At 38.7% G+C, this 72,089-nt stretch overlaps 1 protein-coding gene across 2 annotated transcripts; it reads left to right on the forward strand.

Annotated features, from left to right (window-relative positions):
- The first annotated feature begins 840 nt into the window (after positions 1-840).
- Positions 841-56,737, forward strand: Ccdc50 (coiled-coil domain containing 50). Of its 2 annotated transcripts, XM_034515045.2 has the most exons (12): positions 841-1,178; positions 17,521-17,583; positions 18,529-18,655; positions 21,289-21,379; positions 30,944-31,061; positions 35,484-36,008; positions 42,155-42,270; positions 42,970-43,014; positions 43,099-43,203; positions 44,571-44,647; positions 48,915-49,021; positions 50,694-50,865. In XM_034515045.2, exons 1-12 carry the CDS (start codon positions 1,130-1,132, stop codon positions 50,711-50,713), a joined length of 1,443 nt encoding a protein of 480 aa, XP_034370936.1. In that variant the 5' UTR covers positions 841-1,129; the 3' UTR covers positions 50,714-50,865. The 2 variants fall into 2 exon arrangements, with proteins under 2 accessions (XP_034370936.1, XP_034370937.1); XM_034515046.1 differs by lacking the exon at positions 35,484-36,008 and having other exon boundaries at positions 898-1,178; positions 50,694-56,737.
- Positions 56,738-72,089: the final 15,352 nt, after the last annotated feature.

Consider the following 72,089-nt stretch of genomic DNA (forward strand, 5'->3'; position numbering starts at 1 on the left):
TTGAACTTTGACAAGATGTTGGGGTGAGATTCCAGAGTTGAACAATCCTGCCAACAAGCCTCTAACCTCTGAGGAGGAACCTTAGTTTGCTACTGTGTTTCCACCAGAAAGTGCCCTCTTCACTGCTTCCTCCTCTCTTTGCTTATCTTCAGTTTAGTTTCATTGTCTGTTAGTGAGAGTGTCCTCCCACTCAGAAGACAGAATACTAATTTGCTACTCTGCCCTTTATGTAGCAAGTCCAGGGAGGTTCACTGCTCCACCCGTTTTGATCTCACACCCATTCTTTGATAAATAAGCATGGTTTGTGGACTAATGGACTGAAAGATAAGATTAGTGAAGACACAGTTTAGGACTGGAATGTTTCCTAGGAAGAGACAGTTCCTAAAGGAGAGTGAATGCTGTCCAGATCCCTGGGATGAAAGAGAAGTCGCTTCTTTCAGAGAAACACAAACAGCAGAATTATAAACCAATGAGTGGCATGTTGGAACAGTGGAAGCCCATACAAGTCTCTGTCACAGTCTCTCCACCCTCGAACCGAACATCAGATCTGGTAGACATTTATAGGTTTTTGTTGAATGAATGACTCAGTTCTTCCTGCTGGTTGTGAATATTCCTTTTCCAGAGGGCCCAGGATTTAATTCAGTGTCTTGTATTCTGGTTACACACACACACACACACACACACACACACACACCCGCACACGTATGTTTGTAAGTATGTATGTATATGCACATTAATCCCAGATACAAGAAAGCCTGCTTGGTACTAAGGATTTTTGTACAGACAGGTCTTAATCCCAGAGTGGAGCTGAGGCAGGACCTATCAGGGCACCTAGGTGGCAGGTGTAGCCTTCGGTCGGGGCCCTCAGGACGCCGCGCTGCGGCCGGGGCTGGGCGCGCCAGGCACAAAAGCGAAGGGAGGCGGTGTGGCTCGCGCGCCTCTGCGTGCGGTGCAGCCTTGCAGCCCCCGCCCCTCGCCGCCGCCGCCGCCGCCGCCTTTCTGTCTCCTCTCTCCCTCCGTACTGGACTCCGGTGCATTTCCGGCGGCCCGGGAGTTCGCCGTCGACCCGGCCAGCCCGCGGGGTGGGCGTGCGCCGAGGTGTCCGCGCGCCCGAGGCCGAGCGGCCGCCATGGCCGACGTGAGTGTGGATCAGTCCAAGTTGCCGGGCGTGAAGGAAGGTAGGCCGGGTGGGGGGCTCGCGGGCTCCGGGGAGCAGGGCTGCGCGGGGCTCCGGGCCGCCTATGGACGCCGCGAGCCGGCCTGGTCTGCCGGGGGCTGCGGGAGGCGCTCGCCTGGCCGCGCGGCCTTGTTTTGCCCAGTGGACGCTTAATGGAGAAATCACAGCCTCTCCAGGCTGGCTCGGGCCAGGGGGTGGCGTTCCGAGTGGAGCCTTTTGTTTTGAAACATGACCCTCTCTCTCCTCTGCTCCTTCTGCTCCTCTCTTCTCCCTCCTTTTCCCCCCTCTCTATCCTCTACTTACCCCCCTCCTTCGTTCTTTCCTTCCTCTCTCCCTTCCTCCCCTCTCCCACCTCTCTCCCTTTTCCTAGTTTAGTTTCTGGCTGGCGCTTAGCTTCCAAAAGGTTTAAAATTGTAGGATTGGCATTGCTTTGAATGGTGGACCTCAAGCCCCTATAAGTATCTCCCCCACTTCTTTTTTAAATAAAGACCAGATTGAAGAGGGTGGGAAGCTTGTGACTCTGTTTACCCCGCCGCCTCCTCCCCCCCCCCCCCCCCCCCATGGCTCACTACATTGAAGTACAGAAAATAAGATTGACCAGTACTGGCCAGGCCTAGCTAGCTTACTTCATCACCCCCCATTCCCGGGCCTAGCATTTATTATTGTTTTGGTTACTGGCTCATCTTAATGTCACTCTTTGTCTCTCCCTTCTCGGGAAAAGCACTGGAGTTCCAGACTTAAGTATTACAAAACCTAGAATGTTCAAGAGTGCTGTCTTAAATCCATAAGTTCGGAGGGGGTCTTTGTTGTGGATCTCTTTTGTTTCAGTAGGGATCTGTGGCCAACACTGTCTGTGACTGAGGGGTGTGTTGTGTAATTGAAATCTTTTTTTTTTTTTTTTTTTTTTTTTTCTTGAGACTTTAGGCTTCATTGCCAATTTAAAGTGACTCAGATGGTCTTGCTCCAGCCAATCTGGAAATCCCAAGACAATTAGTAACTACTTGGCTGCATCTGTCCTAGGATTTCAGAGGAGCACAGTGGCTAGAAGTCACCGATTTTATGTTCAAATTGTAGTAGGGTTGGATCTACTCCATTGTTTCTAAAGAGTAATAATGCCCTCAGGCTGAGCTTTTGGTCTTGGTGTTTTTCCACCGTTTCTGTTCCTAGCTTGACTTTGGTTATTACAGTTTTTAGTTAATGGAGTCCAAGGAGCTGAGCCACAGGGAAGACAGATTGGTTCTTCCCCTTGAGACCTGTTGTAGAGCTCCTCTCTTGCTTCTGGATATGGGTTTTGTGTGCAAAGGTGTTGGTTTTATGTCTGAAGAAACAGTGCTCCCTTGGTAGTACTTTCACTGCTGGTGGGTGTTGCTGAGAATGGAGTCCAAACAAAACCTGACTTGCAGAGCTTCAGTGCTGGGGTTCAGCGCCTTCCTCCAGCCCTCCACCTTTAATCAGTGACCTGGAAAGCACTTCCTGTTTGTGTCTGCTTTGAAGCCCTGAGGTCCTCTCATCATTTCTTATCAAGACATGCCTAATTTGTGCTAGTATCTTCTTTCTCCGGGAGTTTCACACTTTCCATCTAGGCCTGGAAGATGTTTTCCATTCCCCAACACTAGGAGTTTGAATATGGTCGTTGGTTTTCATTCTGGATATTGTCTGGATATTGTGGTGCCATGCTTAGCAATCCTGTTTAGGGGGACTCTGATGAAGTGACAGGGATATTTAGTGTGGCTCTTCCATGTGTCTTTGTTAAATTAGAATTTGATGCTTGCTCACTTTGAAGGAGGTCAAAAGCTGTTGGGATCATTGTCCTGACAAGCACTTGGCTCTGAGATCATCAAAGGCCATGATGGATTTACTGTGAGCGTCCCCAGAGTGCTGAGAATTTGATCTGGGAAGTATTCAAGTCTAATAACTTGTATACCTCTTTCATATAATTCTTAATTATGACCCAGCTACCACCTAACTATCTTTCCCCTAATTAAAGGGAACCTGAAGGTGCCAGGGAAGGAGCAGAGCATGCTCTGACACTGAGTAGTCCCAGAACTCTCAGCTAAGTCCAAGCTACTTAGTAGCACTTTGTTTAATATTTTGGCTCAGATATTTGAACCTCATTAAAAAAGCAAATGCCACTTCTTGTGTTTTCCACTTTTCTTCTGAATTTGACCTTTTGGTAGATTTATGCAAGTTACAGTTGACATCATGGGGTAGACTATTGTAGAGACTTAGAAGAATGTGGACGTGTGTCCTGTCTCACTGCCCTTTCTTTAAGAGAGGGGTAGGGTGCATTGATGTTTGATGTCTCAAAGACAGATGTCAGGGCATAAGACTACTCGCAATCTTCTTCCCTCGATTATCATGTAATGCTTGCTTCTTTAGTTTGTATGGAGGTCAGAGCTTCGTTGGGAAGACCCTTCATAACACACACAATTATGAAGTGTGTATACTTTTGAAAATAACAAATTAGGAGACAAGAAAATCTGAGTTTATACAAGTGAAAAGAATTAAGCCAGTTAAATGTCAGTACACCCCTATTTCCTAATCAAAATATGTTTGGAACATCCACATACTTTTTGTAAACGAAAGAGTATTTTCTCCATCAGCCGTCCCCCTCCCCACTTAACAGTTCACCAAATCTTGTTCTGTTTTGTGTTCCTATTGTTCAGATGGCTGGTAAGGCTCATCGTTTGCCAAGTCCGCAATAATCCGCAATCCGCACCACACAGCGTCTTGTGTGCTTGTGTGTAGGATATGCTTACCATCTAAAGTTAGTGCACCCAGGAGGGACTTACCTTAGAGTATAGGCCCTGTTTGTGACTCAGTTTTTTTTTTTTTTTTTTAATAATAAACAATAAAATTAATACAGCTTTAGAAGTAGTTATACAAAGAGTCACACCTAGAAATCACTGGTTGATTAGGAGTCTCAGACTCCCAGGTTGCACAGTGGGGTAAATTAAATTATTGGTGTAACTTCAGAACTTCAAGAGGAGATTAAAATAATGCCTGGTAAGTTAATCCCACCACACTTCTTGGGCACCTGCTGTGATGTCAGCATTTGTTTGGCCAAAGGGCAAGTTTACCTTTCCTTCTCTTCAAAGTCCCACAGCAGATTGTGCTGGTTTTCATGAGTCCATGATAGAGTTTCTTACAAATATTTTATTTATTTCCCCTTTTACTCCTCATCTATGGCTTTTATGGAGCCAGCAGTTACTCATGAACTATTTAAATATTTGAATGAATGAATAACTGAATGAGTACACGTATTTTAGATCTTCCCTGTCTGGTTTAGATATCCTATTTATAAGATAGCTGTTTCAGATTCTTTCTCTGAGTATAGGCTTTTAAAGACATAGTTTCTTTTAATTACATATATCACATATCAATAGTGGTACCTTTGAGATTATAAACACATTTCTACATATACACATATTATAAACATGTAAAACATACAAAAGAAATTGCTTGCTTTACTTCTGGCTTTGAAAATCATATTAGAATAAAATTGTACTAAATGCTTTGTTTTAAGTACAAAGCAATGTGAATATATATATATAGTGTGTGTGTGTGTTTGGGTGTTTAGTCTGCATGTACATCTTCACCATTTGGGTGCTTGGGACCTATGGAACACAGAAGAGGGTGTAGGAACCCCTGGAACTGGCATTACAGATGGCTATGAGCTGCCATCTGGGTCTGGGAATTGAATATAGGGTTTCTAGTGAGCCACCTCTGTAGCTGCCAGATACAGATCTTTGAAAGTCTGCTCCTTGCCACATAAAATGAGAGACAGTAGCTTCATAATACAAATGCTCTGGGCTGTGTGGTTGTGATCTTGTCTTCAGCTGCAATATATAATGTAATTGTAGAGAACCTTCTAGATTGAGCTGTCTGTACCATGCCTGTGATCTCAACAAGCAGGAGGGTTATAAAGTTGAAGCAATCTTGAGCTACATAGTAAGACCCTTTCTCAGGACAAAACAAACATGTACACATTTACATTCTTACGTGTTGTAGGAGGTGAAAATCTGTCACTTTATTGTAGTGTAATGATTTCTTGAATGAGTAAGTGCATTTTCCCCCAAATGGGTCTGTTTGTAAAGTAAAAAACAAGACAAATCCACAAACCCAGCAATACTGCAGGTACAGTTGTCGTTTAGAAGACAACAAAGCTCACTGTCATTTTTCAAAAGACAGAGTAGAAAGCACTAAAAACAAGATATGCTGCCAATGTAATCCTTTTAGCTATGGCGATCTGGGCAGCAGAGATGGGAGTGAGTGGTCATATGGAAGAGGTAAGGTTCTGAGGGCCATTGTACCAGCCCAGTGTCCCTCTGCTCCCATCCTTGGCTCACTCTTCTTCCCCGTTTCTTTAGAACTGCTGTGTGGGTATGTACATCTAACTTGCGAAGTGTGTCAGATTGTGCCTTCTCACTTGTTTAACATACTGGGATGGAAATGCTCAATGACAAAATTGAGGGATTTTCCATAAAGTTACTTTGGGATAATGTTTTCTTTGATGCTTTCTTTATAGGCTTTATTTTCTTCTCATCTCTCATGTTTGACCAAATAAATTGAGTGAACTATTAAAAATATTAAAAAATCATACCCCTGCCTCAGTGATTTTCTACTTGGGGGGGGGAAAAAAAACACTTGTGTTTTCTTGTGTACTCAGCCTTCATAAAAGGGTTAATAATTAAGGATATAAACTGTCTAAAATTAAATTTTTTAGAGAAGTATACTCAGGGAAACCATAGTTCCTTGTCTTTATTTTCTATAAGCATTTTCCAGATGTGTGAATTGTGCTTCAGTAGCTAAAAGCACTTTGAGAGGTAGCCACTATTAGTGCCATTGGATGAAGAATTTTAGCCTGTGACACACTTAAAAGATGCCCTACCTTTATAGATAATTAGGACACCTAGATCTTTGATAAAACCTTGAAAGGATAATTAGTTTTATATTCAAGAGGACAAATCAAGTGTAAAGGAATGCTCAGATATTATTTTTAAAAACACACCCTTTCATTTAAAAGCACACATGTGCACACATGTGCGCACACACACACACAAAACAAAGAGGTGGGTGTGTGCATAGGAGAGTTGGTAATGATAGTGTCATGAAAACCTTACAATTTGCCTAGTACTTGTTTACATAGTTTTCTTCTTTCTTTCTTGTTGCTTCCCTTTTTCAATAGAGTTCATTGAGTTATGATTTGTAGACAGTAAAATATTGTTTAGTATGTGATTGTGAATTGTCTGTTAACAGTTTGCTTATTTTTATAATTAGACTTCTAATTGAACTTGGACAATTCTCCAGGCATTCTTAATAAACATCTTACTAAGTAATGTCAGTTTTAAATCTTAGTTTAGTATCGCAGCACTGTGCACAGCTTTGTTAAATACCTGTATATAACCTGTTTTTTTTTTTTTTTTTAATGTCAGTTAGATGTCTTGTAGATGTTCCAGGAAGTTCTCTTTATGCAAAAGACTGTATTTGTATTGAGCATTTGGGAAATACAGATGGAGAATATTGTGGCAGCCTTAGTCCAAAGATGCTTGAGTTGTTGAAGTTTTTGCAGTGACCATATATATGCTTTCTTGACAGGTGAACTAAGGGTGCTCTTTAAGGTTTTGATGGTTTAAAAAGAATGAGATTTATAATGGCTGTGGAACTAGAATTTCAGCAAATAATGTGTTGTGGGAGCAATGGTGGCAGAGGCAGTGGCTGACACAGGGTAATGATGCTGCCTGGTACTTTATAAATGGCAAACAAATCTTTTAAACTTAGTTCAATGAAATTTACCTAAGATAACTCTTTAGTATTACAGTTATCAGTATGAGCACTATTATAAAGTTACTTTCATATCAAACTCAGAACTTTACATATGCTAGACAACCATTCCGCCACTGAACTGCAGGTCTGCTCTCAGGAGACCCAACTTTTAAAATAAATTTGCTTGCTCTTTCACCCAACCATCTATCTCCACCCCACCCTCCCTCCCCTCTCCTTCTCTCTTTCTCTTCTTCTCTTTCTTTTCTTTCCTATTCTTTTCTTTCTGCTTATTGCTTAAATAATTGGTTGTCCTCAAAAATCTATGTGCATTTGCATAGATGAAATACTACTTCAGTGACTCTGTGCCTTAGATATAAGACCAGTTTGCTACCAAACCTTGAAAGCTTTGTATTTGCTGGGCATTTGCAATCCCAAGGAAGCTCCTTACTGACAGATAACCAGGGAGGCCATCGCTGGGCATTTTTGCTTTGTCTTTTTTAATGAGTCTTTAAGATGGGCTTACTTTCTTTCAGCTTACTCTAGTTAACTCAGTTTATTTTAGTAAAAAATTTTCTACAGTTTATTATAGTAAAAGTGCGAGTGATGTAAGTCTGTGCTTCTTCCTTCTCTCTCTCTGTACCAACAGCATAATTAGTTTGTTTCCTGACTGTAGAGGAACTCACAGTTTAAGACTCACTCTCCAATTTTGAGGACATTGGGAAACTGGAAATAGAGAAAGATGGAGAAAGGACTCCAGTAAGGTTCTGTTAGTTCGAATCTTGAGTGCTCATTTGTTCCAACATCTGGGCCAGCAGCCTTTTTAAAACCCCAGTGTCTTCATTTATAGGTCACATTCTGGCTCTGCCTACAAACATTCCTTGTTTAAAACATTCCTTGTTTAGTCAGTGATAGCTGGATTCTGATTTGAGGTCTGCTTTTGTTTTCCCAGATGTCTGTTGTATGGGTTCATTATTTTAAGCTGGGTTTTACTGTATTTGCAACTTATTTTTTTCTCCTTTTATTGAAAATAGATTCTCTTCTCAAACATTTATCCTGAGTGTAGTTTCCCTTTACCCTGCTTCCCCAGTTCCTCCCCACCTCTCTTCCTCTTTGGATCCACTCCCTTTCTGTCTCTTATTAAAAAAGAACAGGTTTCTAAAAGACTCATAACAACCACTCATAAGAAAATAAAATTTATTAAGATAAAGCAAATCCATTGTATTGAAGTTGGCCATGGCAACCTAACAAGAGGAAAAGAGTCCCTAGAGCACACACAGGAATCAAACACCCACTCAATTCTCAGACTCTGGAGTCTTGTAAAGAGTCTAAGCGAAAGAGTATAATCTATATTCGGAAATCCTGGTATAGGCCATGTTTTTGGTGCTTCACCCTCTGAGTTCATATGCACCTTGCTTAGTTGATTTGGAGGGCCCGATTCTCCTGGTGTCATCTATTGCCTTCTGGCTCTTACATTTTTATTGCCTCCTTTTCTTTGGGTGTTCTTTCAGCTCTGAGGAGAGGGATTTGATGGAGTCATCCCAATTAGAGTTATGTCTCTGTCTGTCTGTCTGCTTGCCTGCCTGCCTGCCTGCCTGTCTGTCTGTCTCTCTGCATAATGTCTGGGTATGGGTCTCTTTTCATATCTACTGCCAGAGGAAGCATCTCTGATGATGAAGGAATAAGAGACTGATCTATGAGTATAGCAGAATTTTAATAGGAATAATTTTATTGATAACTTTTTGTTTGCTTTTGTTTTTTAGAGGAGTAGTGTTTGGTTTTACCTTAGGTTTTTGGGCTATCTAGGCTCTGGTTCTTGGTTAACCTACTAGTATGTTTTCCATCTCATGGAGTGAGACATAAATCAAATCAGACATTGGTTGGATACTCCCAAAAAGCTGGTGCCAACATTACCCTAGCATATATGCAGGCAGGGAAAATTATAGGTCAAAGGTTTTGTGGCTAGGTTGCAGGTTGGGATTGTACAGAATACCTTTCTACACCACAGATACTACTTTTGGTTAGTGACATTAAAGGCCTCTGGGTTGCTGTTTTCTCCAAGGCTGCTTGGATGTCCTGTCACTCATCCATTGCTCTTGGACTCCAGCTCCTGGGGCTGGTCAGACTGTCATGCTGTCTGTTCCTGTGCTTTCCAGGTGGTTGTAATGACCTTTCTCCTCACATCAGATGTCAGGAAGGCATTCCACTTGAAGGTTGTCTTTACCCAGACTGGGATGGTCAAGAAGCTTGCCCCCCCCCCATTGTTTCTCTGTTAAAATTCCATAGAGTTGACAGTTGGAAGTTATGAACAGAAAGGGACATTGCTGAAAAAGCAGGGATGTGATGACTGAGTGGGAGGGATCCTTGTTTTCTGGTGTGGAAATACTGTACAACTTCATTAGCTGCTAAAACCTAAACGATACTTGTCTCCAAGGCTGTCTTGAGGGTCTTAATTTATTTTTAAATTCATAATTATTAAGTGAAACCTAAAGTGTACATTATAAAATGGAGTAGAAATGATTGAGGCTGCACGTGTTCAGTGCTAATTTTACGAAGACTCACCTTGTCTTTAATTAGCTTTCTTGCTTGCTCTCTATTTATGGGTTTCCCTGTACAGTTTCTTAAAAGGTAGGGAACTGATTTTGCAGGACAGCAGTTCTACAAAATGTGTACATTTATGATTCTGCATTAGCACTATGTAATATAGCTATCATTTTTAGTTCTATTTTAAGATCAAGTATCGGAGACTTGCTTTGCTGTAGGCATTTCTGTTGTAGAATTTTTCAGTAACTGAGCCATCCCTAGAATTACTTGATTCTATTTACTTGAATCCTGGTATTTTGATACATGGATATATGACATAATGTTTAAACTAAAGTAAATATGTGTTTAAATATTTATCAAAACCCCTTCAGCCTATGGAAGTACTCACATTCTTGCCATTTTATATTGAGTCCTGTTGTTCCATACTTTACTAGAAGCTCTTATTCCTGGTCCCTAGAACCTTGTACTCACTAAACTACATTCCTCAGATAAGAAACACGAGGTTGAGATTCTCCAAATGAGAAACAAACACATTAAAGAATTTGTTTTAGCTGATGAATTAGTGTTGCTGATCGATGTAGCTACAAAGATGATGTTTTATTTTCCATGGAACTAGTTCTGTGAAATACTAAACAGAATTCACAACATATTCACGTTGCCACGTTGTGCTGTTTATCTTGGAACTTAGCATCCTTACTGGAATCCGTCTCGGTAATTTTTTGCTTCTCTGCTTTTATAGTAATAGCTGAGTTTCCAGCCTTTGTTGAAAATAGAGAGCTATCAAAAATCCACATGTGCGGCTGGAGAGATAGCTTAGTGGTTACAAACACTAGGTACTCAGTCGACCCACAAGGGAGTTCGCAACTCTCTGTAACTTCAGTTCCAGGAGATCTGAAGTCCTCATTGGCCTATGTAGGTACAACATACCTGTGGTATATGCAAATATATATTCAGGCAATACATCATACACATAAAAATAAAATTTTAATTATTCATGTTATTTGAATAAGATGAATAAGGTTTTCTTCCTCAGAGAAATAAAATGTCTTAGTTTGGTTTTTATTGCTGTGAAGAAATACCATGACCATAACAACTCTTATAAAGGAAAACATTTAATTGGGGCTATCTTACAATTTTATAGGTTTAGTCTATTATCTTCATGGGAGCATGGCAGTATGCGGGCAGACATAGTCCTGGAGAGGTCTATATTTTGATCTGAAGGCAGCCAGGAGGAGACTGGAATTCCGCACTGGATGGAGTGTGAGCATAGGAGACCTCAAAATCCTCCTCTACAGTGACACACTTCTTCTAACAAAGCCACATTTCTTAATAGTCTCTCTCCCCATGGTCAAGCATTTAAATACATGAGCCTGTGGGGCCAAATTGTTCAAACCACCACACAAAACAAAAACAAAAATAAAAAAAATATTACCGCACTCAGTTTACATAACCCCTTTAAAGAGCTTTGTGTAGTCCCTCAGTTTTTGTATTATAGTCTTATGTTTATACTGGGAATCATAGACTGGTTTCTTCTTCGTAATTACTGAGGTCTCTAATTGGACTTTATTTCTAGAGCATAATTATCTAATTTTAGTCTTCTTGTGTGATACTAGGAAAGTAGATCTCCTCTGTGTGGACCCTAAATCATGAGACTGAATGGATTCTAGGAAGGTGCCTGTGATCTCAGGGTCATCTACATACATTTCCTGTTCATGACCATGACTAGTTTCTGAGATATGATGTTTCAGACTAAACATGTGGGAATCTCAAGACTTGCTCATTTGTTTCTTACCTAATTTTTATTTTACATATTTTGAGGTTAATGGAAACTTGTGTAGATTTTGACAGCGTTATCTGAATGAAGACCTGAATTTGACAATTTGGGGGAAAATCTTTTAGAGATATTTCCCTTGTCTACTTTTCTTATGAGCTGCAATAAAGTTGGAAGTTTTGAGTATTGGTTATTTATTTTTAATGAAACAGATTTACTAATGATAATAGGGAATGCATATGACAACCAAGTTTGTACTTCCAGAAGAGAAGTGAAAGGTACAGTCAGACTCGGATAAACCAACTTTGTACGAGTGGACTTACCGATAGGGTTCCCCCTCGTAAGTTGGGTTGGATATGATCTTTTGGGTTTTACTGAGCAGCACTGAGTTTAGTCTACAGAGGTTTAAAGAGATGAGTGGCTTTTCTCTCTAGGCAGAGAACTTGGTGCCAAACCCTATGAGGCCGTTAATGTGCCAGGGACAGTGCTGCTCAGAGAGTGAGACAGATGGGTGGAGTGTCTTTTGAGTAAGTGAACTCAAAGTAAGATAAACCAGTCCTTATTATGTGGATAATTTTAGAGGAAAAATGTGCTTATATAATGCTATACTCTTTTTGAGAATGCCTGTGGCTAACAATTGTTTCTTGTCTTCTAGACTGATGCTGTCTCTGTCAGGATAAGATGAGTAGTTTTAGAATAGTGATTTGCATTGCTTAAGTACTTACTTATGCTTTCTTGTCTCATATTATAGATGAGGAAACATGTTCACACGTGTTATCAGAATATTCAATTAGAGAATTTTTGAGCCAATCATGGAAACCCCTTTCTGCCTTCTTGTGCTGTGTATAATAATTTAGTGTCTCACAGAACTAGTGTCTTACAGTATACATACATATACTACAGAAATGTATGATAGCTTCATCTTTTTATAAAGATAATTAGGAAATTCTGTGTTTATTTGAAAATAATGGGAGCATTATTTTCAAATTATTTTAAAACAGGTGCTTCTGTTTTATTAATTTTTATGGTAGACTAATTTACTTAAGTTCAGATGTTCCTGAATTGTTGGAAAGGTCAACCGTATACAGTGTAATTATCCAAAAGGAATGCAGGCAAACATTTAGGAGAAAGCTTTTTCAATTGTGATCAGTTTGCTTTTCAAGGGCTGTTGAAATTCATGGGTATACACGTTTGCTAATCTGATTGTAGGATCCTTGGGTATGATGAGACTTTTGAGTGAACCCCATTAACTATGAGCAACGCCAACTCCTTTCCTATTTGAGCTCTGTCTACTTACAGCTATGTGGTTGTGTCTCCACAGTGGTTGCCTTATAAATGTAGAATGACTCTTTTCCTTTGTCCCCTTCTGAAGTTACAAAAACTGCCGTCAGCTGTAGAGCTAAGGGACGAGAAATAGGAGATGTCTTAGGATATAAGCATCTGAAACTAAGTTGGTAGCTAAAACAAAAGTAATCACGTTCTCAAGACCCTTGTGCAAAGTAATTTGTAACTGTTGATTAAAACAGGTGTGTTTCCACATACCTGGAGACACTTATACATACATATACCTGCACACTTGAGTTGCATACTCATGTTCACATGTGGTATTGGTTTTAGGCATTTAATGTTGTAGAGCCTAATTCAGGTTCCTGAGTGATGCATTTATCTAAATGAGCACTGTCCCATCTGTAGAGATCTAATTACTATTGAGAACACTGTTACCCAGTAAAACTTCTTTGATGATGAAATTATGGCATATCCTACAAAATCGTACCCACCAGTCCCATGTAACAGTTTAGCACTGGAAACATGGTTCATGGAAAATTGAGACCTCAATTTTTAAAAAATTGATTATAATTAACTCAGGCTGAAATAGGTACATGAGACTAGTATAGTGTGAGAAAATATTGTGTCCTTAGGTTACAGATAAATAATAATACGTCAATAGAGCATTCAGCTTTTGATCTTCAAATGAAGTCTTACCTAATTTGTCTACTGAATGTTGGGCCATGGAGAATACACATCACAGACAGTGTTGAAGGAACCCTTGTGTCTACTGGATAGAATATAAGGCAGCAGAGCTCAGCCATCAGTTCGGTGATCTTCTGATTGAACCCATCTCAACTGTAGGTGTTCCTTGAGAAAACAGATGCTGTTGTTACTCGAGTCTCTGTGTATCTATGAATATGTGCATCTTTATTTTCTGAGAATAGACAGGATCTGAAATGTAACTTGCTTATTGTTTGTCACTACTGACAAAAGATTTAGGTTTCACAGTAATTCCAATTCATAAAGTTCATTTCTGTAACAAAGGAAATTTATGGAGTTATATTTTCTAAACTTATAAAGGCAACATGAGTTACTTATGGAAAGTTATCTCTCTCAAGAAGTGTTACCAGTATGAGTAACAGTTCATCTAGTCTATCCCCTGCTGCTTCCTTGGAGGTTTCCCTGCTGCTCTGAGCCCAGGTCACTTTCCCTGTCAGAAGGAAATTCCTGACTCAGCGTTTTCTCTTTGCATACTCACTCAGTTACTCTGTGGTCTTGATAATGAAGTAAATGGCTTGTGATATTACAGTGTACTTGTCATGTGATGACTTGTATCATCTCAGCATTTTCAGAACTGCTGGCCTGTAATCTGCTGTGTCTGTGGTTAGCTATAGTCCTGCTTGCCAACTAAGTGGGTTAAGTTACTGGTTTTACACTTTGCTTTGAATTTGGGGGTAGAAACATTAGTGGCACAGAAATTTACTTTGATAAATTGCATAAGAGTTAAAATTTTGAGATTAGATAGTTCTACTTTTTGAAATGTCTCTTCTGTGCTTAGAGTTGTGTCTTGTGCGAGTGTGCAGGTCTGTGTGTATTTGGGGTCATTTGTGCATCTATGCACATATTTAGACTCATGCATATATCTTTCTATTCTATAAATCTGTGCTTTTATTTAAGTTCCAGCATGAATTTACTTGCATATTATATTGCATGCTAATAAACAGTTGTTCCAAGTGAAGAACTGGCTTTATTTATTTATTTTTCTGATAAGAGTGAAACAACTATTAGTATTTTACATTTGCTGCTTCAGAAAAATCAGACAGATTTACAGAGATTTATTTGTATTCTTTGCCATAAAACACAAAAGCTCTAAGGGAATAGTGTAAGTTGAACCAATAAAACCTACTAAAACCTGTCCTTTTCCTAGTGAATATTTGTTACCCTACTGTTTGGATATTTAAACTACTGTAAAAGCACATCCAGTTTATTACAAAATGTCCCTTTATGGAAAATAATTGGAAAATAGAAATGTCTCAAAAGGAATTGTAATCCTATGCTATATCATTAGGGTTTTTTATGCTTATTCCTTCTGGAACATCCTAAAAATGTAACTGCAGTTGAAAAGTCAGATATTTCTGTTGTAGTTAGAGTTGTCTATAAGGCTTCCCAAAATCACTGTTGGGCTCTACTTGTATGTACCGCAGATCCTCCTTGGTCTGTGCATTAGCCCATAAGATAACCTGTGTAAGTGGACATCTGCATGGTCTATAAAACAAGAGGCTTCATAGTGCCATAGTTCAGCTGTGTGCTTTAGGGGTTGTGGGTGTCTTCAGATGTAAAGATTGCACTGTGCACGATACCCACTGAAGGCCACAGGTTGAGTTTTTCTGAAGGTCGTTTTACTTAGTTTCTTAATGCTCTGGTTTGAGAAGAAGAGGCCTTCATGCTACAAAAGTACTTAATGGGAATATAAATCATTACTTGATTGAACAGGGTCAGGCTAGATTTGACAACTATTGAAACTGTGTGTGATGATCACTGAATTACACACTGGATGAGGTGGTAAGCTGTTCACCTTTACTGTGAACAGTGAGGCATTAGGAATATTGAAATGAAGTCTGTTGTAGAGTGCTCTTCTTGTTGACAGCTCCTTGGGAGGAGAGGTCTCTAACACTAGATGTGCTGGTGCTGGAGCTGACACAGGGACTTTCATAGTTGCATATTTGGAAGATTTGTCCTGTTGCAGAACTTTTTAATACAAAAGTTAGTTTTTCTTTTTTTAATCTGCTGTCCGTATTGTAGGATTATTAACCCCTGAAATGTCTTATTACTAGTTTTAAAACTTTTCTTTCAGTTTTTGACTTGTAAACCTTGACTTGTTTTATTGAATTTTTCATGTAGTTAATAGTTTCTAGCTTTACCAATATTTGGCAACCAGCAACTTCTGAGGTCATAGGCTGGATTTTTCAAAGCAGTGATGCAAGAAACTAATTCCAAATTCTACAAATTCCTACCAGTTTCTTACCACGTTACACTTTACTTTAAAGTGTCACATGCTCTTGTTCTTGATGCGTGCATACACACTCACACACACACTATCCTGGGCTCTACATTAAGGCAGCATCACTCTTTCACCATTTTGGGATTATCAGGATTGGTTTTTATACATTTAGTGGTATGTTTTATTACGAACCAAGGAGACCAATAGTGCACCACCTGTCTTAAGTAGACCATCTTTCTAGATGTCCTAGGGCTCTGTCAGATACAGATATATGTACTGAATTAGGGTTGATGAAATTTTGCTGTTTTTTGAAGGATTGATAGATAACTTCTTAGGGCTGTTCTGAGTAGGTGGAGAATATGAGTAAATCAGTATACTAGATGGACATGAGTGGGAAAGTAGAATTTCATGTGCATGATGTGCATGTGTGTGTATATGTGGTGTGGTGTGGTGTGTATGTAATGAAATCATCCTTATTCTCAACTTAAAAATTACTGTCCAGGCATTATTATAGAGTGGGAATAAAATGACCCATTTCAGGATTTACAATATGTACTGGAGACTCAGATGAATAAAATTATTTGTGTTATGAGTTAGTGCTATAGTACCATTATATAAACAGCTGGGGGCTTGTGAGTGAGCCTGATGTACTGGTGTAAGTTTGGATTAATGGAAAGGTGGCATTTGAAGTGGGATATTGAAGGCTGGTCACAAATTTTTTATCCAATGTTAGTGGGTGGTTTTGGCAAGGAGAACAGGGTTCTGCCTTCTACTATATCTTTATCGCATATAGGGATGTCTGAGCTTTTCCATACTTGCCAGGCCTTCCTCTTTCTTTGCTACATGTATGCAACAACCAGATAAATGAAAACTAGAACTCAAACCAGTAAGTATAGGGATCATAAAACTTTTACATATGTGAGTGTGTTGCTTGTGTATGTACTGTATGCATGCCTGGTACCCACAAAGGCTGAAAGAGACTATGGATCCTCTAGAACTGGACTAGACAGTTGTGCGCTGCCTTACAGGTGCTGGGAATGTAACCTGCCTCCTAGACAAGAGCTATAGCCTCTCTTTAATCGCTGAGCCACCTCGTCAGCATCAGGATCCTCAGTTTTACAACTGCTTGATATGACTTGATTCTTCAGTATGCAGTATACAGTATACCGTATACAGGAACAAAAGTCTTAATGTTCTCTGATTCTGACAAAGAAAGTTTAGAAGTCTTTGCACTCTGTGAGTCATTTAGTAGAGGATGACAATATACTAAGGATCATGTGATATCTGTCTATCTACATACTTATTATATATAATAATCTCTCTCCTTCCTTTCTCTCTCTCTCTTTCTCTCTCTCTCTCTCTCTCTCTCTCTCTCTCTCTCTCTCTCTCTCACACACACACACACACACACACACATACACACACAGACACACACACTCACACACACACACATGGATGACTGTCTGCCAGGAAGGATCAGTGTCTCCCAGGCAGATGTAGAGGTAAATGGGTATTTGTAGATTTGTGGGTTTTAAGGCCGTGCTTAATATTTTTACCTCAGGCAACAGAGAAGAGTTAACCATTGTTTTGTGGCATACTTGCTTGACATTCAACAGGACCTGTGGGTGTTCATTTTATGATTTATTTACTTTGGTTTATTTGTATGAGTGTTTATCTGCATTTATGTATGTGCAACACATGGGTGCCTGGTGCCTGTGGAGGCCAGAAGGATGTGATCCACTATTGTAAGCTTCCATGTGGGTTGCTGGGATCCAAACCAAGATCCTTTGTAAGAACAATGCTTGTTCTTAACCACTGAACCATTTCTCCAGACCCAACATTAGGGATTTTTGTGAATGATGAATTCATACTTTAACCAGACATTTTATGTATTACAAATTATTTAAACTAGTAAACTAAAAATTTGCTAAAGTATACAGAATTCTTTTATTTTTATGTTAAAGTGAAGTAATACTAACTAGTTCTCCTCTACAGTGTGTCGAGATTTTGCAGTCCTGGAGGACCACACCCTGGCTCATAGCCTGCAAGAACAAGAGAGTAAGTAACAGCTCTGATTCATGAGCCTTCAGCTTTCTCTTTAGTGGCAGCTTGCCTGGTTTCTTCTTGTGAGGTAAGGAGAAAGTCACTAAGTATACCTATGTCTACCCTGAAGGCTAGTCTAGGCAAATGACAAGGGTACTTAATGACTTCTACCTGTTTTGAAGTGAGAGTCAGGGATAAGAAGAATACTCACTGTCTGGAAAACAGGACAGACTTTCTCCTTCCCTTCTTTGGGAGGGAAACAGTAGTTGTAAGTATATCTGTAGTGTGTCAGAGGCTTTCCTGTAAAATAGAGACTGGGGCATTTTTGCAGGCAATAGTAGTGTCTTCATTAACCAACATTGTAGATTTGTTTGTTGTCTAAGATGGGGGTCTCATGTAACCCAGGATGAAGTGAAACCTACTGTATGGTCTAGGATGATTTTGGACGTCTGATCCTCCTGCCTCTGTGTTCCACATGCTGGAATTACAGACATGTGACACCACTCTAAGTTGACTATTGCCAAGGATGGAACCCAGGGCTTCCTTCATGCTAGATATGCACTCTGTCCAATAATACTGGTATAATCCCAACCCCACATGGTGGATTTTTCTGAGTACTTAGTGTTTTAGTGGAAAGTAAAACACAATTAGATAGCAATTTGTGAGTTCTTGGAATGGAAACAGAAATTAGTAGAAAGAACAGTGGCCAGCTTAGAGTGCCTATAGACATCATGACACTGCTACTCTTATGTCATGTGACCAAAGCAAATGACTTACTTCTTTTTATATTCTTTGTATTCAGTGGAATAATTACTGTAGTGCTTTATCTGTTGTTAAAAATATAAAATGGAGTGGTAGAAATATAGATCTTTTTAGTTGTCAGGCTTTTCTTAAATTAATTGTGAGGTTCTTATTAACCTGTCAGCATATTGTAACTCCCCTTTTAATGTTTCTGTACAGTTGAACATCATTTGGCATCCAATATTCAGCGGAATCGTCTGGTACAGCATGATCTGCAGGTTGCTAAGCAGCTCCAAGAGGAAGACCTCAAAGCCCAAGCTCAGCTCCAGAAGCGCTACAAAGCCCTGTGAGATCTGGGGAATGGTGTGGACATGAGACATGCCTATGGGACCAGCTGCTAGGGCGGGGAGGGGCCCCTCCCATCTCTGGTTCATTTCTGTCTGGGACTTCAAACTGTATGGTGACAGTCCAGTCATTTTCCTTGAAAAATATCTTTGTTTTTGAAATAAGTTTTGGAAAATGTTAATCATGTTAGGCACGCTTTTAGTTCTGTGACTTTGAACTGATTGGTTTGTCTCTTTCAATTTAGTCTTTGTACCCATGTCATGAAGAAAATAATCTCTTGTCTTCTGACTGTAAGTTTGTTTGGGGAAAGTATTAGAATAACAGACACCAATTCTTTATGTACTATAATGAGTTTCTTTAGTTTTTTTTTTTTTTTGTTTTTTTTTTTTAGCTATGTTTGTTCTGTCTTTCTTTGATTTTCTTGCTTTTCAAGAAGCACAATGTTTTAGAAAGCACTGGGTTGTAGAGTGATAGGTTATATGTGCTAAATATGAGAAATACAGCATTTCATAGTAGGACTCCCCAAATCAGGGGCTCCTAGGAAGCTAGACATGGTAGCTTTAGGCCTCCACTCTCTGGCAGTTTGGCTAGGGGGCACAGCAGGAATTTTAGTTGACAGTATTTGTGACTCAGATCAAGACCTTTAGCTCCTGTTGAGCCAGGCTGACCAATATTGATGGCTGCTTGCTCAGGTCCTCCTCCTTCCTTATGGGTCTGTATATTTAGCTGATGACTTAGAGCTCACCTTACTTGGAAGCCTTGAAGTCATGAAGCTTAGCCTAAGCTTCACTTTCACATTGTGTGTGTCACTTGTGACCGTTGCAATTTGGATCTGCTTTCTGCATTGTGCTTCTGCTTTCTTTCTGCTCATTATTACCTTGTTTCCATTTATCTCTTGTTTTATTGGGTAAGATCCTAACTTACTTTACCTGCAACATAAAGTAATTAAACCTAAGCCATAATTTAGAACTATTCAGTGGCATGAGAAGTCATAGCTCATGACTGACCAAAATCAGGCGTATAGATGTTTTATTTAGGGATTGTTTGGTTCCTACCGTGTCTTAAAGCAAAATTCCATGTGAGCTCCTGTATACTCTGGTTTGTTTTAGTACTACTTAAAATGTGTATACTATGTGTATAGTCTATAGTATACTGTGTGTATGTAATATACACAGAGTAGTTACTATTTGTATACACACACACATGCACTTTTAGATACATCTTCTACTTTTGATACAAATAAAAAATGATTTTTATTTGCTTGGGTTTGTTGCAATATCAGTTGCTCCAGAGAAGTTAGGGTTGTCCTGCTAGTACTTTGTAATATAACATGCTAATTCTGAACATGGAGTATACAAACATGTCTGAGACTCAAAATACATTTGAAGTTCAGTTGTTGGAGGGAAAATGGTGGGAAATTTATTTATTTAGCAGGTGAACTCTAAATTATAATTGTTTTTTTCCCCCAGCTTGTTTCAAAGTAGTAATTGCTAAGCAGACTTTTGTTCATCTTTCCTAAATGGTTACTTTGTAAAAGCAATAGCTCCTCAGATGTACCACATCCTAGAACTTTAAACCTCTCATTTTTTAAAAACCTGAAACTTTATAGTTATTTCTCAGAAAATCAGACTTCTCTGTTTTAAGATGCTAGGAGAGATGGCTCAGTGGTAAAGAGCACTTGCTGCCCTGGGAGAGGACCAGGTTTAGTTCCCATTACCACCCATCACAATTGACTATAACTCCAGTTCTAGGGGCCTGATGCCATCTTCTGGCCTCCTTTTGTACTAGACATATATGGTGCCTATACACACATTTAGGCACTCAATACACACACGTATGTATGTAAAATAAATACATCTTACAGGTGCTATTTTAAAGGTTCCTTTTTTCCTTACCAAATGATTGCCCTGATTTCTTCCTTTAAAATGTAGGAAAGACTTTCTGATTGTTTGTTTTCTCCATGTTAAGCATTGTTCTGGGCGCATAGTAGGTGTTAATTAATTTTCTGTTTTATGAATTAATACCAAAATGGAATAAATAAGTAAAAAACTAAAACCAAAAGACAATGTGGTAGAGACAATGTTTCTAATGTCCAAAGCATTGAGAAAACTGGCATTTTCTAAAGGAGCCTCCACTTGGAACCACAGTTAAGGAATGCAAGCTCTTTTTGTACTATAAAACTTTTAACACGTCTTTTGGTTATGAAATTTAAAAATAGTAAAGCTTTTGTTTAATTTACATAACACTTTAAAAGCCATACTACAACATATAATCACAAAATTATTGATTTTTTTCATAAAATTGCTCACATTCTTTTTCTGTGTGTTCTTTGTTTTGATTGGTGGGTATTGATCTTCTGGGCTATGCAGCTTCTGCAGAATTTGGAAACAGCCTGTGTCTTCTTGTAGAGTGGCCCCAATTGGTGATGTGATGTAGCTTTCATTACAGTGTCTGAAGGAGATGCCAGTTTTCTCACATAGTCACTTTGTGTTCCAATTTTCTACTCTCTTCCGTTGGCCCATGCAGATTGAGTTACAATATGTTAATGGCTTATAGTGAGTATTCAATAAGCTGTTCTGTTTAAGAATGTTGCCTTCTGTTCTTTGTTTATATCACCTTACCTTTGTTTTATAGTGAGCAACATGATTGTGAAATTGCTCAGGAAATCCAGGAGAAGCTGACAATTGAGGCTGAGAGACGACGCATTCAGGAGAAGAAGGATGAGGTATGATTTTGTTAAAGTTCCATGTCCATGAAAGAGGCTTATTAGCTCAACGTAGCCTTTCTGGAAGGCAGCAGGATTCGTTATCTGGAGTTCAGGTGAGCCTGGGTGTTGTTTTCTGTGGACCACTGTTTATTGCCTCCTGTGGCTTGTATCCTGAGGAAGCCTTGACATGAAATTGAGTTAGTTTTCTAGCACTACAGAAAGATGTATGTTATCTCTGTTGTGATGGCCTCACAGGATAGGAAAGCATTCTCAGAAGCAGAAAGTCCGGATCAGATATTGCCAGCTTCTCTAGGGAACTGTGCAATAGCTGTCAATGTCCACCTCTGTCTCACTGTCATATGGAAGAAACTCATGCTTGGTTCGAGGACCATGTCTCAGCCTATATGACCTTAAATAGTTGTATCCACAAAGGCCTCAAATGAGGCCACATTTTGAGGCTGAGTAATCGAATTGCTGAGGGCATTCTTCAGCTCACTAAAGGTCTCTGCATCTGGGTTCAGCTTTTGAGAGCGAGGCTGGAGTAGAGCTCAGACTAGAGTGAGTTTTTGTGAGGACTCAGGAGCTGTCATTAGTCTCGCTGCCCTTATATGCTGGCTAGTGCATTTGATTCTTCTGGCCTTTTGATGGTTTGTTCATAAAGCTCAAGTGAATGCAGTTGACAATAGTTCTTGGATTGTGAGATGATGAATTCACAACTTTTGCTGTTTTGCAATACTCTACACTGAGAATTTCATTTATCTGCCTTCTTTCAAAACTTTTGTATGCAGTTTTAAAAGCTACTGCCTTTTGCTCTAAGATGGGCCTGCCACCAGCCCGTCCCTGCTTTCCTTTTGTTCTACCTGCCTTTTTCTGGGAGGGATACTAGCTCCCACTTGAGGCCCTTGAATCTATGGATAAAAGACACACATACACAGTTTGTTACTTTACAATTTGCCTTCTAGGCACAATTGGTGGGCATTACTATCTCCTACCTGGAAAAGCGTGCCCTTACCAATTTATTATCTCCTTCTTTCCACTTGGCTGTAAGCTTCAGTGGCTAGTGCCACCTAGCCCCTGCCAAACATACTTGACCACCTGCCTGTAGCAGAGGTTACAGGCCTCAGTACCTCCTCCCTCTCCCTCTGAGACTTCACATGTCTTCTTCCTCCAAAGCATGGCAGAACAAAACCCCTCTCTCCTTCCTTTGCCTTTTCCTCTTGGAACCCAGAAGTCACACCTGTACCTTTTACACAGCAATTGGCCCCTGGCCTTCTTTACTGACAAATCAAAAACCAATTGGGGAACCAGACGTTAGCATCAGAACTACCCCTTTCATGAAATAGGCTTTGGTGGTCATTGTATTGATTTATAGTACTGAAGAAAATGATGGGTCAATCCAGGGACACCTTTCATAGCTACGGGTGTGATGCTAGATCATGTAAAGTGGGATTGTTGTACACTAATTGGCATGTGTCATTTTTATATAAATCAGGGTTATTAGTAAACTAGCCTATATACACAGAGCCACTTTTGCTCCTTAGAAGTTATTTAGTTACCAATGAGTGTGAGCTATCTGAGTGTATTTAGCTGTTTGTTAAAGAAATAAATCATGATTGTCTGATATTTATGACAAGTGAGAATTAAAGTTGACTTCTGATTCCCCTGTTTTAGTCACAAGAGTCCTAGTCTTATTACAGCGGGTCTTGCTTCTGTATAGTAAATGTTCTCCTGGGATGAAACCAGGCTGAAAGAAGTAATTGTACTTTGTAGACAGGAAGCTTCTGTTTGTAATTTAACAGATGGATTGACATCTTGTAGATGCTACTTGTCTTCTCTGATCATACCTCAATTCAGGAAAACACAGGAGAGAAAGAGAAACCACACACTTGATCTTAGGTATGCGGGTTCAAGTAAACAAGGTAGTAATTAATCCCATTTTGCAAACTAGGAAAGTAAGTGTTAAATAATGACTTCTTCCAGGTTACAATAAGATACTAGAGAAATTTTGTTCTATTTAGTTCTGACATATGTATTACAGCACAATAGCTAAGTGTGCGATTTAGAGTTAGGATGATCAGGCCTAAATTTTAGCTTTTTAGTTTTTAGCTGTCTGATTTTTACCTTTTCAGTTAAATATGTGTTAGGTTCCAAAATGTTGAGGCATGTCAGTTCCCTATATCTCTGCAACTGAGGGGTAGGCTGTGGTTAGGACTCAGTGAGACAGTCTGTAAAAGACTTCCAGTGCTTGTGATGTTGATAAGTGCACTCCTGTTTGCTTTGGCTGGCTGGTTTTTCTACTTCTTTTCTATAGTATATATGCAAAATTAGAGGAAAATTAAATAACTTAAGTGTGTTTCAATATGGTGTGATTTAAAAGTCTTTTTTTTTTTTTTTTTTTTTCTTTTTTTGCTTGCCCTTCACTATGTCTTGACCTATTTGGCCCCTTTCCCTAGTACAATCGAAGGTGAACTAAGAAACACAGTCAGGGAGACTTTAGCAGCTAAGCTGTTAGGATTGGCCCATAGAAAGTTTCTTCACATTTTTTTCTCTGCTCAAGCTCCTGCCTTAGTTATATTAGGACAGCTGCTGTGAAAGATGTTCTTTCTTGATGAGGACATTGCGACATTCAGTGACTCTTCTGCTGTTAGTAGTCACTGGCTGAAGGATGGATTCATGTTCTTCAGAAGCAGAGCAATAGTCCTATGTGTCTGGCCTAATTTTGGCAAAGCAGTCCTGGTTACTAATGAGCTGTCCCTCTCTTTCTTTCCCCTCTCCTCTCCTTGTTCTTCCCGTGGAGTGGAATCTGGTTAGTTCATTTTTCAGTAGTGTAGCTGTGGAAAACTACCCTTTGGATTTTCACCTAAATCTTTGGAGATTCTCTGTTAACTCTCCTGAGTAGTTTATCCCCTTATCCCTATCTCCACCCCTGCCCCCACCTCAAAATAAAGATCAAAGCCTTTCCTCTCACTTTTCTAACAGTGTTGTTCATGAGACATAATAGAAGTGTAGGCTTTGTGGAGGTGAATGAACATTTTCAGCTGTTACAGTGTTTCAGTTCCTATTGGATATGTTAATAGAGAGCATGTGTGGAAAACAGGGCCATTGTGCAGAGACAGATGGAGAAAGGACAGGAGGCTGCCTGCTTAGCATGATTCTAGTCCTCATTTTCTCTTCCTTTCTCCTTTCTTCCCTATACCCTCTCCCCTTCCTCTTCCCCATATTCTTCCTCACCCCACAGTCCTGGTGTTTCTTTTCTGATTAAAAACAAACAAAACTCTTTTAAGTAGTATCTTAAGTACACTAGTTAAAAATTTTCTCTAGATGCCCATTGAAGAGGCTTGGGGCTTTTTGTTGTGCTATACTAGTAAGGTTTGAGATTAAGAAGTCTGGGTTGACTCCGTTTTGGTGTGTATCGCTTTGGTCACAATATAGGCATTCATTAGTGTTTTTTTAAGTAAATCCAAAGAATGTATATCTAGTTGATTTAACTTAAATTCTTCTTACTCTGTGTATGTGCATGATATGTATGTATCTCTCTCCATGTTTGTGTGTGTGTATGTGTGGGCGTGTGTGGGTGCATGCGCGTTTGTGCGTGTGTGTACAAAGGCATACTATATTTTGTATATTTAAAATATGGTGCATGTGATGTGAGGCTATTTTAGGAAAGTTTTCTTTTTGTTGTATAAATATTAGTGTGGCTAACTCTGTCATGAAGGATTATGGTTCTGGTCTAGCAGTTTGAACCATCTGGACCATGAACTGTTAATAGATTAACTTAGTAACTGATTCATAATCAAATGAATGCACCATGAGTTGTGCTTATTTGTAGCACTCAGGGTATTACGATTTCACAAAATTATATAAGTTTGCTGTGTTTTGATCTGTAAACTACGTGTGTGTATATATACAGCAGTAAGGCAGTAAGGAGGGAGTCTTCTAGTTGGGAAAACCCTCATCATCTTATCCTAGTGATTTTGCTACTTTATACCTGTAGCCTTTCCTATTTTTCTTGGTTTTATAGGGTAACCCTTGCTATTATACCTACCTTTGAGAGTCCCCCCTCAGGCATTCATTTATTAAATACTAATTAATAAAGTAGAGGAGTAATCCAATTGAGTGGTTTTGATACCCTCTTTCAACCCCATTACTGACAGTCTTGTAAAGCTCATAATTTTAGATTATCTTTTCATTTTTAACTTAAAATTTTCTTTCTTTGAAAACCTATCATGAATTAATTTTAAGACAGAGGTGAAAACCGTCTGTAGTGTAAAATTTCCCTAAATTGCTTGGCCCTGTGATTCAATAGTATTCGCTCTGGCCTCCTGGGCTGCCTTAGTGGCTGTCTTAGAACAATGAGCCACCATGCTCTGCATTAGTCTACTGTGCTTCTCCTCACCTGATGATGAGGTTAAGGATCCCAGTCTTGTATTTGGATTCTCTACTGTCCAGAGTGTATTTGACCCCTTTAAGAAAATTTGTATATATGTTTCATTGCTTCTCTCAGCTCCCTCCTCTCCTCCCAGTCCCCATTGCTCCACTCCCCACCTCCACTCCACCTCCATTTCTATCCAGATAGAAGCAGGCCTCCCATGATATCAGCCAACCATGGTATATCTAGTTGCAGTCCCTTCCTTCCTTCCTTTCTTTCTTTCTTTCTTTCTTTCTTTCTTTCTTTCTTTCTTTCTTTCTTTCTTTCTTTCTTTCCTGTAATTTTGGGGAGTAATAGTAGTAATTGAACTCAGATCCTTGGGTATGCTGGGGACACTTTTCTACTGAGCTGTACCCTCAGTCTTCAGTGTTCATTTTAAAGAGTTAACTATAGTGCATGTTTTGGACGGAGTGCTTTATTTCTATTTGTTTGGTGGATCTGCTTAGACAGTGTCATGATCTGTTTTGGTTTATGTGTTAAAGGGAAAAGAGCAGAGGATCACAAGTTTGTTCATATCAAGAGCGATCTCATCAGTTGATTGCCAGCATCGAGTTCAGTGACTCTAATACTAGCTGCACGTAGCTCCTTTCAGAGAAAAGCACTTTTTGTCTTTAGTCACCTGCAGGAGTGCCTCAGGCTGCAGTGGAGCTAGAAGGCAGAAGGATGTCTTGCTTTGCAACCTGTGACCTGTGGTGCAGTGGCAGCTCCCATTGAGTCTGTTCTTTTTTATTCTGAATCCCCTTGAATCACTGAGAGCTTAGAAGAAAAGAATACATCTGGTGGTTAAGTACCTCTCATGTATCCCCATTTCCCACTGGGTGGGCCAGTCCATGCTATTGTAAAGGCAGTCTTGAGTCTTGTTCTTCTGTTTTTCAAGGAGTGGACTTGACTATATTATCACAAGGACTGAACTCGATATCAGCAAAGCAAGGAAAAAATCCCAGGGTGTAGTTAAATAGTGGTTCCTGGCAGTTGGTCCTGATTGTTTCCTTCTGTATTCTTTTCTACAGTTTTTAGAAGCAACATTTATGCTTACTGTAAAGCACAACACTTAGAAAAATGATATTTGGAGTGTTTAGGAAACCCATTTGTGTGTCTTTCTTCTTTTCTACTCAGCAGTATAGGAACTTAGGAAAATGTGTAGATAGCAGGAGAGTTTGGGGGTGTGTGTGTTACAAAGTATCCTCAGCCCCCTCTCTCTCCTTGGCTTGTGCAGTACCTAGTAAGACCTCAAGGAAACAGTTCTGGCACACTGGTACCTGGTGATTTACTCAGATAATTGCTAAGTTGTCAGAAATATTTGACCTTAAGGTTGATTAGTTGGTGCTTCTTATTACATCAAGCTTAATTGGAACCTTAAGAAATTTGATTAGTTACTATTTGTCTCATAACATCCCTTTTAGAATGTCTGGATTGAACTGGACAGAGAACAGACTCATCAAAGGGACAGTTTCCTATCAGTGCAGTAGAAGTTGAGTTTCCTTTATGGAAAAGTATAATGTAGGATTTTCTCCTTTTCTTTTCTTCCTCACTCTGACTTGTGATATTTTTTGTGTCTCTGCTCATATGTCTGGTCTTATGTAGTCTGAAAGTTTAAATAAATTATAAACCTTTCTCAGGGCGCTCTGTGTGTGTGTGTGTGTATTAGTTGGTTGAAAACCATGTGTTAATAACATATTTAATTTTTGAAACTGGACATTGACATCCATATTGTCATATTTATAAAATTACATTAAAGAATGATAAAATATCTGTGTTACAGTCATTTTTTAAATTTTATTTTCTGGCATTATCTAACCTACTTTTTTGCATATGTGAAAAAATTATGATTCTTTTACATGCATTATTTCAAGTTGTTTTACAGTCTTGTACTATATCTTTTTGGACATGTTGAGAAAAGTTCAGATGAAAAGTGATTTTTTTAAAGATTTTTTTTGGTTTAAATGTGCATCACTAAGATCTGAACACTATGTTTATCCTGTATTATAAAGAACTCTCAAGTTATTCATGTTTTTACTATCACTTGTTTGGTGAGTCTTTTGTCTTGATTGCTTGAGCCTTTAAGAACCTGATGGGCTTTATGGAACTTCTCTGCAGAAAAGTACACCATCAGCACCCAAGTCTCCATGTTGTTCTATAAAGCTTTCATAGACAGAATCTTAGTGTTCAGAATGCCCTACCTTGAACTCAGACCTCTTAGTAATCCTCCATCTCTTTCAATAGTACAGACCACAAACCCTGATGATTATCACGAGTGCCTGTGAATCCCCAGCATCTTCTAGCTCACCATTTGCTGCAGGCTTTCTTATCTTGTGTTCTTTAGGCTTTTGGCCATTTTTAGTACCAGTGAAAACCCTAATAACCTTGCTCCTGGTCTATACTTTGCCTGATGAAATTCTGGTCTCTCTTTAAAGCCTAACTGCAGAATTGGACTAATTCCTTTAAGCATAAGTACTATTCTTCTTTCGTCTGTCTCTAGGAATGCTGTTGTCTTTGAGTGCAGTCGTTATGTTATCTGTATGTACCTTTGCTGTAGTAAGAGGATCGTCATATCTGGGCCATAGCAGCTGCTCAGACTGGGGCCTGTGCATGCTAGGCAAAGTGGACCTTCTCTTTTTCTGTTAACATAGCAGTATTTCTATGAAAAGCTGACTCAAAATCACCACAAAAATTAAAAATCTTAGGATTTTTAATTATAAAAATTGTAAAAATAGTCTTAATTTTATAAAGTTGTATAAAATTATAAAATTTTTAATTGTATTGTAAAAGAAAAATTTTTATAATTAAATTATAAGTCAGTTTATTAAGTTATATAGCTTGCTATTTTCTTGCTAATTCTAATCATATATTTGGATGGAAGACTTAAAGACATATTTTAGAAATTATGTTAGAATTAGCTTTAGGCAAAACTTTGACTCTTTATAAATTTAGCTAGCTTTACAGGTTTTTTAAATTTAATTTTATATTTTTTACTTATCCCACCTTACATCTCACTCATTGCCCCCTTTTTGGTCACTCCCTTCCACAATTCTTTCCCCATCCCCTTCTCTTCTGAGGGGGTGGGGCCCCACTGAGTATACCCCAACCGTGGCATCTCTGTGAGGCTAGGGACTTCCTCTCCCACTGGGGCCAGACAAGGCAGCCAGCTAGAAGAAAATATCCCAGTTCTGGCACAGCTTTTGTGATAGCTCTCCCTCCAGTTGTTGGGACCCACATGAAAGCCAAGCTGTACATCTGCTATATATGTGTGAGGAGGCCTAGGTTCAGCATGTGTATGCTTTTTTGTTGGTGGTTCAGTCTTTTGAGAGCCCCAAGGGTGGAGGTTAGTTGACTCTGTTGGTCTTCCTGTGGAGTTCCTATTTCTTCTGACCCCTAAATCCTTCCTCTTATTCTTCCATAGGAGTCTCCAAGCTCCATCCACTGGCTGTGGGTATCTGTATCTGTCTGAATCAGCTGCTGGGTGGAGCCTCTCAGAGGACAACATGCTCCTGTGTGCAAGCATACCAGAGTATCATTAATAGTATTAGGGACTGGTGCTTGCCTATGCGATAGGCCTCCATTTTGGCTGGTGGTTGTTGGCAATTCCCTCATTCTCTGTTCCATCTCTTGTGCCTGCATTTCTTGTAGACAGGATAAATTTTGGGTTAAAACTTTTGTGGGTGAGTTGGTATCTCTACTGCTCCACTCACTGGGGTTCCTGCCTATAGGAGGGTGCCTCTTCAGGTTCCATATCCCAAATGTAGCGAGTCAGAGCTAAGTTCCCCTCTATTGATTCTTGAGCACTTGCCTTATCCCAGGTCTCTGTCTTGTCCTAGAGGTGCCCCCACCAATTCACCCCCTTCAGTTGCAGGTTTTCATTTGTTTTAAATGGCTATCTCGCAATCTCTTCTGTCTTTCACCACACCTGATCCTGAACCCCTCCATTCCCCTCCTCATTCCCCCTCCCTCCCAGTTCCCTCTCTTCTTCTACCTCTTATGTCTATTTTATTCCCCCTTCTAAGTGAGATTCAAGGTTTTTCACTTGGTCCTTCCTTCTTGTTTAGCTTATTTGGATCTATGGAGTGTACCATGGTACCTGTTTTTTTTTTTTGTTTGTTTGTTCGTTTTTTGTTTTTTTTTTTTTTGTTTTTTTGCTAATATCTACTTATAAGTGAGTACATACCATGCATGTCTTTTATTTTTAGACTGGGTTACCTCACTCAGGTTGATATTCTCAAGTTCTATCCATTTGCCTGCAGAATTCGTGATGTCTTGGTTTTTAATAGTTGAATGGTATTCCATTGTGTAGATGTAACACATTTTCTTTGTCCATCCTTCAGTTGAGGACCATCTAGGTTGTTTCCAGTTTCCAGCTTCCAGCTATTATGAATAAAGCTGCTATGAACATAGTTGAGCAAGTGTCTTTGTGCGGTGTTAGAACATCTTTTGGGTATATGCCCAGGAGGGGTATAGCTGGGTCTGGAGGTAGAACTATTCTAAGTTTTCTGAGAAACTGCCAAGTTGATTTCCATATTGGTTGTACAAGTTGTACTCACTCAGCAATGAAGAAGTGTTACCCCTTGCTCCACATCCTCACCACCATGTGTTCTCTTGAGTTTTTTATTTTATCCATTCTGATGGGAACTTCAGGCATGTTTTGATTTGCATTTCCCTGATGAATAGAACATTTCCTTAAGTGCTTCTCAGCCATTCATGATTCCTCTGTTGAGAATTCTCTATTTAGTTCTATACACCATTTTTTTAAATTGGGTTATTTGGGTTGTTGGTGTCTAACTTGTTGAGTTCTTTATAAATTTTGGATAATATCCTTCAGTCAGATGTAGGGTTCTTGTAGATCCTTTCCCAGTTTCTAGGCTGCTGATTTGTCCTATGGCCTTATAGAAGCTTTGCAGTTTCATGATTTTCCATTTATCTATCATTGGTCTTAGAGCCTGAGCCATTGGTTCGTTTTAATTAGGGAAAAATAAAGCCCAGGTCACTTTTCTACATTATATTTTTGCTCTTTCCAAGCATCTAAATAACATTTGATGAATGCATGGAAGTTTGAAGAGCTTTGGTCAACAGAGGAGAGCTGACAGGGGAGTCTAGTTTCACTGTGTCAACCTTGTTTACTCTCTGATGATACTGTTTTCTCCTCCATTTTATTTTTGTAGGACATAGCACGCCTTTTGCAAGAGAAGGAACTACAGGAAGAGAAAAAGAGGAAGAAACACACTCCAGAGTTTTCTGGGGGCAGTGCTTATGGAGATAACTACTATTATGAGGATGGAGGTAATGGCCAGTGCCTGAAGTGTGACCTACTCTGTCCTTAGCCTCAGTTACAGAGCTCCCCTTTCATTTGGTTTATAAAGTCAGCTGAGGGGTTCAGAGACATGTCTCTTATCCTCAGGCCCTGAGTGCAGTTTAGATTTGTGGCAATGTTCTATTTGATTGTAAAATTTATATTTTATTTTAATGAATGACTGTATTTCACATTTATGACAGTTGTCTTTTTGACTTAACTTGAACATGGCTTTGTAACATTGGTGCACTCCTTTGTGATAAAGCCATTGTAGGGTTCTGCTACTTCCTAAGTATAAAACTTGTGGTAGAGAAAATGGTGGGTGTGGCTCTGGACTTAGCATTTTCCTCAAAGAACTTTTCTCAGCAAGTGCTGTTTGAGTACAGAAGGTGTGTCATGCATCAGTCACTGGGTAAAAGAGCTTTCTCCGCCCTTCCTTCCTCTGATGACCAAACTGGGAAATTCACTGTTTATTCTTGGCCTTGATTACTCTGCTGCTTGATAGAATAACTTGTGAGGGAAAGAACTCCCGCTGGAGTCACATGTTGTGCCTGCTTTTCATTGTGGTGGTGGTGGGTAGTGCAGATTATCTTCAGAGTGTGTTGGGAACAGAACATTTGCAACCATAAAATTTAGTTCAGCTCTCTCAGAGATTTACCAAATGAAGGAAATTTCTTCTAGTTTCATGTGTTATTGATTTTTGAGGTTTGATTTAAAGATTATCCTTGCAGAGATACCAATGAACAAAACTAAAGACAGCCTAGAGAGTAAAAATTTTCAGATCAATCATCCTAGAAGGTTTAGAAAACCAGTTGTCAGCTGCTTTTAAAAAATTTTATCACATAAAAGTAAGTGTGCCTTTGCCATTAATAAGTAGAGGGGAGCGTGTGTGTGTGTGTGTGTGTGTGTGTGTGTGTGTAACAAGAATAATATTGCCCAGCTGTCCCCTGCCCAATTTTTTTTTCCTAACAAGACTGTAATTAACAGTCTCCTATCTCTCTGACCTGTTTACAGGAAGTAGCTTAATTTTGATTTCTTCCTCTATAAGCTCAACTCTTTTTTTTTTTAAATTGCTATCTTTATTATACTCATTTTTCTTCTGAAATTATATATTTTATCTTAAACAAAGAAAGAAAAATTATCACCAGTGTTTTATATAATTGGATCCAGGAGGTATAAAGTTACTTATTATTCTCTAGTATCAAATCAAATCTTAGAAATGCAGAATTTTAGTCGTGGTGGGTTTTCTTTGTTTAATTTTAAAATTTGCTCTCAAAGCATGTTCGAGATAACAAAAATAACTCAAATTTTTAAATTTTATTTTGTGTGTATGGGTGTTTTGCATTCAAGTATGTCTGTGCACTGCATGTACCCACGCAGGCCAGAGGAGGCCGTCCGAACCCTTGGAACTGGAGATCTAGATGGTTGTGTGCCAGCCACCCAGTGGGTGTTGGGAATCAAACCTGGGTCCTCTGGAGGAATGTTTTTTTTTTTTCCACTTGAGTCATCTTTTCAGCCCCTCTATTTTAAAAGTCTGAAAAACATTAGGATAGCAGAATAGTCAACTAAATGTCCTAGTTCCTTGTATAAAACCCTAATACTAACGAGATGGTACTCAAACCTGTGTATTTGGATTATAGTACTGTTATCTTGATGAACCTTTATAATATGAGACTATTTAAACATTTTGTGGTTTTTGTGTTTTGTTTTTTGTTTTTGTTTTGTTTTGCTTTGTTTTGTTTTTTCTTTTCAGAATTTCTAAAATATATTTATTTTAGTTACTTTTATAAACTTGTAAATAATGGAATAAATGCTTGTTTCAAGGTATTGAGAGTATTAAGGAATGGGAAATGTTGGCTACTCTGAGCTTGTATAGACAGTGGTACTTCTTTTGGCTCGGTTAGAGTGTGTATCTTTTACTATATAGTTCTCATTTATATGCCTTTGAGGTAGACCAAGTTGGATTCCATAGAAAGTGTGCTGTTCATCTCATCTTTACAAAGCAGTCCTTATATGCTCTATGTAAGGGTTCTTTCCCAACACACACAATCAATTGATCCGTTCTTAGATTCTGCCTTTTTTTCTTTTTTAATCTGATTTTTGTCTTAATTATGTAACAATCATAGTGTATCAATATGCTTGCTCTTTCAGCTTTTGCTATACATAAGCTTTAATTAATCTTAAAAATGATTAACTAGAGATTACAAATTTGAATTTGTCCAAATGTTTGTAGCAAAGTAGCACAAATTATTTGTAAATCCATGTTTTTCTTCAGAGCAACTTGCCTTGTATCATGTTCATATTTGTGTTTGTTTCTTAGCCACCAGTAACTTGTAAAGACTATCATTTCACTTTCTTAGGAAAATTTGTTGTTTGACTTCTGGCATTTTTCTTATTTGTAAAATGAAATTATAAAAATATATGCCTACATAGATTTTTAAAAGATCAAATAATGTGATTTTGATGAATGACTTGTAATTTTTAAAGCTTATTTAAAGTTTTATAGACATACATATATAAACACGTATGTTCATACATATATAGATACATATGGGTATGCATTTTGTTTAAACAAAAACTTCCTTTGAATGAGAAACATGGAGGCATACACTTAAAATGTAGATACATTTCTATATGTGTGTGTGTGCCATACACACCAGACACAGATTGCCAATGAAGACATTAATTATGTTTGCCAGATAACTTGGTCTCAAGAACATCCACGTCTCTGTTTGCAATCAGAAGGGGTTGGAACACATCCAATCTCAACTGTGGTCCCCCCCATCCTAGATTCAAAGATGATATCTTAGGTAAGCTAGAAAAAAAAAAAACTACTATCAATTATCTATTCAGGAGGAATTAAAAATAAATCAGTCTTATAAATTTGTGTTCAAACAAAAATCTTTGTCCTCGTTCTGAGCTTAATGATGGCGTCTACTTACACTGCTCCATAAATAAACTGGTACACACACTATAAACCACCTCTCTGAATGAGGGCGTCAGTTAAGAGCTAGCCAGTATTAATTCTTTGCAGTAGCCAATTAATTCTTTATCTGTTGTGAAGACAGAGTTAAGTTAAAAGAACAGATGTTTTTATTGTAGAAACTGCTACATCTCACTTATTTTTATCATGTCAAGTACAAATTTGACTATGAACTCTGGGGAAAATCCATTCATAAATATCTGATGAAGGGAACAGATTTTACTCTAGATCCATCTTTGAAGGAAATTTACTTTTCTTTTGGAAATGTAAAGAGAGACTGAGGTTTTAAGTGGCAGTTCTTTTATAATTGTTGAATTCAGTACACACTTTTCTTCTTTATATACACAGCAGTACATCCTTTCCTTTATATTAGAGTCAAACAACCCAGCCCAACAAAAACCCGCTAAGTCACCTACTCATGGAAGCTGTTTCCAAGTTCAGCAAATGATTGATTATAACCAGGAGCAGCTTAGTTACCTGAGCATCTTCTCATAGAATAAGAATTTGTTTTTAACTATTTCTGAAGTAGTTAAATGCTTTAGTAATGCTAAAATTACTATTGCAAAGTGCTTATTAATTTGTTTTCTTGTTTTTATAACATACTTGGGCCTGATAAGATTCTATAAAAGCAGCTATATACATATATGTATATGGTAGGCTGTATTGTTTTTTAAACTAAGAACTTGTAGTTATAGCTTATGCTTTAATTTTAGACATAGAAGACAGTATGGGTGTTTTTGGGATATATCTGAAAGATGACCCCAGCTCATGTATGCCATATGGCGTTCCTCTTTTAGTTTTTTCCTTCCTAAGATTCAACTAAATTAAGGAAAAAAAATTAGCTCAGTATAACAAGTCATTTACTTCTTAACAATTTCCTCCACTTTCTTCTCCTTCTCCACTGAACTCTAATATAGGCTGTTCCATAAGTGTGTGGGCATGCTTCTTCTGAACACATCAGGGAGATCAGAGAGCCATTTTGAACTAAGCAGTCAGAGACACTGTCCTCTCTCTTTACTATCACTTCAGTGATGATGTGATCTCATCTGATTTAAAAACACAATAAAACCACTGTTTTACAAAACTTTACAGCCTCGGTTAGCACCTATTCCAGCTACTCCTTGGCTTTAAAAAGTAGGATTGTTGTCCATCATTTTGTTATTGGCAAATATGAACATGTTAAGTTATTCTTAATCATAATCAAATTCTTTTAGATCCAAATTATTTCACTTATGTTTGCTTTTTACGTTTTGGCTATGTATGCATGGGTCTTTCCAGTATTCATCTCCAAATCTCAATTTGTAAAAGTTTCAAAACATTCTTATCTACCTAAAAATATATTAGTATTGGGTTCCAACTCCCTGTGTAATGAATTTATACTCTAATTAAGTCATCCATTTTTATTTTTATACCCTCTACCTCCACTCAGACCAGTCAAGGTCAAGGAGGGACAGGGAACTGGGTTCTGGACACTCAAAGTTTTGTAGACTCCAAAACAACGGGAAGACTACAAAGCAGAAGGAGAAACCAAGGCATCAACAGGAGAACTTGGAAGACCTGGAAGAATACCATACATCAGAGAGATCCCTGCCTTCTGCTAGCTTGGGCAGAGGGAGGGATGATGCCCAGACTGTCTGTGAACAGCAGGAAAGAAAGCGGTCTAGTCAGGAGAGGCTCTGGAAATCTCCACTTCCGAAGATCCGCGGGGAGGTATTTTTGAGCACTGACTCTGAAGACTGGGAAGCTAACTGTAGCCTTAGAACTCGGAGTTGGGAAAAACAGTCTCGACAGCATGGCAGACATTCACCCAAGTCTTCACAGAAACCAGGACTTCCCTGTAAGGAAATTGTATATGGGAGGGACCTTGGGCAAGGTGAACACAGAGAAATGAGACATAGGCCCAGGACTTCTCCCTTCTCAGAGGATAAAGAACTTCGCCACCACCGTGTTGCAGGTAATGGATTGCCCTGTTGGAAGTCCTGTATCTAAAGCCAGTCAGTTTAATAAGCATCTTAAGCAAAATTTGTCTCTATTCAATTTGAACTTGTGTCCTTAAAATGAATCTTGGAGTGAGCTTCTATATGAGGTGTCTGATTGATCTTAGGTGTGTAGGAAGGAAAGGCCTGTACTGTCTCCAGTAAGAGCATGCTGCATTCGTAGGGGGTTCTCCAGGGCCACGTTAGAAGAGTGCCAATCCCAGGGACTAGTCATTGTTGGCCACAACCTTGCATCAGATACTCCCATTCTGCATTGAAACTCTTTGGCATTTTGGTTTTATTTAAATAAACTGAGAAGCTGTGGTTATAGTTGACCTATGTATTTGTCTAGTGTACTTCCAGCAGGACTAGAAGTACTGTATCCTCTTAGTCTCATTATCTCACCTGGGAGGGAGACATCACCTAGGCTGTCTTTTAGAGTAGTGTCAAAGCATAGACATTCAGATCATCTCTGTCAGGGACATTGAGGGTGGAAGACGAAAGTTCTGGATAGATTTGGAAGATCTTAAACCTAGATGTGATAATGTAATTAATGGTTAAAATTATTGTTTTCAGTTAATGTTTGCTTGAATATACATTCTTTTTAAAAATTTTTTATTAGATATTTTATTTATTTACAATACAGATGTCATTCCCTTTCCTCATTTCTCCTCCCTAGAACCTCCTATTCCATCCCCCCTACTCCTTTATGCTTTTATACCATTTTAATTACATGCATGTATTAAGGTCAGTTCTAGGTTGAGGGTCTAGCAGTACAATATAGGTGCAAATAGTCAAGGAACAAGCAGGAATAAACACAAATAGTCAAAGAAAAAGCAAGGCATTGAACCCTATTACGTGAATTCTCCCATGATCACTGTTTCTAAGGGCTCATCAGGATGACCAAAGTATCTGAGCCTTACTTCCTTCCCTATCCTAGCCCAAGGTCATTTTCATGTCTGAAGCCTACTTCCTTGTTCTAGCCTAAAATTTAGATTCCTGTCTGAAATTATTTTTTTGTTCTAACATAATATTTAGATTCCTGCCTGAGATTACTTCTTTGTTCTAGCCTAAGATTTAGATTTGTACCTGAAATTATTTCCTTTTTCTAGCCTAATGTCAGATTCCTGCCTGACGCCTACTTCCTTGTCCTTGGCTAATATCATATTCCTGTCAAGCAGCCCATCTCCTTGTCCTTGGCCCATGTCAGAATCTTGCCAAGCAGCCCCAAAGGCTCTTGCCTCTCCCCCTTTTTTAAATTCATTAACAAGACTAAGCCTGTCTTAGGTTGTTTTGACAAGAATGCCTTCCTTACCCATCATGGAATATGCATTATCCAAAGCAATGCATTTCTGTCTTAGGTTGGTAAAGATCTGTGAAGAATCTTACCCATCCTTGGCTTGCCAACTTGTTAGTTTAATAACTCTGTCTGGGGGTCCATTTTCAGGTTCAAGCCATGTACTTTGGCTGCCAACATGTTGATGTTGTTAAAGAAAATCTTTAATATAATGGGCAGGAATAAAAGTATTCCCAGGACAAAAAGGTCCATGATCAAGCTATATATGCCATTTTCGAAGCTTGACCAAAATAGAAATACTGATCTCAGGTCATGGATAATTTTATCAGCAGTATTTGTAGCATCAAAGCTCAGCAGAGCAGCATTCTTGAAATTCATAAGGTCTCTATGAATTATTAAAACATCCTGAGAGTTGTTAGAATTATGCCAAATACACTGCAAGTGTCATTAAACTTCTTCCTAATTAAAATGACTACCACTGTAAATTGTAGAACTAACATGAATCCAGTGGTATTTGGCATGACACTCAAGATGGCTCCTTACCCTTAAATTCTGAACCTCCTTTCAGTAATTTGAATAGGATAAGAGCATCAATTCCATTCTCCCAAATGCCTATCTAAATCCTTTTGTAGAATATTCACTCTTAACTCTATACTTGTTCTGAGTGCCAAGCTATACAAGCTGTCAATACCTGTAAAGAAGTTAGGAGGGTAAGGGCTAGGGAGTTGCTCTGTGGGTGAGTGAGGCACTTCCTACATTACATGGGTATGAAAACCTGACTCTAAATCTCTGAACTCATAAAAAAGTCAGGTAGTCTTAATTGCTGCTTGTAATCACTGTACTCAAGAGAAAAAGAGGATTCCTGGAACAAGCTGGATAGCTAACCTATAGAAATGGTTCTGAATTTAGCAAGACACCTGGCTTCAATGTATAAAATTGAGAGGGAGCAAGAAAAAACACCAGATAACTGCTAGAGTCTATACACACACACACACACACACACACACACACACACACACACACACACCTAACACAGCACATACCCGTGCACATGCATACTTTTATACCATATGTTTACATGGAAAAAGTAAACTTAAAAAGCACAAAGTTTAAAAGAGAAGAAATTAGTTGTATATAGGAAATAACTCTTAAGTTTTAGGCATCTCTGATGCTTAGATCTATAGTGCATCATAGATAGAATAGACACAGTCTGTGCTGCCTGGGACCTACTGAGGGAAGGTTTTCCTTGTGGCTATAACACTGTTATGATACCATGACATGTGTAATTTTAGTAGGTGTAACATTCATTAGTCTAGTTTCAGTCAGTGTTTACTAAGCTTTACAGAGATGGAAATATTATTGCAACAGAAGTGTGAAGGAGGACCTGGCACAGTCAAATCAAACTTTGTGATTGGAAAACTAGTTTATAGGTTGCATATTCATTAGACTCTGTGGGCTTTCATATTTCTCATTAAAAGGACTTGGTTATAAGTAAAATTAAATTGTAGTTTAGCAAGCTCTACTGAATACCACATATCTTGTGGTTTTGAGCTTTATGTCAATGTCTAAGCTTCAGAGGCAGAGGGATATATTTAAAGATATGTACATAAACATTTTTATATTTGATGTACTATGTTAGGAAGACATAAACAAAGAACTTGGAGACTAGAGAAAGTATGTTGGAGTTCATAAGTAGGCTTATGAGAAAGTTACAGTATCACTAAATTACACTTGTTGGGTAGGCAAGGGACTTGGTGATTTCATTGACTGCTACATTTGGATTCTATGAACCTTATATGAATGTGCTCACTTGAAAGGCCAGTTAACTTTTAGTGCATTGATTTATGTGATAGGGTTTTCAAGCAGATTTGGGCACTTGAAGCTAAGCACAGACTTAGAGTCTCTAGTAGAGAAGTTGTAAGTAAATGTTTGCTTGGTTAACACAGGGTATAGTGAGCAGTGTGTATAGCTACTAAAAGGATTATTATGTGCACTGCATGGTGCTTTTCACTTTATACTCAGCCAGCTTCAGACCTTTAGACTTCCCAGGTCCTGTTGGGGTTTGATTTTTGAGCCTTCTTGGTGTTAGTCAGGAGATTACATAAGAAATAATAATTAGATATTGTTGTCAGCTCTTGCTGTTAAAAACAGTTAGTGCTTTTAGATGTGATGTGTGTCAGATATGATTTTATATTTAATGATGAATAAACTTAGCAGGATGACAGACAACACTGAGTCTAAGAGCATTTGCAGAATAGGTGTTTAAGAAGTCAGATGAAAATGAAACTGCTAAACTAAAGTAAGGATTGATTGACTTTCCATAAAACAGTTAAACTGGGTCTGACTGTTAGAGGAGCTCACTGTGCTGTACATTTTTGATAGCTCATTGGTTGTACAGGTTAACGTCTCACCTTCCTGACCTTAAATACTGTACTTACTGTTATAAATTCATGCCCAGATACGCTATAATATGTCTTAAATGTCAAATGCTTCTTATAAAATATACATACATACACAGTACCAGAAAACTTATCAGTTACATTTAAATTCATACTTAGTGTACATTGATCTTCAATGCTAGTATTTTAGTTTCCCTTCAGTTGCAGTAGTGGTGCACACCTCTATCTATTTCCAGTACTCAGAAAACAGAAAAAAGGCGGCTTTTTGTGATCGGAAGGCCATCCTGTTCCAAGTAATGAGGTCTAGGATAGTTAGGACTGCATAACAAGACCCTGTCTAGTGAGCTCTCCACTTCCATTTATCTTACTATATTAACTTTTATTTAAAGAGACTAGTTAATTTGTGTTTGGGTCAGTCTTTGGGCTTCCTGACTGCTGGATGTTAAGCAGAAAAGATAAGAAACAGGATAACTGTATAGAAACTGGAGGCATTGCTCCGGGTAGAGCTGTTGCCAAGCAAATCTGCAGTACCACACAAAAAAGATAAGAGAAGGAGAAGGAGATAGAAAGAGGGAGAAGGGAACAGCTAACATGTGTCTCATATACTTAAAAGTAGTTACCAGATTCTATTTAGAGTGGCAAGATGTCTACTTATCTCTCTTTTTATAATGCTGATTTTCCAATAAACTGAATACATAGACCATTTTTTATCATTTCAGGTGTGTAAAATACCATATTGGGGAGGCCTGTCCTTTGTTAGGCTTGAAAATTTCTAAGAAATGAGAATTGCAAATGGCAGTGATGTGAAGTGAAATGTCATCACCTATGCAGTTGAGCCTGAGAGAGCTATTACTTTAAATTGTGACTTCTGTTAATGAATTATATTCCTTCTAAACTTATGGTAGTTATAATCTTATCATTGTGTCAGCTTAGTAAGGCTATTTATTCATTTGACTATGTCTTTGTTAGAAATTTAAGTGAAATACCAGTTAATTTTATTGAAATATCAGACTATCCCAAGCCAGTTAGAAATCTGTTTCAAATCAGGCCAGACCAGTGAAGGTCCAGTACCAGTAGAGGTGATTTGTGGTGATCTGTGTAGTCAGATCCTTGGAAGTGTGAGTTTAAAAAAAACAAGCTTTCTCTTCATTTTTATGATAAGATGCACACACATCAGTCTATATTTTAAATTTACCACAATGTTAAGTAGACTGACTACACATTTATTTTCATTTATGTATATATGTTAATAGCTTTGGAAACAAATTATTGAGGTATTTTTGTTAGCTACTATTTTAACTTGGTGGCATAATACATTGAGCCAGTGATTCTATGTTTCTTGAAGATCCATTAGAAATGCTTAAAATATATGCCCAAGGCAAGGGCTCATTCATCCTTTAAAAGTTAGAATATATGGTATTAAGGAAAGTGTCTTAATATTGGTCAAGCATTCAGAAGTGATTTTTGTAATTGTGGGTGGCTCTGCCCAGTAGTGCAGAGAAAGAGAGTTCTTTAGAATAAATGAGGTTTTCATTTGGTGTTCATTTACGGATGGTTATACTAGGTACCTTATCTATGGATTCTATTAAGAGGTTTTTTTTATTTCTGAGGGCTATATATTCATTCTGTTGACTAACTGTAACTTACAAAGGCATGCAAAGGAAAATATCCACAATTTTGAAATGACATTAACTTTTAGCTTATTTGAAATTTATAGAATGGTTTGTAGTCCTATAACATTGATAAATAACAAAGCATAATTGACAGCCTTTTTCTCTAGAGGGTACAATTCTAAGGTCATCGCATTTTCTGATATTTACTCCATGTTTTGTTTTCCCTAAAATTTTGTAATGTCATTAGCAGGTGGGTCAAAGCTGTGGGAAAGATCTAGAGCAGATTTTTTTTTGTTGTTTTGTTTCAGACAGCGGGTGGGCAGGACCATTTCTGACAGGGTTTCACCACATTTGTAGATGGCCCTGACTGCTCTGCAGGAAGATGTACAGGCTAGACGAACCCAGAGGAAGCTGTTCTATTTGTTGTCTTAGCCACATTAAAGCTTTGATTCAGGAACCTTCTTTTCTGTAATTTCTCTTCATTCTCAGTTGCTTTGTTTTTCTTTTCGTTCCTCTTTTGAAGACTCACTTTGGTCCTTAGTTCTCGCATGACTTTCTGATGTTAAAAAACTGTATGAGAAATGTTTCTACCAGGCAGATTTTGCGAAGTAACTTTGTTAAAATGTTTGAATTGTGCATATTACTACTTGATGCCCAAGAAACATTTTTTTTTGAGATGTACCCCATGGTACACTTTACACACTGGATGCAGTGTCCTCAATATTAAATGTTAAGGGAGAATGTATTTTTCCTAATATTTTCATTTTTTTTTTAAAACATTCCTAGTTACCTCATTGAATTGAGTTTTTTTCTAGGAATGAAACCAAGAGGAATAAAAGAAGCTGTCTCTACTTCAGCACAAGCAAGCCACAGGGACCAGGAGTGGTATGATGCTGAAATTGCCCGGAAGTTGCAAGAGGAAGAACTTTTGGTGAGTACATTTAAGGTTAAAGTTCAAACAAAGGGCTATATGGGCTGAATCATAATTCAGTTTTATAATAAACACTATAGAGTTCCATTGTTGGCATTATGGTTCCCTGAGGGGAATTCTATAACTGCTGTCTTTTCTAGGGGTGGGGCAATCAAGCCAGTGGATGTGGAGCAGAATATACTCCCCTTACTCATGGTTTACGTTCTATGATTTTGGTTATCTGCTATTAAAAATAAATACCTTGAGTACATTACTCAAAGTGGCATCTTTCATTGTTGGGATTATTAATCTTTCCTTGTTGCTGATTTGTAAATTAAATCATTTTGAGTTTGTTTGTATTAGAAAAGTAGTCATCGAAGGGCTTGGCGTTATGTGCAGTTTTAGATGGTGGTTTCACTTAGCCTATAGGAGTGTAGCTTACTGCATCAGGAGGCCTCTACATCTAGCTGTGAGGATTGATAAGGCATTAGCACCAGAACTCCTTGTCCTCATTTCTACATTAATACATTTTGTTGGTTCTCTAAAAATAATCTGTTGAGTAGGTTGCAAAGTCCTTCTATTCTGACTGGTGAAAGTATAGCCACTTATCAACAACTTCAGGAATTCCACTACAACTGGTTTCAAATTCCAATTTATTTTATATAAGATGTAAATGGACAGCACAGATTCCAGATTATCTGTTGTGTTTCTGATTCGCAGGCTACTCATGTGGACATGAGAGCAGCTCAGGTTGCCCAGGATGAGGTCAGTTCACATTAATAAGGTTCCCTACATTGTGAGAAACCACCTCAAGTCTGTAATTAGTGACATTGCCTGTGTCTTACTTAGGAAATTGCTCGACTTCTGATGGCTGAAGAAAAAAAAGCTTACAAGAAAGCCAAAGAGCGAGAAAAGTCATCTTTGGACAAAAGGAAACATGACCCTGAGTGCAAGGTAGTGTGGGACTGTTTTTTGTTTCGCTTTATTTTTAGAGCAGCAATAAAATGAGAGGTGAAAACAGGGTTCTGCTTTCAAGATAAGGTCTGAAAATTCATTTTGTTATGTAAAAATATATACATTGCATGCGTGACTAATGTGTCATGGTTGTTTCACAAAGAATCATGTAATTGAATTTAAACTGCTAAGTTTGCAAAGCACATTTTAGTCATTTTCAGACTGACTCAGGTCTGATTTTATCTAATTACATTACAAAAGGATGCAGTGTGTTCATCTGCCTCCAGAGCCATCCCAATGGCCGATACTTGCTTTGCACTTACAGTTTGCCTGAATTGTCCTTCTCCCCTCCAGACAGCTCTCTTTTGTTTTGATAGCTGGTGACTGCCAAGTGAGTGCATATCCCTAGCACCCATTGCTTATGTCTTAGTCCTACAACACTTGCAGGACCGACGACTCTGGGAAGCAGAGTTTGTACTAGCTTGGGAACATGGAGTCTAGAGTATGGACACATGACATGTGTCGTCTCTGTACTTCTCTGCACAGTGCTCTTCTCCATGTCTGGTCCTGCCTCACAGCTTCAGTAATTATTACGAGGCAAAATACCTCAAAACTATGATGATAATGTCACTTAGCCCCTTTTCTTTACTGAGTTGTTAAGTATCCATCTTAAAACAAATAGAAGTATTATTTGCATGTTAGTTACATCTTTTCAGTCCACTCATCTTTACAATTTAGGATGTGTGATAACATAAGCATTCCCAAATGTTCTATTACATAAAAGAAGCCACAGATGCTTAGATTCTTTAACCAAGAAAAGATAGTTTGCTTTTTATGAATTGTTAATCATAGAACAGGACCATCTTGCTAGCAAGAATCCCCCTTTTGCAGTTTTTAGATTTTGTAACTGCTGTTGGTACAAATCTTTTCTTAGAATTTTTTTTTTGAAATGTATTTTAGTGGCTGGCTTAAAAACCTTTGCCCTAAGTTGGATAAACAGAAAAGAGCTTAAGAGCTCCATAGTTCATCCATTTTGTCTTCTAGATTTGTTCAGCTGTGCAGCACCTTTGTTACTTATTGTGTCTGCACATGACTGTGAGGTTCATGATGTGCGTGTGTGTGTACATGTTTGTGTTTGAGTGTATTGAGTTTGCGCACGCGTGCGTATGTGTGTCTGTGTGGCCCACTCATTTGATTAGCCAGCAGATTGCACCAGACCATTGTGTCTTAATTTTTGACTTGAATAGTTTAATATATTTTATTCAGCTAAATGTGGTCAGAAATTCCGAAAGGAATGCTTGCTGGGTTATAGATGTTTTATAAACTTTTTGTTTCCTGTTGTTTGGTGTTTGTTCTTCTGTCCACAGTCAAAAGGAAAGTCGACACACTCAAAGTCAAAAGAGGGTGATGAAACACACCGTTCCAAGATTGACAGGCCGTCGAGGTAAGATGACACCTGAGAAGGAGACAGTAGACACTGGGATGTAAAAGGAGAGGGTCCTGTGTTAAGCCTGCTTCTGACATTTAAGGAGTTTGTACCCTCAGCTAGAAAGAGATGAGATTAACTAATTTCTAAATTAAAATCTCAGATTTTAAATGTTTGTTGGGGCTGAGAACATCTCTGGATAAGAGCATTTCTGTGCACACCTATGTGCATTTGTGTGTGTGTGTATGTGTGTGTGTGTGTGTGTGTGTGTGTGTGTGTGTGTGTGTGTAGTTAATTCCTTTGTTGCAGAGTCAGTGTCACTGTAGCCAAGTAGCTGACTGTGCTCAGTGTTCTTCCTGACTTACAGTCACAGTGATGAGGAACTGTTCTCTTTTCACCTTTACTAGTCAGCAGTTGAGTCTGGAAAAGAAAGTTCTATTTTCTTTATTGTTTATAGTCTTTCCAGAATGTTTGATTAAAATATGAAGAGAATGCTTAAACACAGAAGGATGGCAAGGAGAAAACTGGAGAGGAGAATAGAGGAAGTTCTATCCATGGACATTATAGTTAAGTAGGAACAAGAAGCTTTGGTAGTTAGCAGGAGGCAGACTATAAATAAGTTATGATTTGTACATTTCAAGCCCCCCAGATGAAAGCGTATTGAAGGCTTTCACTATAAAGAATGGATGGGAGCTGGAGAGATGGCTCTCAGAGGACCTGGCTTCAGTTACCCACACCTGTGTGGTGGCTCACTATGATCTATAACTTCAGTTCCAGGGGACCTGATGCTCTGTTCTGGCTTCTGATGGCTCCAAATATGCAAGAGATTCACATATGTATTTGTAGACAAATACTCATACACATAGAAACATTAAATATACCAGAGACTAAACCACCAACCAAAGAGCATACAGGGATGGGCTGGTCTGTGGCTGGTGGCTCATTTGTAGCAGAGGACCGCCTTGTCTGACCTCAGTGGGAGAGGATGCACCTAATCCTGTAGAGACTTGATGCTCCAGGGAAGAGGGATACAAGGAGGTAGGGAGGTGAAGGAGGGTGTATATGTGGGGGAGCACCCTCTCAGAGGCAAAGGGGAGGGTGGATTGGACAATGAACTCTTGAAGGGGGCAGAGAATAGAGGCAACATATGAATGTAAATAAGTAAAATAATTAAAAAAAAAAAAAAAAAAAAAAAACAGAAGAAGAAAAACAAATCCTTAGCCAGGCATGGTGGCACATAACTGTAATGCCATCAATCCAGAGGGAGAGAAATGGGTATCCCTGTAAGTTCATGGCAGTCCTGGGATACATAATGAGGGCAACATAGAAAAAAATCTAGTGTCAAAAAAAAGCAAATAAAACATTAAATTTGGATTTTAGCTTGATCCCAGCATCCACATGGCAGCTTGACTGTGTAACTCCAGTCCCCACCCACTGCACACATGTGTTTCATAGACATACATGCAAGCAAAACACCCATATGCACACACACAAAATACAATAAAAAGAAAAAGAGGAAGTAGGTATGTTTAATCAGATTTGTATATTAAACAGCATACATATATATTGAATTATGTCTATTTTTATGTTTCTGTGTATCCATTAAACTTAGTTTAAGTGAGCAAACAAGAAAACTTGTCTAAAGAAAGACAAACAAAACAAAGCTTCAACTTCAGGCTTTTATACTGAAAATGTCAGTTCCTTTTTGAGTTTTTCCCATAGAAATTCTAAATCTTTTTTCAAGTCTCCTTTATTTTCTAGCACATTCATATGAATATTGACTGTATTTATTTGCACTTGATCATCTTTTGATCGTCCTAATACTTAGGGCTAAGATAAGAACCGTTCCTAACAATGAACATTTCTTTGCTGTTGTGATAATTACCCAGATCACTAGATGGTTTCTTAAGTGACCTGAATAAAAACACTGGGTATGAGAAGCCTATTAGCCTGACTTAGGTGTGAGCAACCAGCAGCTGATTTTTGAGGTAAATGCTGAAGAACACTTAGCAATTTTATTAATTAAAAATATAATTTTTAAGAGAAGGAAGTAGATAATACAGAATAAACTCTTAATTTGTAAGAGTTTTCCCATCTTTAACAATAAATACCACTAACCTAGAAACAATCATTCCCATTGCAATATAATAGCATAGGAAACAGTAAATCTAGAAACATTCCTTGTATAGACTGAGGAAGTCTATTGTGATCCGGTCTATTCTAGAAATTGCTGTGCAAACAAGATCTGAAGAATAGGAATATCAGTGGATATGTTGATGTGGAAGTGGGTATTTTGCTGGGTTTAGCCCATAAACAAAGAACTGCAGGCAACTATTGGCTGCTGGGAGAAGGAGGAGGAGAACAGCCTTTTGCCAGGGTGAGCCAACTTGTCATTTGTCCAGTGCACACTGCTCAGCTTGAAACAGTATTCACACAAACAACACAAATGGACTCAGCAGGTTGTATTTCATATGTATGTGTGTGTTTGTGCATTCACATACATGTGTTAGATACATATGTAACAAATGTAATCAAAGAAAAAGAAATCAACTTGAGAGTTGGGAGGGGTATGCCCGGTCTGAAGGCATGAAAAAGAAAAGGGAATGGTGATGTAATTCTATTTCGATTAAAAGTAAAATATGTAATATTTGAAAACAACTGAGCCTGAGATCTCAGGGTGTCTTAGAGTGAGTTGCTTTTCCTGCACAGACATCCCAGTGCTCTTGTCTTCAGATTTAGGGGTCTCTGGTGAGATTCGTGAAAAGGTAAGGAGACTCTCTGCAGTGATAAACATCCACTTTTCTTGGACTTGGCTGCCATCCTCAGCCACCTTGTGAAGCTAAGTCCGAAAAGACACATGTTTTCTGTCAGTTCTTCCTCATAAGCCTTGTGGTACTTTCTAAGGTTCTAAGAATGTCATTCAGCATTGAGAAAACAAGCAAACAACAGACTTAATATTTGCAGGCACATGATTTGGGGTGAAAGTGAACTGTGCTTAAAGTGTTTTTATACATATAGCATGAACAAAAATATAAAAACATAAAAATGTATTTCCAGATGACATTTGAGTGTTTGAGATACACGAATAAACAGCTCACTCTAGCAGGCCCTTAGTTCTCAGACTGTTAGTCTTTCGGTTTTGGGCTGCACAGATTTTGACCTACGGCTTCCATTTGAAAATCTATAGATACATGTCAGATGTGCGGCCACTGCTGTTTCTGCTGATATACACATGTTCAGCTCTGCGTTGATCAGAGCACCGTTTCCAGAGTCTACTGGATTCTCTTAAGAGCTGTTTTCTCTCTAAGCTTAAGCATCTGCTCTTGGATCAGTCATTCATTTCATCTAACCATGCTACCCTGCAGACTTAGGTAGCATGTTGTAGGTCAACTGAGCTATGTAGAGTTCTCTCTGTACATACAATTTGTTATTTCTTTTGATCCTTCTAGATACCCAGAAAGAGATTTCTGCTAGGGACAAGTAGAGAAATTCAGTGTTAGCTTTGATTTGGATCTTATGTAGTCAGTTTTATACCAAACTGACTAGAGCTTTTCAAGCCTCAAAATATTTACACCTTGTGATTATACAAAGCATCCTTTAATACCATTATAGATCTGATCTATAACAGCCTTTTCAGGCTCCATGTTTTCCTGTAAAATTTAAGTATACCTTTGGAAAAATCAAAGAATTAAGCTGGTTTTTCTTTCCATTTTTATCAATGCCAAATATTTGCATAAGTCTATATTTAATATTAAATACTTAGAATAATTTTTTTCTTTTTGACATTTTTTTTCTCTTTGACATAAGACCTTTTAAATGATTTGCATAGAAAGCTGCAGGTGTTTTAAGGTGGACTTTGCCACCTAGTGGATGAAGAACTCCATTGCTCGTGAACGGTCTGCCATTCTTGGTAGCCTCTGCCCTTTCGTACTTCTTGTTTTCATCTTTACTTTCTTTATTAATTTATTCACTTCTTTATTTACTTGGTAAAATCTGGCAATATGGAGTAAATTAAGGGCAGGCTATATATACCTCATTCACATAATGGTTCCATAACAATGACTCATACATATTACATATTGTGGAAAAAATTAGAGACTCATACACATTAAGAATAGTAAGATAAAAATAATTTATTCTAAGACATGTAGCTATCCAGGACCTAACCTGAGCATTCTGAAGCACTGGGCAGTCAGATTCTACAGAAGAGCTTTTGCTGTGTTGCTCAGTGAGAGCTGGAAGTATAGCAAACATTTTAGGTTCTTTAAATTCTGTTTGCCTGCAGACCACTGCCACCTACAGGGATGGGCCCTGAGGACATGGAGCCCAGCCATTTTACAAACCAGCACAGTGGTGCACGTCATTTTCCAAAGTCTGAGTCCTCGCATAAAGGTAAGGAGCATGTGTGTGTCAGGCCGAGGCCCTCTGTGTTAACCTCGTGTTGTGATAGGAAATGAAATACTGTCTTTTGATTATGTGGTAGAAAAATTAAGCCATCTGCTGCACAGCAGTTACTAAACATTCGAAAGCCGGAAGTAAATCACTTTTAACTATGTGCAGAGTTTCCTAAGTATTTACACTTTTCTCCATGGAGAAGTTATTGCTCTCTCTTCACATTATTGGAAGGAATTGCAGTTCCATTTAGATTGGACAGCGTTATCTGTACAGTTTAAACAATTGGAATCTGAAGGCTGAAGCTTTTCAGTACTAATACATTCTTCAGTTTCAGACTTTCGGAACATTTCAGATGTAGACTTTTCCAACTTAAGAGTATCTCACTTGCCATTCGATAGTCAAACAATTAGGTGTAAGAAATTAGAGATAGTCTATGCACATGTTTCAAAGAAAAGTTTCAAAACCTAAAACAGTTTTGTTTCAAAAATGTTGGATGATATACGGCCTGAGGGTAGGGATTAGATTAACAGTGCATGTACATACATACCACACAGTTCCTGGTAGGGATTAGATTAACAGTGCACGTATGTACATACATACCACACAGTTCCTCACAGACGACAGGTACAGTAAAGAACATGAGGAAAGAAATGGAGAGCTATAGAGGATTAATGATTTTGCAACAGAAGGACAGCTGGATGAGTTTGCTTTTCTACACACACACAAGCAAACACAAGCAAACACAAACATGTTTGTCACAGTTACATAGTGAGGTAGAGTTTCTTTTCTAACTTCCCTATCTCCAAAACAGTGGTAGTAAAATAATTAGTCCAGAATTGTCAGTCATGTAGAGTAAGCCTTGTGAAGGGAGGTTGTGTGTGGTGCTGTACTCCTGTAGTCCCAGCACTCCACAAGCAGAGGGAGAAATAGAGGAAACGCCAGCAACAGCGAGACCTTGGGAGGTAGGGGAGTAAAGGAGAGATGATTGCAAATCAGGTTACAAGCATTAGGTCTCAATATTTGATTGAATGTTTTAAAGATTTCTTAGGTGATATTTTTATCATTTTTTTTCACTTACTGATATTTTTAACATCTCTGATGCAGCTAGAAAGTTGCTTATGAATTTGTTTTCTCTGAACCTGAGTTTGTATTATTTGGGGACAGTATATGTCTGTTAGTCCTCAATATGTATTTGCTGCAAAGTATTAAAATGACAAAGTGATTCTGTACATGACTATTTTGTAAGCAAAAGATTTCTAAAAATGTAAGGAGGAGCCATTTGGAGAGTACATAGAATCGAAGATGTATCTTGGGTAGGGAGACAGTGAATTGAGAGTATTTTCATCTTTTTTTAATTTATTAAAACTTTAAAGAACTTGCAAATGAAAACATATATATAGCAAAATGAAGCAGATTCAGGGCTTATCCATCTCTGAAATCATATGTGATTAGAGAGCCATTCAGAAGGTGTGGAGCTTCATGTTGGAGTTTACACGTTGACTGCTAAGTATTTATTTTGCACTTTTGCACCATCAAAAATGTAAAATTTGTGGCAAAATTAAAAGTACAAAACCAGTTAGCTTTAAATTCTCTTTTCTGTCTCTCATGCTCCTCCCCCTACCCCAGTTACCTGGACTTTAATGATGTTTCTTTTTTCTTCTTTCCCTAGGCTTCCATAATAAGCAGTAAATCAAACAAAACAACAAAAGGGATATGCCTCGACAATGGACTTCCTATAGCACATATTACTGAGAGATACAACATGCATTCCACATTGGCTGTTGTCCTTCTGTGTGCCATTGCTGGGAGTTACTCTCAAGTGTTTTTTAACTAAAAAAAATATTTCACTTCATTTTAAAATTTTAGTTATTTTAGTCACTTGGGCAGTGTAAGAAAATGTAGCTTCTGAATATTGGCCACGTCTTCTGTGGATATATTTCCTGGGACATAATAATTCTATAAAACGACAGTTGCTAGTTATACGATATTGGCATCTAGGGAATTGAGTTTATTTAGCAATTAGAAGTGTCCAGAGATTCATCATCAAGTAAAGATCACATTGGATGCAGTGAAGTATAAGGAAGTGTATGGAAGAGCTGCTCTGCTGCTTGTTAGGATGATATTTTCAAAGATACAGCCTTTGTTTTTTATTCTTTTCAGAAAAGTAAAATCACAACAATAAAGTATAGGGGAAACACCCAGAGCAGTGGAAGTCTGTTCTTCTGAATAAGTGGATTGGTAGAGGCTCTAGATGGTCATGTAACCCTCACTTGTTAGTGTGTACTGCTGTTTCCTCAGGATCAAGTCTTTTTGACGCCCTTAGGCAATGACTAACGTGCTAATATTTATTTGTAGAGACCTTAATTGTCTGATATTTTCTCTCACGTCCATGAAGAGTCAACTCAAAATTAAAGAAGAAGCAGCCTTCTGTTGCCTTGCTTTTCTAATTTAATTATAGAGCCAAAGGAATAGAACAGTGTCCATGGGACTTGATACCATCCATCCACCTAGCTGTGCATATCCAGCCTCTTGCTCCCAGGATATAGCGGTTTTTGTTGGCAACTTTGCAGTGATGTTTTACACACTTTCAATATTAGATTAATTCAACATGAAGTTGGATTTGATGAAGTGAGTCATTATCCAGGTGTAGCCATCCATGGCTGACAGTCATTGTATTCCTCTCTGTAAGACCTTTTAAACTCCTCTATAAAATTCTGTATTTATCCATACAACTTACTTAATATAAATGGCAGCCATGCTGAACCTATATGTGATTGCCATTTTCCCAGCTTGACCTGCTGTTCTTTGCAGTGTATGGATCTGACGTTTTCTGGTATGTCAGTATGCTGTTTACTTAAAAAAGCAGAAAATAGGGTTGCTGAGAGAAATGATTTAAGGACTGCCCGCCTTCCATTTGCCTTGTCTTTCCAAACTGTCTTAAACATGTGGAAGATTCTGGAATGCTGCTCCCAACAGATTTTGATCTCTGATTTTGAGAACAATCTTTTGTTTCATAAAGTGATACCTGATAGAAATTTGGGTGAAAAGTGACTAAGAGTGAAGCTGTGGGCAAACAGTCATCTGGGAAGATGCAGATGCAGCAGTGCAGTTCCTGGGAGCAAATGCAAGGGAGTGAACTACAGGCCCAGGAATCAGCCAGCAAGTACATGCAGGAAGAGCATCCTTCAGAGAAGGAGGCAAAGGGAGAGCCTAGCCTTAAGTCAGAATCCATACAATGCTTTCAATGCCACAGCTTCCTCTTACCAGCTTAGTGGAATGCTGTATCTTCATCTACCCTGCCCTGTGACTTTACTTCATGTTTTTTAAAGGCATTTTGAAATGGTAACTTTAAAGAAAAAATATAGTTGTATTTTTATTTGATAATTAGGCAAAACAGGCAACATCTTCTGCCATATTTTTTGTTTTATAAATATTTATTTTTCTATCTCATGAAATGATCACTTTTAACTTTAAAAGCTGCATTTCTTTGGTTTTGCATGAACTTCATTTAATCATATTTATTGTTGTAAAATGTATGTCTTTTAGTTTTAGAAATGCCAAGCCATTTAACCAGAATGCTGAAGTCTTACCTGTCACCCTGGATGGCCAAGTCAGTGCTGCCCTTATGATGGCCAGCTCAGCATCAGTATTGGAGTAGTTGTTACTTTTTACATTTTTTTAAAAGACTACAATTTTAAAATATATTGTTTGTCTTATTTTATTTTATTTTTGTAAAGTGAACAGTTTTTTTAAGAATACCAGTAACTATTATGAGTAGAAAGATAGAAAAATGTTCTTAATTATTCTTAATTAAAATTTTTGCTATCAGTCAAATAATATATCTTTGAGATGATTGAAACAACTAACAGCTCTTAATGAACTGCCAGTATTCACTGTGGTCTCTGCTTTTTAATTTTTAATTTTTATATAAAAATGAAAGCATTTATTTTGTTCATGTTATTGAACACATGCAATTTAATTATTAGGTCCACACTGTATTCTGTTTTGCTATCAACATACAGACTAATTCTTCTAGCCATGAGAATTAGCCTTGAGAATTCTTTTGTTTCTCAACTTGGTTTCTCTGCAGGCCATGTGCTGTTAACACCAGTGTCTCTGGATGGGCATACTATGTTAAGAAGCCTCGACATGAGACTGCCCGACAGGATGCTCTCTCCTTTTCCATCCTAGAAAAGAGGCTAGATAAAAGTCACATTAAATATGCTGACCTGATAGAAATTAATTCCAGTATTTAAGCTACTGTTAGTTATAATTGCCTTGTTGGGAGAATAGAAAAATTGTTTCTTTTGTTCTCAAAGAATATTGAGAATTTTTGCAAATGACTTCACATGTCATTGAAATGTTATGAGGTCAAGTGACTTTATGACAAATGGCTATGTAGTAATGAACTCAAAACCTGAACAGCCACAACCAAACTATGTATTTCTGAGCTTGAGAAACATCAAAATTAGGAAGAGGGATATGCATAAATATATGCCCAAAGAAAACTGTTTTCACAGTGGCCTGGGTCACTGCACCTAGGCAACCGTCTAAAGTATGTGACCTGTGGTCCACTGCACACTTTAATACTGTCAGAGCTTCTCTAAGTCTGTTTGTGCCAAATTTATAACAAAAACAAAGACAAAAAAATATACTGTAATATGGTGCATTCTGTTTACCACATAAGTGGTTAACATTTTACAGCCTTGACTTACAATGAGTATTGCCTTTATTTGTATAAATCTCACTTTGGGAAACAAGAAGATCTGTTACTCTCCTTTAAAAGGTAACTTGTGATTGGCTGAGATCATCAGCCTAATGAAGAGATGAGGCCCATGTAGAAATAACTCGAAGGCCTAACATAGAATAGAGCTTGAAGTAAATGGCTTCTTCCATTTGGTAGGGTGGTGTTTGTGGAAAGAGCACTGACATTGAGGTCACACTGACAAGGAGACATCGTTCCCCTTGATTTCACTGTGAACACTGTGCAGTGTTCTCATAGCACGCTTTTATAAAACAGTTCCTAAAACATTCAGAATCGAATCTTTCATTTAAAAAAGTCTGTAATGTGTCTGTCATATGCTGTTCATAGCAGAAAAGTGACCCGGTCACCCATTCTCTCTTCCTGTCTGACAATCAGAGAAGTGACCCAAAAGCATCACCCCATTTCTCTGGCTATCGGTTGGTGCCTATGTGCTTTAGAGCCGTATCTGTATCTGACTGGTGACAGGATGCTTGTTTCTTCCCTGTATTACCCTGTAATAGGGCAATGCAGGCCGAGAGACACCCACTGAGGAGCATCCTGTTAATGCTGTGTAGAACAGTATTAGCCGAATATGTGGTGGGAGGTTTTGTTTTGTTTTGTTTTGTTTTTTTGTTTGATTAGTTTTTATCATGATATGTAAGATAATTAAAGGGAAGAATTGAAGGCTTTGTTGCTTCTGCTATAACTCATCAGAAATGCTCAAATTTAGTTTCAGTGTCTCCAAGAAGGCAAGGAAAAGCTAGGAAGACATTAGAAATAGTCACTTTTCTGATGAGCCCTGCACTTTATGTCAACAGTGTCTGTGAAGATCAGTGTTGCCTTAAATGAGTTTGAGTGTACTCTAGGCCATTGTGTTTAGTATGCATGAGCTCTCGTCAGCTCTCCATTGGCATGCAGTTCATGGAAGAGCCTCCAGCATCTCAAGCATCCTGGTCACCTGGAGCTTTGAGCTTCTCCCAGTATCTTCTCAGTTCCAGGAGGAGCAAGGCGCGGCCAGACCACTGCTGGGAGCACTCCCTGGCTGGAGTGTTCACACATGATAACTTTCTGAACAGTTGGGAGGTTCTTGTTCATTTTTTATGGTGACTGCAAAAGATGTCCAAGAGGTTTTTTGGTTCAGTGACAATACTCAGATTATTTCTAAGAATTTTAACAATTATTTTTGTGTATTGAAAAGCTTATTTACTATTAAGAAATACCGGAGAACGCCCGCCCCCCGCCCCCTCAAATGGATTGGATGTATTACTTGAAATGGTGATCTGAAGAGTGCTTTAGTCTCTTTCTTTTAACAGAAGCAGTAAAATGTGGGTATGGTTGAGAAGATAGGAGGACAGCTTTTCTAGGCTGCACGCAGATGAGCACAGTCATGCAGGTAACCACACTGATTTATGCATGTGTTTGCCACTAAAAGCCATTTTTTGCCCTTATAAATCTGAGCACAGCTACTAATATGTTCATAGATTTCATATGCTTCTGTGTATTATAAGTAAGAAAAAAAAGTGTTTTTTTTTTCTTATTTTAAGAAGTTAATTTTTATAGTATGCTGACTTCAGCATGTTAGATTAGGGCAATACTAATTATGTAACTGTATTGCCCAGGTCTTTATTGGGGAAATTCAAATATGAAGATGAGAAAAAAATTAAAAAAGTTTGAGTAACAAATTAGCAAAGATTGCCAACAGTAAAAAGTAGGCATTGAGAGACCAGCCAGGCATGAGTGGCGTTTTTCAGAGACATTGCTACACTGATTCACACTGTAATTGCTGAAACTGAGTCTAGCTAAACATTTGCTAAGAGTTTTGGGTATGAGAAGTTTTATACTTATGTATGAATAGTTTCTAAATTCCTTTAGGTTGAAGTCTTGGTGTAATCCAAAAGGCAGATGTCCTTTCCCAAGCATAGCCGTATTTTTCATGGTTTTAAATGAGCAACCAGATATTCATTTCATGAAATAATGTAAATATTAGGAAGTAATATGGAAAAATGACATATAAAAGTAACATTTAAAAATGACAAGTCTCTGTAATGTCTGGTGTCTGCTGAGAACAATCTATCCCTGTGAAACATTTGAACAGTGCTAGATTTGAAAGTACAAGAGTTTGTTACATAAATCAAGTATCTCAGGACATTTGAGGTGACACTGTCATTTATTTCTGTTATAATTTGAAAAAAAATCATTTCTTTAGTTGTGCTATGAGAAAACCACACACTTCATTTGGTAAGAGTTCTATAAGTGCAGTGACCTAGAGAAAAGTATAAAACAAGTGAGATGGGATCCCACTGCTGGCCAGCTTATGGTCAGCCCACCTGCCCCAGTGAAGTGAGATGGGATCCCACTGCTGGCCAGCTTATGGTCAGCCCATCCCCCACTGAGGGGTTGTGCATGGAGCTGATCACAGCCTCAATAGAACATCTCTCATGTCTGAGGATAGACCACCTCAAACCACATGCCTATGTAGAGATTGAATAAAACTGTGAGGAGACACTGTGTGGATACCTTAAGGTGACTGGTGCTGCTGCTGGTGGGCCTGCATGCACCCATCTGGATTAGGCTGCAGGGAACAGTCTATTTCAATTCATCTTCATATAGTCCAGGTTGCTCCTGTGTATAACCTTGTTGGAGAAATGAGAAGTATGGTGATGACTCCTTTGTGTCTGGGGAGGCTGACCTCATAGGTTAACATCTTTGGTTAACATTATTAAGGCACTATCCAGTGCTGAAGCCTTCCTTCGTTACCACTCATACATCTGCATCCGTTCATTTCATCTATGCAAGCTTGTGTTTTTGTGGTTTGTATTTTACACCTGAATATCAGGTTTAACATTGGTGTTAAATAATTTTTAAACCAAAGTATTGTATGAGTAAGTCTGTGCTTTGTTTTTGTGAATGGTTTGAAATAAATACCTATCTTGTTTTCTCTCAATAAAGTCATCCATTTATTAAGTCAATGATGATCTCCTGGTTTTGTTACTACACTCAAAGTCTGAAGTTTGAAAAAGTTATAGCGTATATATGCGTATATTACTTTTTATATAAAAAAGAGTTCCACTAGATTTTTTTTAAATACTAGTAAAATTTTATAACTTTTGTGTTCTTTGGTTGAACTTATGCATACTGTTACACTGTACAATGAAAATTTTAACAAGTAGTTTAGAATGTAAATTATAAAAGTACTTCTATTTTGCATATGATGTTTGTTGACAAAGTCGACACATTTTGTGAGGGCTGAGACAAAAAAGTAGACTGGTTCACACAGTAACCCACGACTAAACGTGTAGAAGTACAACTCCTCCTGTCTGGTAGACACCTAAGTGAATTTTGGGGAAATAGAATCATCAACTCATTAATATCTATACAGTATTTTATCAATATAAGGATTGTTCTTTATCTTACTGCCTTGATAACTGATATAAAAGCATTCAGAAATAAATCTTTTAAAACTCCAATACTATTTTTCAGTTACTACTGACTTTACAGATCCTCTGGAGATAGTTTCTTCTCTAGCAATTTTAACAGGATATTATACTGGTTAACATTTTGTCAACTTGACAGAAACTTCAGTCAGCTGAGAGATCTTGACTGAGGAAATGTCTCCATCAGGTTATCTTTAGGCAAGAAACTGACTGGGGCTTTTGTTTTGTCATGATTGTTGTGGGAGGGTCCAGGTCAGGCAGATGGTCTCAGGATGTGTAAGACACTCTTGTCTTTTCTTATAGTCATCATATGTTAAATCAGAGATAGCCTCATAGTTTCTTTACTAAGTAACCAAGGACACATCACAGCATTTTTTCTTTTTTGATAAAATAGCACCAATAGATTTTTTTTCAAACTACTAGCAGAATTTTATCACTTTCATTTTTTTTTTTTTTTTGGTTAAACACATATAACATGCTACACAGTAAAATTTCAAAAAGTAGTTCAAAATGTAAATCATAAAAGTATCCATTTTGTGTATGGTGATATCCCACACCTGAGACATTTGTAGAACTTTGAACTTCCAAACTAGGATTAAGAAATTATTTCACTGCAGTATAATTTATTAATAAATCATTTTAAAGTTCCATGGGCTCCTTCCACAATACCTTGTCCTTGATTATAAGGAATCCCTGTAATAATTGTTGACAAAGAGTTTCAAATGATTGACTGCAATTGCCAGTTCCATTATCTGTTTTTTTTATTGGATATTTTATTTATTTACCTTTCAGATGTTATCTCCTTTCGCCATCCCCACCCCTGAAACCCCTTATCCCATCCATCTTCTCCTACTTCTGTGAGGGTGTATCCCCACCCATGCACCCATTCCCGCCTCCCTGCTCTTGGATTTTCTGACATTGGGGCATCCAGCCTTCCAGGGACCAAGGCCCTCCTCTCCCACTGATGCCTCACAAGGCCATCCTCAACTATACAGCTAGACATGAGTCCCTCCATGTGTGTTCCCAGGCTGGTGGTTTAGACCCTGGGAGCTCTGGCTGGTTGGTATTGTCACTCTCCCCATGGGGCTGCCAGCACCTTCAGTCTTCTAACTCCTCCATTTGGGAACCCTGTGATCAATTCAATAGTTAACACAAGCATCTGCCTCTGTTTATGTCCGGTTCTGGCAGAGCCTCTCAGGAGACAGGGATATAAGGCTCTTGTGAGCATGCATTTATTCCAATAACCAAAAGGAGATGTGTTTATCAAACCTCTTCACTGAAGGCTGAGGGATCTGTGAAGAAGAGGGTTTGGAAAAATTGTTAGAGCCAGAGGTGATGGATAACTCCAAGGAAGCAGCATCTTCATACACAAAAGAACTGATATAAAGACAAACTCAGACCATGCAACATGTTAAGCAGATGAGGTCCCAGCCCTGAAAATGCAAAGACATGGCCTTCTACTCCTACCCAAGGAGCTATGTTGAACTGATACCCACTGGCAGAGGAAAAGCTTTCTCAACTGAGTTTTCACTGAGTATGTTATACCCTCAGGGTAGGCACCAGGCCTGGGAGAAGCTGTCCAGACCAGAACTAAATGATATTTACAGGGACATTAGGCCTCATTTGGTTTAGTTTGGGATTTTTTTTTTTTTTTTCATTTATCTTACTGGTGTTTTGTATTTTGGTTTCTGGTTTTTGTGGGGATATTTTTGCGCATGTCAGGTGAGAAGTGTTTCTTTTGTTGTCTTTTTTATTACTTTTTTATTCCATTTTTTAAAAACAGTACAGACTTTATTCCCATCCTGGTCCACCCTATTGCCTGGTCCACATAACACACCTCCTCCCCTTGTTGCCAAGAGGATGCTCCCACCACACCACACCTTTCCACTCACTGGGGCCCCAAGTCTCTTGAGGTTTAGGTGCATCTTCTCTGACTGAGTTCAGACCCAGCAGTCCTCCGCTTTATATGTGTTCGGGGCCTCATATCAGCTGGCGTGTGCTGCCTGGTTGGTGGTCCAGTGTCTGAGAGATCCCTGGGACCAGGTTAGATGAGACTGCTGGTCTTCCTATGAGGTTACCCACCTCCTCAGCTTCTCCCAGCTTTTTCCTAATTTCAACCACAGGGGTCACCAGCTTCTGTCTATTGGTTGAGTGGAAATATCTGCATCCAACTCTTTTTGCTTGTTGGGCCTTTCAAAGGGCAGTCATAAAAGTAAAGAACCCAGAATAGTGAAACCAATTGTTCATTGATTTTTAAAGAGAGAAAAAATGGGTGGGTTAGAGAGGTAGAGAGGATCATGGAGGAATTGGGGAAGTGGAAAGACGATCAAAACTGTATGAAAACATTTTTCAATAATAAAGAAAAGGAAAAATAAAAGTAATCGAGATGGAATATGAGAACCAACATTTGGGCTTGTTCATTGCCTCCAGGTGCTCACCAGGGTATGAACACATCCACACTTCTGTCTCTGTCTCTGTCTCTCTGTCTCTCTCTGTCTCTCTCTGTCTCTCTGTCTCTCTCTGTCTCTCTCTGTCTCTCTCTCTCTCTCTCTCTCTCTCTCTCTCTCTCTCTCTCTCTCTCTCTCACACACACACACACACACACACACACGTCATTCCCCAATAATAATTATTAACTCCCTACAACATGGGCTGGAGGCCAACACATTGTTTTGAAAACTTGTAAGTAACACAGGTAATTGAATAATCATTCTGGTTTTAGAGAAATAAAATTTGTCCCTCAGGATAATGAATATACACCAAGTACCTTTGATGGAAGTATTTAATTCCTAAATGAAGGTGATAGGAGACTATGGTAATTTTCAGCAATACGTTTGTATAAAATGCAGGTGAATTAGACATTCTATTTCTCCACATGGAAGTTCATTGTTTAAAAACAATTCCTAAGTGTCAACTATCCACTGACGTTTAGGGAGTAAACATGCTAAAAACTATTTGTGTGTATGTGTGGGTGTTGTGCATACTGTGGAGGTTGTCTCGGCATGTCTGCTTCCATTGCTCTCCACCTTATATTTTGAAGCAATTCCAGTGAACCTAGAGTTCATCCCTTAGGCTACACAGGCAAGTTTGCTGGTGTGCTATCAACCTAGCTTTTCACATGGGCACAGGGATCTGTAATTAGGTACTCATGCTTTTCAGTGTGTACTTTTCCCATTGACACATCTCTTTCCAGTCTCTAAAAAATATTTTAAATATCGAGATAAATTTGCATTCAGAAAAATACAGGAAACTACAAAACAAATAACCAAAACCCCTCAAAATCGAGAATACCCGTCAAGAAAAATGGAGAAAGGACAGAAAAATGAGTGGTGTTTTAGTTGCAAGACAATGGAAAAGAAAAGTCTGTGATAATTAGAGAAATATGAACACCTTCAATAATTGATGGTATTAAGAATTGAGTGTTAATATTGTAGGCACAATAATTATGCTCTAATTATATTTTGAGAGAAAAGTTTTATTTTAACAGGAAGGGTGATATGTAGGAGGAGCTAAGGTGGGAGGAGTACCAAGAGGAGGAGTAAGGAGAGGAGGAGAAGAAGGAGAGGAGAAGCTAGGTGATGAGAGAGAGAAAGAGAGAGAAAGAGAGGGGGTGGAATATCAAGGCAGATGTTCATGTGTCTCCACCAAAGACAGTTGATATATCTAGGTTGGGTATTGGGTTACACTTCTGATTGAGCATTACCAAACTTATAAAAACGTGTATAAAAGCAAAAAGGAAAAGGGGGAATGGGATAAGGGTTTTCTGGAAGGAGGGATGGGGAAAGGGGATGGCATCTGAAATGTAAATAAAATATCCAATAAAAAAATTGTAGGCACAACCATAATCTCAAGATTTTAGACCATAACCTAAGTCCATTCAGGGCTAGGAGATACTACTCTCTAGCTAAGCAGCTCACAAGCATGGGTTGATTCCTTTTCCTGAGGATCTGGTTCCCTCTTCTGGTCACTGGGAGCACTGCACATGGTGTAAATTTGTCCATTCAAGCAAAGCAACCATACATGTAAAAGCAAAATAGATAAATCTTAAAAAGCATAAAGTTGTATTTCAGAAACAGAAAAATGTCCGCACATGCTCGTAGATACTAGTGGATATAAAGCGAGTGATGAGTAGAAGATTGTGATCATATTCCAACCACGACGATGGGCACATCTGATTTGGCACACTGTTTTCTCTTAAAGTTTATTTGAAAGTGATCCCGATAAAGTTTCTTAAAGGAAACACAGTTTTCAGATAAAACCTCAATGCAAAAACCATACTAAGATAAATTTGCTTATGTGTGTTTCAGGCAACAAATTGAACGAAAACACACACATGTTTTTAAAAACTAAATATAACTCAAAAGTTTTTTTGTTGATAATGGCAAGTGTATAATGCCTTTTCCCCACTAATTTATTTATTTATTCACTTTACATCCCGATAGCAGCCGCCCCTTTGCTCCCAGTGCTCGATCTCACAGGACTGCTCCTCCAGTCCCATCTCCCTTCACCTCTGATAAGGGGGAGCTTACCCTCTCAGCACCAACCCACCCTGGCACATCAAGTCTCTGCAGAGTTACACACATCTCCCACTGAGACAAGACAGGGCAGCCCAATTAGGGGAACAGATTTCACAGACATGCAACAGCTTTTGAGACAGCCCTGCTCCAGTGGTTGGGGGACCAAAATGAAGACTGAGATGCACATTTGATATATATGTGAAGGGGTTAGGGCTTGGAATGCACTTTTTCTTATTAGATATTTTATTTCTTTACATTTTTATTGGATATTTTATTTACATTTCAGATGCCATCCCCTTTCCCCATTTCCCCCCCCCCGAGAAAACGCCTATTCCATGTCACCTTTTCCCTTTTGCTTTTATATACTTTTTAAAAATGTTAATCAAAGGCTTTATAATTTTGGTAAAGCTCAATCGGAAGTGTAACCCAATACCCAACCTAGATATATCAACTGTCTTTGACTGGTGGAGACATGTGAACATCTGCCTCGATATCCCACCCCCTCTCTTTCTCTCTCTTTCTCTCTCTCATCACCTAGCTTCTCCTCTCCTTTTTCTCCTCCTCTCCTTACTCCTTCTCTTCCTCTCCTTACTCCTCCCACCTTAGCTCCTCCTACATATCACCCTTCTTGTTAAAATAAAACTTTTTTTTCTCAAAAGATAATTAGAGCATAATTATGCCAATTTGTACCAGTGAGGTACAAGATAGTCCTAATACCCAGTCCATCATTTTGTTGACTAACCAGAACCTCTGTCATCTCTTCAAACTAAAAGACTTAGTTCTGAACCTGGCTTTTTTCTTGGCTTTAGAATGAATGTCAGCTGAAAACCATCCACTTAAATCTTTTCTCTCAAGCTAAATAGCCAGGATTGGCTATGAGACTATAAGTTTTCAACCCCTTCAGAAATCCAGAATGACTGAGTTAACTAAAATTATGGGAAGCATATAGCACAGCTTCTAAAACTTAGCCAATATATAGAGACCGCTGAACACCTGGATACTCCCTATACTACAAAACGTTGGAGCATCCGATCTTCAGCCTTCTGGCCCAGGATCATCTGACAGACATAGTGCTGCAGGATTATTAAGAGCTGATTACTCTGTCTAGGCAGATATAATCAGTCGACTATTCTGCAAGTGTGTCCTTTTCTGAACAGTAATTTGTCTGTAGATGGAAAGAGGCAATTCTTGCCTAGTGGCTGTCTCACCACAACTGGAGTAACTCCAAAGATGCTCAATTTCTTCTTAGAATCCAATACAGGAAGCTGTCAGGAGCAGACAGGTCTCTAATCAAAAAGAACATTAATACAGAAATGTTTGTAACATCAATTCTGTGAACTTCTGACGTTTTGAAAACCAACTATCCATGTAAGGTAATCTGGACTGTTGTCTGTTAACTCCTCTCATCTATTTCTAAATAAAATATGGAAAACACCCTAACAATAAACTCCAAGCCATGAATTTGCTATAGTCCCTTAACTCATAGGCTAACCATCTCAAATCCGTTAAAAAAAGTTAAAGAAGGACTGGGTCTAAGCCTTGTATTCCTAAATGTGTTATACAGGCACAATGCCTATGAGAGTATCAATATTCATCTCACTTTTATATCAATAAGAATCTTGTACCAATGAAAACCTTAAATTTGAAATCAAAGTAAATTTGTACCATTTAAGAAATTATAACTTCATCTTGATAATAATTGTACAGATGTCTACCAATAGGTTATGGCTACGTAATAAATCCTAGCCAATCCAATTTTGTGGGAATAGTCCCACAAAACCACTACTTTTCCCTAGAAAGACAGCCCAATATTAACCACCGTAGTCCCCAAGCCCAGGGAGTAGGGGCACTGACTCTTCATTAACTTCTTCAAGCTGATTATGGGCATTGAGATATTAGAAGAGGAGTGGGAGGGGGAGGGGAAGAGTGAATTGATAAGCCTCTGACACTGTCTTCACTGCATCCAGATGGAATTCCAGGACATCAGAGTTTCGAGCAGGTCTGCTCAGCTTGCTTGATGAGTAGATACACCAAGGCTGTGTATTCTGCAATGCACAATTCTCAAAACAAATTTTAGTATCAAGATAATTTTTAAGAGGGCTGACATTTTATTAAGGATGTTGGTTCTAACAGCTTTTCTTTCCCCCCCTCTTTTATCAGATATAATATTTACATTTCGAATCTTATCCCCTTACCCCATTCCCCCCTCCTCCTGCTTCTATGAGGGTGTGCACCCACCTACCCCCAACTCCCACCTCCCCACCCTCAGATTCTCCCCCCACTCAGCCTTCATTGGACCAAAGATCTCCTCTCCCACCTATGCCCAACAAGGCCATCCTCCCCTACATATACAGCTGAGTCATGTGTCCTTCCCTATGTGCTCCTAGGCTGGTGGTTTAGACCCTGGGGAGCTCTGTCTGGTTGGTATTGTTGCTCTCCTCATGGGGCCACCAACCCTTTAGGCTCCTTCAGTCTTCTCTCTAACTTCTCCATTGGGAACCCTTGATCAGATTAATGGTTAGCTGTGAGTATCTGCCTCTGGGTATGTCAGACTCTGGGGGACCTCCAAGGAGACAGCCTTATAAGGCTGCTGTCAGCATGCACTTCCTGTCATCCATATCAGCGTCTATTTTTGGTGACTGCACATGGAATATATACCCAGGTGGAACCTCTCCTTCAGTTTCTGTCCCACACTTTGTCTCCATATTTGCTCCCTTGGGTATTTTGTTACTCCTTCTAAGTAAGACCTAGGCATCCACACTTGGAATGCACTTTTATACTCTTTGGTTAGTAGCTGAGTCTCCAAAAGCCCCCTAAGGGTCCAGACTTTGTTGGTTTTCTGGTGGAGTTCCTATCCCCTTCGGGATGCTCAATCTTTCCACCAACTCTTTCCTAAGACTCCTCAAGCTGCATCCAATATTTGGTCCTGGGTTACTGCATCTATTTCAGTCAGTTGCTGGGTGGAGCCTCTCAGAGAACAGTTATGATTGGCTCCTATCTGGAAGCATAACAGTAAAATTAATAAGATCAGGGATGGAGTTTGCCCATGGGGACAGTTGGGGCAGTTATTGGTCAGCCATTTCCTCAGTCTCTGCTCCATCCACTATCCTTGTATCTCTTATAGATAGAGAAATTTGAGGTCAAAAGTTTTTATGGATGGCTTGGTATCCTTATCCCTCCACAGGGTCCTGCCTGGCTATGAGAACATCTGGAAGGAACACAGAAGAGTGGGCCCAAGGGAGGGCCAGGGTTTAAGTGATGGAACCAAACAGTTTTGAGGAGCTATTCTAAATATTTTGGGGCTTGGAGTTCCTATTGAAAGAGACAAGACTTTCTGCATGCTAAAATCTATCCAGCTGATTCTTCATAAGAGCTACTTGAAGTATACAGTACAGAAAAAGTCAAAGTCATATTTAAAATTTTTCATAGAAACTAGCCAAAATGTGATATATATGGAGAATTTTGCATAAGTCTCATTAATTACAACAACAAAGAGAACATGAGAGAATACAAAATGATCAAGAATCTGGACACCACACACACACACACACACACACACACACACACACACACACACACACACACACGGAGAGGAATGAGCGATGAAGGTAAGAATGCCATCTCACCAGGACTTTTTGACCGAATGGGTAAATGCACTTTCCTTCCATTCAAAGCTCTTTGTACAGGCTGCATATCTGACGGACAGCTGCCCACACTCTGATGTGGTCATTCCAAATCCACCTTCTCCAAAATTTGGATTCCCTTGCAAGAATACCAAGAACCATTGACCATCTAATAAAATCTTCAGGTCAAGCCATGGAAACTCTCTTTTCAAGCTCTCGTTCAGCAGAGTTCAAAAGACTTCAAAACAGCATAGGCTATTGCCATTGCTGAAAGCACCATGCACTTCATACACAGGACTTCAGAGATGCAGTGTGATTTAAGATGCGCCCATATAAGCCTCCTTGAGGATTAGGTCTCCTGGTATCCAACCAAAGGTGCTATGCAAGCTTCCGTAGTCAATAGTCATCTGTAAAGCCTATGAACCACAACAAGGACCACTCTCATTTCTCAGGCTGGCTTTGAACTCAGTATGTAGGTGAGGTTTGCTGTTTATTCGTTATGTACCTAAGTGCTGAGATTACAGGAGTGTACCACCAAACTTTTGGGCAGCAAGGTCTGTTTGTGTGCTATTCTTCATGATTGCCAGAAGAGGGCGCTCAGAGATGGCAAGACAGTCTTATCCTTACCCCTCAAAGTCAATGAACTGATTTTGCTGGGAAAAAAAAGAAATATATAGGAAAAAAAAAAAATCATGTGTTTACAAAGTGCTAGTTTACCTACAAAAGCATCAAATGCTTTTAATAAAAATAATTTGAGGATAGTAATAAGTATAACAAAAACTAATCACAGTATCACTTATCCACTGAAACACAGTTAAAAGCCTCACTATATTTTGTTGCAAACTCTGTTCAGTAATTACATAGGGTTATGATTACACTAAGAGATTTGGAGTGTAGGGAAGTTACACATGTTTAATCGATGTTGGTAATGACCAACAAGAAAGAGAAAGGCTTAAAGCACATGGAAAATGCGTCAACAACAGAAAAACAATTCCTGGCAAAAAGAACTAAAGATGCATAGGATAACAGGGGCATATATGCATCTGTATATCCAGAAAGAATCAGCTGCATCCAAGCATGGGATACATCATATGCAACATGGGGGTGAACAAAGCAGTGTGTGCATTCCTTGAAAGCTTCTGCAAGACAGAGAAAATTTCCTGTACTGGGCATGATGGGGGCATTTTGGGAGATTGAGGAATATGACACAAGAGGGTAAGTTGAAGTCTCAACTAAGCTGGTGGCACGTAGGAGCTGGTGGAACATGGTGACAGTTTGGAAAAATGGCCTAAGAGAATGATGGAAGGCCTGGACTAGGAATTGCTGAGTCCTGTGGATCTAGAGAGCATCTGTGATCAGATTCCATGCGTTTATGGTGGCATCAATCTTCATGGCTGCTTGGTTTCAGCAGCTGTATCAGCAATCCATATGCAGAACAAGGAACAAATGGATGAAGATAACCCATCACTGAGGTTAAGGAACTGAGCATCAGGGAGGTGTAGGACCAGATGTGGGTAAAGAAATTAAGATGAAGCACCATGGAAGAGAAGGTTGGTAGGGAAAGGAAGTGATGTTGGAAGACAGGAATCTATAGTAGTATATCAATGCATGCATCAGGAAGTCTATGGGGCAAAATATGATGGTTCTAAAATAGATGCTTACATATAAAATAAGTTTGAAGGGAAAGGAGTAATAACTATGGAGAAGGAAGATAACCAAGATGGTTTGTATAGCCCAAGGCTGCTAAAAGTACAGTTTTTATAAGCGCTGAGATCTGGAACATGGAAAAGGGCACTGTCATGCTGTCATAGAAGTTTGTATTAATATAGGAGAATTGGTCTAGGGGAAACAATGATGGTTTTGGCGATGACCTTTCAGGTAAATCCTGGGGCTATTTGTGTACATTTCTAGGCCTACTACTTGGAAATGAAAAGGGGCCATTAAAAAAAATGGGAATACTCTCAGGTTATGAATTTTAACTGCTGTCAAGCTAAGCACTGATTGAGATATAAGGATATCAGACAGATTTAGATTAGAATTGAGTTGGTTGAATTGCAGGTAAGCTCTGAGATTATTGCTATGACAAAACACCCTGCAAAACCCAATCTAACGAGAGTGGAGTTTATTTGAATCACAGTTTGAAGGTTTATTCTACCAGGCTAGGAAAGGAACGAGGGTAGAGTGTGAGGCAGCTGGTCATGTGTTACCTTCTTGCTTCTCAGCCTCCTGTCTCTTATTCAGTTCAGGATCTCAGCTATGAACCAAGAAGGTTCAGCCTACATTCAAGGTAGTTCTTCTTAGCTTAACTTTTTTTGGAAACACCATCATAGATATACTCAGAGGTGTGATCCCATAGTGATTATTATGATTTTAGTCAGCTTGATAATGACAATTAACCATCACACCATTTCTATATATAATATTTCCATACACACACACACACACATACATATATGAGTAAAAATAGAAACTATTGCAAAAATCTACAGTGACATTTTTAGGAAACTATTTAATAAATGATAGTTACCATAATCAAAACAAGAATAAAGAAAACCACCCATGTATTTGTTGATCAGCACTAGAACATTCCCACTCTGGAGCCTCAATTAAGTTACAAGCTAAGTAGGTGAAATGCACTGGGAACAAATAAAAAAGATTTGCCAATCAACGCAAAGAAGTGAGTTTGCATGTTCTGATATATGTGTGGGAGTTGAAATGCTCCACTAATGGAAATATGAGGTATTCCCAGAAAACTTGAAGCAGACAGATCTTTTTTTTTCCCCCAAAGGAAGAAGAATAATTATGACGACAGTCAAGGTAAATAAGACCAGCTTAAAATGGCCACTGTGCTCATGGTGTGTGTGTGTGTGTCAAGGGAAGAAAACTAACCCATTAATCACATAGTGTCACAATGAGCATTGAAAGCCACCTACACATGAGAAAACAGGCTTCTCTGTAAATGGCATATTTTTCCTTCTCTTTCTCTGTACTCTCTTGCTGTATTTTAATTGGTATGCCCGGCAGTTATGATCTGTCATAATAAAGAGAGAGTTTTTGCAGATATAGACTGGTCAGACTTCTTAATGTGACACCAGGGCAGAAGGGACAGAGGAAGAGCTGCAACTTGCAGTGGGAGTTTCAGGCTGTCAGGAGATGACAGCACTCTGCCCTACTGAGGTGGGTGCACCGTGTCAGAAGTGCTTTTGCCCAAAGGAAGCAATACTTCTGAGGTAAGAGCCTGTGCACCAAGCAGCTGGCTGAAAAGAGAAGGCTGGCAAAAAGAATTGTATCACATCTGCCAGAGAAAGTGATCAAAACCAACAGGGCTCAGGCATCTGGGGAAAGGTGACCCGTGGATGCTTCAATGCTTCCAAACAGAGCTGGTCCCAAAGACCTAGAATATGAGTGAGCTCACTCACAGCAGGCTCTGTAAAGATAAATGCCATCTCTATGCTTCTTCTGGTCTCCTTCCTTTTCTCCTTTTTAAAGTTTATCCTTGAAAATATACTACTAATTAGCTTATCAAGGCATGGAATTTTAACTGTGGATTGTGTCTATTCAACGTATTTCCAGATTTGTATTCCAGTTATTTATTGTGGAAATCTATTACTCTGTTGAACACACCAGAGACTGCGCACGAGTCTCTCTTGCTTTCTGTTAGTTAATTAAAAGCCAGATGTTGAGATGAAATGGAAAAACTGTTTGCAGGAGAAGGCACATCATAGCCCTTCATAACATGGTTTTTTTGACCACATTCTCCACTGGGTGTTTCATTAAGTATGTGACTATGTAAAGAGAAGAGGTCACTTTCTTGGGAAGATAATTTAATTTTCCATTTTCTTTGTAACCAAATAGTTACTGTGATGTATTCTCAGCAGGACAGTTAGCCTTTTAAAATAAATACATTCACTATAATTAAAGCAATTGTAAAGTGATTCACCATAAACAGCAAAATTAAAACAGTATTTACTAAAAAAGTGTTTCAGATTCTAGAAAGCCAACTCATTGTTTTACTGAGAAGGACACATTGAGGACAGTGTGACCCCTAATGTCACAGGCTCTGCCACGATCGATCACCCACCTCATTAAGACCTAAGAGAGGCCTTGAATTATTTCCCCCTGACTCACACTGTCCTCTTTTCAACCTGCTTTCACACCTCTATCTACAAATAAAAATCCATTATCCAATGATAATCGAGAAGAGCCTTCAAAGTCTTTGTTTTTCAAAGTGTGTTCTGAGAACAGGTATGGACGCCCGCCTGAGGCAGCATGTTAAAATGCAGAATCTTAACATCTGTCTTTAACCTGTGGGTACAGATTTTGAATTTTAATCAGTCTCCAGGAGCTACATGTACAAACTGAACTACTTAATACATAAAGTTATCAAGCAAGGCTTTTAAGTTTAATTGATGGCTATTTTATTAGGGTGAATTCTTCAGCTCTTAGAAACTGTAAATTAATAAACAAATTGTTTTTCATTTCACTGAATTAGTTTTTTCCAGAGCAGAAGTTTGTGGTACATGTTGGTTCTAAGTAGATGATGACCTTATTTACCACACAAATCATTAAATGGCCTGGAAAACCATATCAATCTTGGATAAAGTAGACTCTCCTGTGGCTTCTATTCAACATGCCTCTTAATTTGATGTATACTAATAAAGGGTTGTGAAAGTTTCAAAAGGTATTTTGGAAGTCAAATGCAAAAATAGGAAATAAAAAAATCACCTTTCTCTGAAAACTAAGCAATTTATTATAATATAATCTCACTCTTAAAATATCCTCTGCAAATGGGTTGATGGCCAGGAAAACCCATGCCTCTTGTATAAGTGAATTTTCCCAGCAGTAAGGGCCAGTTTGACGATGCAAATGTAAAAGTATCTTGTTCCTACTGTGGGATGTAGGGATAACGGGCACTTTGGAGACCCCAAACAGTAAACTTGTGTGGTTTCCTTCTGCCCCTAGTTCTGCATGTGGGCAGGATGCACTGCTGAAGATCCATGGCTCTATCCATCCAGATTTTAAAGATACTGTAGAGATCTTTACAGTTAGGCAGACAAGTCCTGCAGATATGGAGCCACCAGAGACAACATCTGTTAGTGAAGCCTTCGAGGGACAACTCTTGGGACCCCAGAACTGCAGAGACACAATGGTATATTGCCAGCTAAGAGAAATGCAAGCATATAACCACATCAAATGAGAGCAGTGCAAACTTTGACCAGCCAAGTGTTGGGATAAACCCAGTCCTCATCTTCATATGTCTGGACGAGAGGATGTGGAGTCTAAGATGTTTCTCAAGGCTGACAGTTTAAAATACAATGGTGTTATGTTGACTTAGACATACTTGGGACCTCTTTCCTTCCTCCTCCTTTCCTACTGCTCCCTTTGCAGTGGGAACCCACAGCCTATGCTTGCCCTTGGCATTATATTTTAGAAGTACGTTATGTATTCAATGCTATGGATGGAATTGATGTTGAACATAGTTAAAATGTGTGGGGCTACTGAGACTCAATGAAGCGTATCTGAGGAAGACATAAAAAGGAACGCTATACCTTGAAAAATTGTACTTTCTACCGTATTTATTAAAATTTGATTGCCGTCTGCCGGGTGGGATGTTGAGAGGTGATTGGGTAATTAGGCCTGTGCTTCATGAATAGTGCTGTAGTTAGAATCTGCTGTATCCCTTCGGATTACTTTAAACTCGATTACCACAGAGATGGCACTGAGAAAATAAACTGGTTTCATGTCTTTCTTGAAGGGATGGGTTTGTTCTTTTAAAACGTTTGTAATAATTCAACCCCGCCATTACAACTTGCGTGTTCTGTATTCTGTTTTCCCAGTACTTTATGATGGAAGACCACTTGCTCTTCGGCTTTTTGAACATGTTGTGATATAGCAGGTTTAGCCACCCTATCGTAAACATATCAGTCTCTAGAACCAAATGGAACCAAATAAACGTCTTTCCATTGTGGGTTATTCTCCACATTTAGATGAATAATCACAGAAAGAACACAATTTTACAAGGTAAGACTGTGGTAAGACTGTGTCTTCTAGGCATGGCAGGGTGTCTATACCCAGGACATCTCAACAATGCAGTTTCCAAAGGCCCATATAATGACAATACCAGTTGTCATGCCAATGTGGATGGGGGAACTTTGCAAGATCTTAATCCCAGAGGAAGAGCTACATACAATCAATGGCTGCTGTAGGAGGGAGAATCAGTTTTCTCCAGGACTGAGATTCCTGATAAGTTGTCCAATCTCAAGTCGTCATCCTAAACGCATGCACATTTGAGTAATGTGAAACTGACACAGTAGGTTCTCTACATATGCTTAAAGAAGAAGAGGCCATCAATTTGTGAGTATTTCTGGCTAAACTGAAGAGGGAGAAAGGAAGGGGACTTAAACGACTGAAATCCAGTACTCAGTTAATCACAGGCTCCCAATTATTCTCCAGAACTAGGAGAAAAAAAAATCCACTTTTATTACAACTTTTTGAGATTGTAATTACATTTTTCCTTTTCTGTTTCTTCCTCCAGACCCTCCCCATCCTCCTTCAAATTCTTAGCCTCTTTTGCTTGATTTCCTGAATATTTGCATATACATATGCATTCCTAAATGTAACCTACTCAACTTGTTTACTGTTACTTCTATGTATGTTTTCAGGGCTGACCTATTTGATAAAATTGCCCAGGTATTGTTTTAAGCATGCTGTTGTGAACATCACATAAAGGACTAAGGAGAAAGCATG

The sequence above is a fragment of the Arvicanthis niloticus genome, chromosome 12 (assembly GCF_011762505.2).
Source record: "Arvicanthis niloticus isolate mArvNil1 chromosome 12, mArvNil1.pat.X, whole genome shotgun sequence".
In the NCBI taxonomy this organism is placed as follows: Eukaryota; Metazoa; Chordata; class Mammalia; order Rodentia; family Muridae; genus Arvicanthis; species Arvicanthis niloticus.

Bases quoted from the DNA above. Each gene is read 5' to 3' on its own strand.
- Ccdc50 (XM_034515045.2), top strand. From the start codon at position 1,130: ATGGCCGACGTGAGTGTGGATCAGTCCAAGTTGCCGGGCGTGAAGGAA. The intron at 18,656-21,288 runs GTGAGATCTGGG...TTTGTTTTATAG, and splicing joins CAGAAGCGCTACAAAGCCCT to TGAGCAACATGATTGTGAAA. The intron at 43,015-43,098 runs GTCAGTTCACAT...TGTCTTACTTAG, and splicing joins CTCAGGTTGCCCAGGATGAG to GAAATTGCTCGACTTCTGAT.